Source organism: Aegilops tauschii, chromosome 7 (assembly GCF_002575655.3).
Source record: "Aegilops tauschii subsp. strangulata cultivar AL8/78 chromosome 7, Aet v6.0, whole genome shotgun sequence".
In the NCBI taxonomy this organism is placed as follows: domain Eukaryota; kingdom Viridiplantae; phylum Streptophyta; class Magnoliopsida; order Poales; family Poaceae; genus Aegilops; species Aegilops tauschii.
In genome coordinates this window covers 87474755-87546843 of record NC_053041.3, presented here as the reverse complement: position 1 = coordinate 87546843, position 72089 = coordinate 87474755, and the positions used below count along the sequence as shown (strand labels likewise).

The 72089-nt window shown below is 44.7% G+C and overlaps 2 protein-coding genes and 1 pseudogene across 5 annotated transcripts; all 3 read left to right on the top strand.

Annotated features, from left to right (window-relative positions):
• The first annotated feature begins 33174 nt into the window (after positions 1 to 33174).
• Positions 33175 to 42791, top strand: LOC109744313 (pre-mRNA-processing-splicing factor 8A). The gene is made up of 13 exons (XM_020303421.4): positions 33175 to 33473; positions 34056 to 34179; positions 34283 to 34375; positions 34509 to 34899; positions 35201 to 35690; positions 35788 to 39584; positions 39669 to 39775; positions 39887 to 40141; positions 40253 to 40888; positions 40979 to 41176; positions 41270 to 41548; positions 42034 to 42276; positions 42371 to 42791. The coding sequence occupies exons 1-13, from the start codon at positions 33190 to 33192 to the stop codon at positions 42560 to 42562; spliced, it is 7089 nt and encodes a 2362-aa protein (XP_020159010.1). The 5' UTR covers positions 33175 to 33189; the 3' UTR covers positions 42563 to 42791.
• Positions 42792 to 44521: 1730 nt separating this feature from the next.
• On the top strand, positions 44522 to 47787 carry LOC109744318 (uncharacterized). 4 transcript variants are annotated; one of them, XM_020303424.4, is made up of 6 exons: positions 44529 to 44880; positions 44956 to 45308; positions 45702 to 46999; positions 47073 to 47165; positions 47245 to 47295; positions 47374 to 47787. In XM_020303424.4, the coding sequence occupies exons 3-6, from the start codon at positions 45704 to 45706 to the stop codon at positions 47590 to 47592; spliced, it is 1659 nt and encodes a 552-aa protein (XP_020159013.1). In that variant the 5' UTR covers positions 44529 to 44880; positions 44956 to 45308; positions 45702 to 45703; the 3' UTR covers positions 47593 to 47787. The 4 variants fall into 4 exon arrangements, with proteins under 4 accessions (XP_020159015.1, XP_020159013.1, XP_073358885.1 ...); XM_020303426.4 differs by lacking the exon at positions 44956 to 45308 and having other exon boundaries at positions 44522 to 44880; XM_073502784.1 differs by lacking the exon at positions 44529 to 44880 and having other exon boundaries at positions 44961 to 45303.
• Positions 47788 to 50291: 2504 nt separating this feature from the next.
• Positions 50292 to 52487, top strand: LOC109744315 (probable glutathione S-transferase GSTU6; annotated as a pseudogene).
• The last annotated feature ends 19602 nt before the right edge of the window (positions 52488 to 72089 follow it).

The window sequence follows — 72089 nt, the reverse complement described above, 5'->3', positions numbered from 1 at the left end:
TATCAGGTTGAAGTTTTTTCACATAAGCATCGCAGCCCCAAACTTTAAGAAATGACAACTTTGGTTTCTTACCAAACCACAGTTCATAAGGCTTCGTCTCAACGGATTTCGATGGTGCCCTATTTAACGTGAATGCAGCCGTCTCTAAAGCATAACCCCAAAACGATAGCGGTAAATCAGTAAGAGAAATCATAGATCGCACCATATCTAGTAAAGTACGATTACGACGTTCGGACACACCATTACGCTGTGGTGTTCCGGGTGGCGTGAGTTGCGAAACTATTCCGCATTGTTTCAAATGAAGACCAAACTCATAATCAAATATTCTCCTCCACGATCAGATCGTAGAAATTTTATTTTCTTGTTACGATGATTTTCAACTTCACTCTGAAATTCTTTGAACTTTTCAAATGTTTCAGACTTATGTTTCATTAAGTAGATATACCCATATCTGCTCAAATCATCTGTGAAGGTGAGAAAATAACGATATCCGCCACGAGCCTCAATATTCATCGGACCACATACATCTGTATGTATGATTTCCAACAAATCTGTTGCTCTCTCCATAGTTCCGGAGAACGGTGTTTTAATCATCTTGCCCATGAGGCACGGTTCGCAAGTACCAAGTGATTCATAATCAAGTGGTTCCAAAAGTCCATCAGTATGAAGTTTCTTCATGCGCTTTACACCGATATGACCTAAACGGCAGTGCCACAAATAAGTTGCACTATCATTATCAACTCTGCATCTTTTGGCTTCAATATTATGAATATGTGTATCACTACTATCGAGATTTAACAAAAATAGACCACTCTTCAAGGGTGCATGACCATAAAAGATATTACTCATATAAATAGAACAACCATTATTCTCTGATTTAAATGAATAACCGTCTCGCATCAAACAAGATCCAGATATAATGTTCATGCTTAACGCTGGCACCAAATAACAATTATTTAGGTCTAAAACTAATCACGAAGGTAGATGTAGAGGTAGCGTGCCGACCGCTATCACATCGACTTTGGAACCATTTCCCACGCGCATCGTCACCTCGTCCTTAGCCAATCTTCGCTTAATCCGTAGCCCCTATTTCGAGTTGCAAATATTAGCAACAGAACCGGTATCAAATACCCAGGTGCTACTGCAAGCATTAGTAAGGTACACATCAATAACATGTATATCACATATACCTTTGTTCACCTTGCCATCCTTCTTATCCGCCAAATACTTGGGGCAGTTCCGCTTCCAGTGACCAGTCTGCTTGCAGTAGAAGCACTCAGTCTCAGGCTTAGGTCCAGACTTGGGTTTCTTCTCCTGAACAGCAACTTGCTTGCTGTTTTTCTTGAAGTTCCCCTTCTTCTTCCCTTTGCCCTTTTTCTTGAAACTAGTGGTCTTATTGACCATCAACACTTGATGCTCCTTTTTGATTTCTACCTCCGCAGCCTTTAGCATTGCGAAGAGCTCGGGAATCATCTTATCCATCCCTTGCATGTTATAGTTCATCACGAAGCTCTTGTAGCTTGGTGGCAGTGATTGAAGAATTCTGTCAATGACGCTATCATCTGGAAGATTAACTCCCAGTTGAATCAAGTGATTGTTATACCCAGACATTTTGAGTATATGCTCACTGACAGAACTATTCTCTTCCATCTTGCAGCTGTAGAACTTATTGGAGACTTCATATCTCTCAATCCGGGCATTTGCTTGAAATATTAACTTCAACTCCTGGAACATCTCATATGCTCCATGACGTTCAAAACGCCGTTGAAGACCCGGTTCTAAGCCGTAAAGCATGGCACACTGAACTATCGAGTAGTCATCAGCTTTGCTCTGCCAGATGTTCATAAACATCTGGTGTTGCTCCTGCAGCAGGCCTGGCACCCAGCGGTGCTTCCAGGACGTAATTCTTCTGTGCAGCAATGAGGATAATCCTCAAGTTACGAACCCAGTCCGTGTAATTGCTACCATCATCTTTCAACTTTGCTTTCTCAAGGAACGCATTAAAATTCAACGGAACAACAGCACGGGCCATCTATCTACAATTAACATAGACAAGCAAGATACTATCAGGTACTAAGTTCATGATAAATTCAAGTTCAATTAATCATATTACTTAAGAACTCCCACTTAGATAGACATCCCTCTAACCCTCTAAGTGATCACGTGATCCATATCAACTAAACCATGTCCGATCATCACGTGAGATGGAGTAGTTTCAACGGTGAACATCACTATGTTGATCATATCTACTATATGATTCATGCTCGACCTTTCGGTCTCCGTGTTCCGAGGCCATATCTGTTATATGCTAGGCTCGTCAAGTTTAACCTGAGTATTCCGCGTGTGCAACTGTTTTGCACCCGTTGTATTTGAACGTAGAGCCTATCACACCCGATCATCACGTGGTGTCTTAGCACGAAAAACTTTCGCAACGGTGCATACTCAGGGAGAACACTTATACTTTGATAATTTAGTGAGGGATCATCTTATAATGTTACCGTCAATCAAAGCAAGATAAGATGCATAAAAAGATAAACATCACATGCAATCAATATAAGTGATATGATATGGCATCATCATCTTGTGCTTGTGATCTCCATCTCCGAAGCACCGTCATGATCCCCATCGTCACCGGCGCGACACCTTGATCTCCATCGTAGCATCGTTGTCGTCTCGCCAACTATTGCTTCTACGACTATCACTACCGCTTAGTGATAAAGTAAAACAATTACATGGCGATTGCATTGCATACAATAAAGCGACAACCATATGGCTCCTGCCAGTTGCCGATAACTCGGTTACAAAACATGATCATCTCATACAATAAAATTTAGCATCATGTCTTGACCATATCACATCACAACATGCCCTGCAAAAACAAGATAGACGTCCTCTACTTTGTTGTTGCAAGTTTTACGTGGCTGCTACGGGCTTAGCAAGAACCGTTCTTACCTACGCATCAAAACCACAATGATAGTTTGTCAAGTTGGTGCTGTTTTAACCTTCGCAAGGACCGGGCGTAGCCACACTCGGTTCAACTAAAGTTGGAGGAACTGACACCCGCCAGCCACCTCTGTGCAAAGCACGTCGGAAGAACCAGTCTCGCGTAAGCGTACGCGTAATGTCGGTCCGGGCCGCTTCATCCAACAATACCGCCGAACCAAAGTATGACATGCTGGTAAGCAGTATGACTTATATCGCCCACAACTCACTTGTGTTCTACTCGTGCATATGACATCTACGCATAAAACCAGGCTCGGATGCCACTGTTGGGGAACGTAGTAATTTCAAAAAAAATCCTACGCACACGCAAGATCATGGTGATGCATAGCAACGAGAGGGGAGAGTGTTGTCCACGTACCCTCGTAGACCGAAAGCGGAAGCGTTAACACAACGTGGTTGATGTAGTCATACGTCTTCACGATCCGACCGATCAAATACTGAACGTATAGCACCTCCGAGTTCAGCACACGTTCAGCTCGATGACATCCCTCGAACTCCGATCCAGCCGAGTGTTGAGGGAGAGTTTCGTCAGCACGACGGCGTGGTGATGATGATGATGTTCTACTGACGCAGGGCTTCGTCTAAGCACCGCTACGATATTATCGAGGTGTAATATGGTGGAGGGGGGCACCGCACGCGGCTAAGAGATCAATGATCAATTGTTGTGTCTATGGGGTGCCCCCCTGCCCCCGTATATAAAGGATCAAAGGGGGAGAGGTGCGGCCAGCCTTGGGGCGCACCAAGAGGAGTCCTACTCCCACCGGGAGTAGGACTCCCCCCCTTTTCCTAGTTGGATTAGGACTTGGGAGGGGGGAAAGAGGAGAGGGAGAAGAAGGAAGGGGGGCGCCGCCCCCTTCTCCTTGTCTTATTCGGACTAGGGGGAGGGGCGCGCGGCCCAGCCCTAGCCGCCTCTCCTCTCTTCCACCTAGGCCCACTAAGGCCCATTATGTTGCCGGGGGGTTCCGGTAACCTCCCGGTACTCCGGTAAAATCCCGATTTCACCCGGAACACTTCCGATATCCAACATAGGCTTCCAATATATCAATCTTTATGTCTCAACCATTTCGAGACTCCTCCTCATGTCCGTGATCACATCCGGGACTCCGAACAACCTTCGGTACATCAAAACATATAAACTCATAATATAACTGTCATCGAAACGTTAAGCGTGCGGACCCTACGGGTTCGAGAACTATGGAGACATGATCGAGACACGTCTCCGGTCAATAACCAATAGCGGAACCTGGATGCTCATATTGGCTCCCACATATTCTACGAAGATCTTTATCGGTCAGACCGCATAACAACATACATTGTTCCCTTTGTCATCGGTATGTTACTAGCCCGAGATTCGATCGTCGGTATCTCAATACCTAGTTCAATCTCGTTACCGGCAAGTCTCTTTACTCGTTCTGTAATATATCATCTCGCAACAAACTCATTAGTTGCAATGCTTGCAAGGCTTAAGTGATGTATATTACCGAGAGGGCCCAGAGATACCTCTCCGACAATCGGAGTGACAAATCCTAATCTCGAAATACGCCAACCCAACAAGTACCTTCGGAGACACCTGTAGAGCACCTTTATAATCACCCAGTTATGTTGTGATGTTTGGTAGCACACAAAGTGTTACTCTGGTAAACGGGAGTTGCATAATCTCATAGTCATAGGAACATGTATAAGTCATGAAGAAAGCAATAGCAACATACTAAACGATCGAGTGCTAAGCTAACGGAATGGGTCAGGTCAATCACATCATTCTCCTAATGATGTGATCCCGTTAATCAAATGACAACTCATGTCAATGGCTAGGAAACATAACCATCTTTGATCAACGAGCTAGTCAAGTAGAGGCATACTAGTGACACTTTGTTTGTCTATGTATTCACACAAGTATTATGTTTCCGGTTAATATAATTCTAGCATGAATAATAAACATTTATCATGATATAAGGAAATAAATAATAACTTTATTATTGCCTCTAGGGCATATTTCCTTCACCCAATGCCCCGCCAGGCTTTTCCGGCTCCTCGGGCTTAATTGGGAAGCGCTAGTTTAAATATGCTACTAGCTGATGAGGAAGCTGCAAGCGAGGTGCGGCTAGGGCGAGCACGCGAGCCATGAGATGCTGGGAAGGAAAACCCGTTCACGTGGCTAGGCTATCCAGTGCACCTAGATTGTGGTGTCGCACGTCCGTTTGGCTTCAAAACTCAAACTACCCGTGTAAAATATTGGCTCGCGGCGAAGTTACTATTTAAAAAAAGACCGCCGTGCGTTCGGCCGGGATCGAACCCACAAAACGAGGTATACACTCCCGTGACCACTAGTAGTACTCGTTGGAGTACAACGCAACCTAGAATCGCCTTTTGTCGCTAGTAGTACATTGTTCCTTACAAGAAACCCTAATAATGCAAGAAGCCACTAATAATGCCAAGAAACTACTACCACTTGCATACATGGCAGACTTAAGATAAGACTACCTTATCAACTATTGTACATGCTCTTACCAGCCAGCCCTACCAAGAAACGACTACTCTACAAAGTGCCGTTATAGGTACGTTTCAACCCATGGCCCTGTTTGGATACATTTGTTGTCAATCTAACCCTGCCATCCAAACACCACTTTGGTTAGAGTTAGTTCAGGGTTAGAATCTAACCTCTGACTTAGAGTATCCAAACAGGGCCCGTGTCGCCCATTAAGTCAACGCCTTCTATTCGACCGGGCGTTATGACTTGTGGGACCTACATGTCAGTCTGCACAAAGATCCCCGAGTGACCTCCTACCTCCGGCCCGTCCACCTAGTCATCCTCGGCCAAGGGACGCAGCTACCGCCGCCGGCAGAAGGCGAGGTCAAAACCGCCGGTGGTGCGGAACCCATCTTGCGGCAGCCCGGATGCCAGCTCCGTCCGGCACTCGCAACCATTAACTAGCCAAGATAGCTCCGTCCAGCTGCTTGTCTGCAAGGTTTGCTAGCTAGATTGGCACGGCGGCGCGGCGGCTTGCTCGCGCGCGCCGCGCTAAGGCCAGCCATCTGGCTCGAGCGAAGGCCAGCGCGGCGGCTTGCTCACTCGTGAGTCACGCTCGGGCCAGCCTGCCAACCCGTGCGGAGGCCAGCGCAGCGTCCGGCCTGTCCGGCGGAGCGGCGGTCAACTCGCTCATCACTGGCGCCACCGACGAGCACGCATCAGCACTGTTTGAAGTAATGTTCAGGAAAAATAATGATTTGAGGGGAAATAACAGGATAGAAGGTCAGATGTGGGTCCCTCGTGTCAACGGTCAAACAAAATGTGTTGGTTTAAGCTGCCTCGTCAGCACGGACGTGTGGGCCAAGCCTGTCATAAATGGGTTTAAACTAACCGAATCAGTAGGTAGTAGTTTTTGGCGTGGATTAAGAAATTTTGGGTATGTTTTTGCTATTTTTTGTACAATAGATTCTTCCTAGGGCTGGTTGAAAGTGGTAGTTTTTTGTTAAATACTCTACATATTGTAAGTAGGAGTGAAAGTTAAGCTTTGGAACCCAATAAGCAAGGCTAGTTACATAGTGCATATGTGTACATGATTGAAAGTAAATATCAACCATGAGTGACTAATATCTTGATGGAAAACTCGAAACTATGGAATACTAGGGAATTTTTTTTGCATGGTTGGAAATACTAGCAATGTTCATGTGCATTGCAACGAATCATAATTAGAATAATACTTATTCACAAACTTGATACAAAACACTCTAATTTTGATATACATATATCACTAGAGATATATTATGTTTCAATTAGAATATATTCCTTGGGCTGTTTTGGTGAGGTCAGGGAGGGATGTGGTTGGTTTTAAGATACTAATTATGGGTTTTTCTGCAAATTGGTAGACAAGTGGGATGTTTGTGAGAAAAGGCAACAACTTACCTCACAGTCGTTAGATGTTGATCTAATGGTCAAAAATGACGGATGGCAGACACACCATCATCACCAACTTAGTCTTCTGTAGGAGTACTAGCAAGATCCGTGCATTGCACGGAACATCAAGATGCATTTTTTTATAAAAAGACTCGTTGTGATTGACCCATGCGGGAGTAATCCCATGTGTAAAAACTAATAATATCTCGAGAAATAGGAGATAAGGTGAAGAGGAGTGGGGCGTGGTGGTGATCGGTGGTCGGACTGAGCGGAGGCATGGGGATTGATGACGCCGGCAGCGGCCACTAGGCCAGTTTGTTCCAGAGGCTTCCTTTCTTAATTGCTCAACAATGAGGTTGTTGGAGATAAGGATGAACGAGGGAAGGCCTTGTCTGCAAATGTGGAGAGGGGTGCGGGTATCTTTTAGTTTAATTTCCATCAGTCAGATATAGATCGGACGGTCTATATTGCAAGATGGCACGCGTACCATCATCACCAACTCGGTATTTTATAAGAGAAGAAATATAAGTATGGAGATACAAACGTATTATCGATACTTGTTTCCATAAACTAGCATCTACATTCTATTCAACGCCTCAGCATGTGAGGCCTTAGCACAATGACTTCTCGACTGTGTAAAACAAAGGTTTTCCCGTCGTCGATAAGGAGGGGGTGATGGCGGCGCGCTTTTTGGCTTGCTCTAGTCCTAGTAGTCATACTAGGTGGTCTAAGCACGTGTAGATTTATTCTTTTTCACGTCTCGTGTTCGCCGTACTGCCACGACTGTTGATGAATAGACGGTAAGTTATTTACGGGAAACCCTTGTTGAGCATGTTTGCGAGAGAGAAAGACAGTGTGCGTGTGTGATATGTCTAGAGACTGAGGCAATGATAACAGATTCTTTGTGTCTATGTGTGTGGAGGATAGAGAGAGACATGTACATGGGGCTTTGTGTTGACGTGGAGACACATATACATAATTAGAGAGTGAGCGTGCGAGATACACATGCGGACATGGGGAGAGATGAGGATCTAGATTAATGGGTGTTTGTGCGTGTCTGTGTGTGTTTGTGCGCGCGTTTGTGTGTGAGAGGGAGTGTGTGTGTGGAGTAGAGAGACCACTAATTATGTAAACCTAGTATAAGGGAAGGGGGAATGGTGTGACATGTGTAGTAGCGGGATAGCATGGGTGCGGGCGGGGGGAGCAGACTATTTGGAAGAGACATCGATTGTGTGTGGGAGAGGGGTGTGAGAGCGAGAGAGAGACAGGGGGCGAGAGAGGGGGCGTTTGTGTCCATAAATGGCGTATAGATAGGGAGACAATGCTGATGTTGTTTGAAATTAGCCTATGTACGGAGACGCAAGGGAAGCGAGTCATCGTGTGTGTGATAGGGACTTCATGAGAGATGTAGAATAGATGGTGTAGAGAACAACGTGCGAGATCGAGAACGATGATACATTAGGGAGCTATGGAAAGAGTCACGACATATATGTATACAGGGAGGAGCTGGGGCGGGTCCGCATGTGGGAGAGATAGAAAGAGGAGAGTGGTGCACAAGGAGACAAAGTGTGCTTGTTTTGCAGTGGGGGTGGTATGTGAGGTGAGTGTGCGAGAACCACATAACTAGGGAGATAGACGTTTGGGGGCGACGTTTTGTGTCTATGGGAAAGATACACTCTACATAGTGTGTGTGCTTGGGAAAGAGAGATGCCGGGAGACCTAGCTAGAGAGTGGGGGAAGAGATGTGTGCATGCCCAAGAGATAAAGTGATAGAGACCTATATTGGGGTCCAGACTTTAGAAGAGAGAGGGGTGTTAATGTGCTCGTGTGTTGGTGTTTGGGGGAGAGAACGACTTCTATGTGTGTGGGGGGCGACGAGGGGGGGGTTGCTTCAGATAAAGAGTGAGGTGTCTATATTTGAGGGACTTTAGCGTAATTGAGATATACATGGTCAATAGTGTGTGCACTCAGGGTTGATCAATTTGTTTCACAGTTTGGACTATGAGATAACGATACTTTTGAACATGTGTGATATACTTTGATGTACCAGAATTACAAACCTAAGATTGGAATTTTGGAATTCGACTCCATCATTAGCTTTTGTAATTCATTTAAACGGAGGTACATTTTTAAGCCGGGATATTGTGATTTCAAATTCATATATCAAACCTAGAGGTATACACATACGGGCATGTTCAAACTTTATAATCATCCACTTTATTCATACACATACACATTTTTTCTTTTTTCATCATATTTAGGATAAACACATTTGGAATTTCATTTGAGTTGGACCATATGATGGTATTTGCTTGTAGTAGCTCAATGATCCATATTTGAATTGAATGGACAATCTAAGTTTCGAGTTGGAGACATTGATTTTCAAAACTTGCACTTTTTTTGCGTGCAAAACAAACAAATTCTCGGCCATGATATCATAGTCGGCCGTACAAGAGCAGAATATAATTTCAGGCGCCAAAAGCTTTCAAACTTCCCGCTCACATCGAAATATCTCGCGCCCGAAAGTTTAGCCCTGCGATATTCCTGTTTTACCCCTGCCACATGAACGGAAAAGGGCTGCTTTGGTAACTCCATTGTTTTCCCCTCTTTGCCCCCAACATTCTTCCCCAGAGCCCCTCCCCTTCCCCTCCCCGACCCCCCCAACCACGGCAAGCCGCCGAATCTAGTCCTCCGCCACAGCGGTGGACCTCACACCCCGACGGATCTACCTTCCGCACCTTGGAACCCCCAACTGCCAACTCACCACTTCACCGGAGCCGCTTCAGCGACTGGCTTCTACACCGCTCCAGATCTCCTTGACCGCCATCATGGTCCACCGCACCGGATCTTCTTAACCGGCGCCCTCGTCCACCATAGTGTAGGCCCTTCACTGACTCCCTCGTCCGTCCCTTCATACAAGCCCTCGTCCGCCGCAACAGATCCGCCTCACCGAAAGCACTGTACAACGCGCCCGCCGAAGCCTTCGTCCACTGCACCGAACCCGCTCCACGGACTCCATATTCAACTCCACCGGCACTGCTTTACCGACACCGCAGCCTCATCAGGTTATTTCGATCTGTACTCCTTTGGTTTTTCTCTTTATAGTGCAACTGTTCACTTACCACATATGAGCTTTCTTGTATGTCGACAGGCGCCGCAACCGTAGCACCGGAGCCGCTTCAGCGACGGCGACAGCCGGCCCAAACTCAACCACAACACGAGCACCATCGACGATCCTTAGCTATCAAGTATGCCAACGATACCCATACGCCGCCGAGAATCAGGTACTATTATCCAATGGCCGGCGCCTACGTTCACTTTCTTAGCATAAGCACCGCACCTTTGAATTTCTTTAGGGCATCATTCAGTTTTTCATGAGACGCGTTATTCTGCTTGCACCTGTAGGGCCATACTTCTGGCGGTGAACATGTTACATGTGCTAAATTACATACCAGTGCACATATAGTTAATATGCTTTAGTTTTGTCCTAAGTATTACTATACTTCCTAGATATCACCGCCTACTATTTTACTTCTTGCATGCTATATTTATGATAATGGTGTTGTTCTGATGCCACATGTTGGTTCCATCAGACTGCTTCATGTTCTCTATGCTCAATTACACATTAGCAAACTAGCATGTGGTTCCGCTGGTTTTTGCTCGTTTTACCCTACATTTTCTGATGCTAGCTATTACATCACTGCTACGAGCCTTTGTTCATTACTTTTTTGTGTGTTCTTGATCTTCCCAGGTTGCATGACTAATTTGATGCTTCTATTAATTATGGAGCTGCCAACCCCATCAAGCAAAATATTTGTTCTTTTGGGGCTGGCACCTCGAACAAGCATAAAAATAGAGGGAAGCAGATATATTGTTGTGTATGCACACACCCTTCTTTCATTAGTTTAGGTGAACCATTGATGATCAATTCGAACTAGTGCATGCGATTAAAAATTAATTTTACCTAAATAGAGGGTGCAGAATAAACTACAACAAGTAGATTTGCAACCACGGGATGCTGACGATATCTTCAAAGAACATTGCAACAGCAGTGAGGCTTCACAGCAACATATGGTAAGCCAGTGTGTTTTAGTACATGTGAAATGTAATGCGTGTGGGCTGCTTTCTTGGCTTGTGCCCTCAACCTGTAATCCTACAGAATAACAAATAGTTCAGTTGTCTGCTTTGCTGTATTGCTTGATTCGAATGCTTGTTTGTTACTTGTTACGCTATACCTGAGTTGGCCAATATGTCAGCAATGCCTGTTGTACTATCGTAAAGAAATGCATGCCTAGTTCATTTGAGTCCTTAACTTTTCCTCTGAACTTCATCACAAGACTGTCTTCATAGTTTATATGAGGCCACACTGTTAAGTGCTTCCTCAGATTATTTCAACTGCTTAGATGCCTTGGCAACTTAGCGGTGGTACACTCCCTTTCAACTAGGGATGTCAACTGGGTCCCGTTTAATGCCGCTTAAAGTCCACTAGTGGTATGATAGTTGATACGTCTCCAACGTATCTATAATTTTTGATTGTTCCATGCTATTATATTATCTGTTTTGGATGTTTATGGGCTTTATTAAACACTTTTATATTATTTTTGGGACTAACCTATTGACCCAGAGCCCAGTGCCAGTTCCTGTTTTTTCCCTTGTTTCAGTGTTTCGAAGAAAAGGAATATCAAACGGAGTCGAAACGGAATGAAACCTTCTGGAGAAGTTATTTTTGGAAGGAAAGCAACCCGGGAGACTTGGAGTCCACGTCAAGGAAGCAACGAGGGAGGCACGAGGCAGGGGGGCGCCCACCCCCCATGGGCACGCCCTCCACCCTCGTGGGCCCCTCATGGCTCCCCTGACGTATTTCTTCCGCCTATATATATCCATATACCCTAAAACGATCGGGGAACAGAATAGATCGGGAGTTCCGCCGCTGCAAGCCTCTGTAACCACCAAACCAATCGGGACCCTATTCCGGCACCCTGCCGGAGGGGGGATCCCTCACCGGTGGCCATCTTCATCATCCCGGCGCTCTCCATGACGAGGAGGGAGTAGTTCACCCTCGGGGCTGAGGGTATGTACCAGTAGCTATGTGTTTGATCTCTCTCTCTCTCGTGTTCTTGAGGTGATACGATCTTGATGTATCGCGAGCTTTGCTATTGTAGTTGGATCTTATATGTTTCTCCCCCTCTACTCTCTTGTAATGGATTGAGTTTTCCCTTTGAAGTTATCTTATCGGATTGAGTCTTTAAGGATTTGAGAACACTGGATGTATGTCTTGCGTGGGATAACCGTGGTGACAATGGGTTATTCTATTGATTCACTTGATGTATGTTTTGGTGATCAACTTGCGGGTTCCGCCCATGAACCTATGCATAGGGCTTGGCACAAGTTTTCGTCTTGATTCTCCGATAGAGACTTTGGGGCACTCTTTGAGGTTCTACGTGTTGGTTGAATAGATGAATCTGAGATTGTGTGACGCATATCGTATAATCATACCCACGGATACTTGAGGTGACATTGGAGTATCTAGGTGACATTAGGGTTTTGGTTGATTTGTGTCTTAAGGTGTTATTCTAGTATGAACTCTAGGGCTGTTTGTGACACTTATAGGAATAGCCCAACGGATTGATTGGAAAGAATAACTTTGAGGTGGTTTCGTACCCTACCATAATCTCTTCGTTTGTTCTCCGCTATTAGTGACTTTGGAGTGACTCTTTGTTGCATGTTGAGGGATAGTTATGTGATCCAATTATGTTATTATTGTTGAGAGAACTTGCACTAGTGAATGTATGAACCCTAGGCCTTGTTTCCTAGCATTGCAATACCGTTTACGCTCACTTTTATCATTAGTTACCTTGCTGTTTTTATATTTTCAGATTACAAAAACCTATATCTACCATCCATATTGCACTTGTATCACCATCTCTTCGCCGAACTAGTGCACCTATACAATTTACCATTGTATTGGGTGTGTTGGGGACACAAGAGACTCTCTGTTATTTGGTTGCAGGGTTTCTTGAGAGAGACCATCTTCATCCTATGCCTCCCACGGATTGATAAACCTTAGGTCATCCACTTGAGGGAAATTTGCTACTGTCCTACAAACCTCTGCACTTGGAGGCCCAACAACGTCTACAAGAAGAAGGTTGTGTAGTAGACATCAAGCTAGTTTCTGGCACCGTTGCCGGGGAGGTGAGTGCTTGAAGGTATATCTTTAGATCTTGCAATTGAATCTTTTTGTTTCTTGTTTTATCACTAGTTAGTCTATAAAAGAAAACTACAAAAAATGGAATTGAGTTTGTCTCATACGCTTCATATTTTTAATATCTTTCGTGAGTATGATGGAAAGAAAAATTGTGCCAAAGTGTTAGAAGAAGAATGCATTAAAATGTTTGGCACTAAATCTTTGAATGATGAGAATGATTGCAATGTTATTAGTATGAATTCTTTGAACATCCATGATGCTAATGATATGCAAAGCCACAAGCTTGGGGATGCTATGTTTGATGAAGATGATATGTTTAGCCCCCCAAGCTTTGATGAGCAAATTTACTATGATCAAAGCATGCCTCCTATCTATGATGATTATTGTGATGACATGTATGCTTTAAAGAATAATGATAACCATGAAAATTGTCATCTTGATCTTAATTTTCAATCACATGATAGTTATTTTGTTGAGTTTGCTCCCACTCTTGTTGATGAGATTAAATTTGCTTATGTGGAGAGTAGTAAATTTTCTATGCTTGTAGATCATGAAAAGAATGCTTTATGTGAAAGTTATGTTGTTGAATTCATTCATGATGCTACTGAAAATTATTATGAGGGAGGAACATATGCTTGTAGGAATTGCAATAATATCAAGTTTCCTCTCTATGTGCTTAAAGTTTTAAAGTTATGCTTGTTTTGCCTTCCTATGCTAGTTGATTATTGTTCCCATAAGTTGTTTGCTCACAAAATCCCTATGCATAGGAAGTGGGTTAGACTTAAATGTGCTAGTCATATTCTTCATGATGCTCTCTTTATGTTTCAATTCTTATCTTTTATGTGAGCATCATTGAAATCATCATGCTTAGCTAGGGGCGTTAAACGTTAGCGCTTGTTGGGAGGCAACCCAATTTTATTTTAGTTTCTTGCTTTTTGGTTCTGTTTAGGAATAAATAATCATCTAGCTTCTGTTTAGATGTGGTTTTGTGTTTTAGTTAGTGTTTGTGCCAAGTAGAACCTTTGGGAAGACTTGGGTGAAGTCTTTATGATCATGCTGTAAAAAACAGAAACTTTAGCGCTCACGAGATTAGCTAAAACTTTTTACTGGAGAGTGCTATTTAGTTGATTCGTTTTGCAGATGATTACTAGACAAATTCCTCAGGTCCACCAATTTATTTTAGAATTTTTGGAGTTCTATAAGTATACGTTTGATACAGATTACTACAGACTGTTCTGTTTTTGACAGATTCTGTTTTCGTGTGTTGTTTGCTTATTTTGATGAATCTATGGCTAGTAAAATAGTTTATAAACCATAGAGAAGTTGGAATACAGTAGGTTTAACACCAATATAAATAAAGAATAAGTTCATTACAGTACCTTGAAGTGGTGATTTATTTTCTTATACTAACGGAGCTCATGAGTTTTCTGTTGAGTTTTGTGTTGTGAAGTTTTCAAGTTTTGGGTGAAGATTCGATGGACTATGGAATAAGGAGTGGCAAGAGCCTAAGCTTGGGGATGCCCAAGGCACCCCAAGGTAATATTCAAGGATAACCAAGCGTCTAAGCTTGGGGATGCCCTGGATGGTATCCCCTCTTTCGTCTTCGTTCATCGGTAACTGTACTTGGAGCTATATTTTTATTCACCACATGATATGTGTTTTGCTTGGAGCGTCATTTTATTTTCTTTTGCTTTGCTTGCTGTTTGAATAAAGTATCAAGATCTGAAATTCTTAAAATGGGAGAGTCTTCACATAGTTGCATAATTATTCGACTACTCATTGATCTTCACTCATATCTTTTGGAGTAGTTTGTTGTTTGCTCTAGTGCTTCACTTATATCTTTTAGAGAACGATGGTAGTTTTATTTTGAAGAAATAGATGAACTCTCATGCTTCACTTATATTATTTTGAGAGTCTTTAGAACAGCATGGTAATTTGCTTTGGTTATGAATTTAGTCCCAATATGATGGGCATCCACGATGGGTATAATAAAAACTTTCATATAAAGTGCATTGAATACTATGAGAAGTTTGATTCTTTATGATTGTTTTGAGATATGAAGATGGTGATATTAGAGTCATGCTAGTTGAGTAGTTGTGAATTTGAGAGATACTTGTGTTAAAGTTTGTGATTCCCGTAGCATGCACGTATGGTGAACCGTTATGTGATGAAGTCGGAGCATGATTTATTTATTGATTGTCTTCCTTATGAGTGGCGGTCGGGGACGAGCGATGGTCTTTTCCTACCAATCTATCCCCCTAGGAGCATGCGCGTAGTACTTTTTTTCGATAACTAATAGATTTTTGCAATAAGTATGTGAGTTCTTTATGACTAATGTTGAGTCCATGGATTATACGCACTCTCATCCCTCCACCATTGCTAGCCTCTCTAATACCGCGCACCTTTCGCCGGTATCATACACCCACCATATACCTTCCTCAAAACAGCCACCATACCTACCTATCATGGCATTTCCATAGCCATTCCGAGATATATTGCCATGCAACTTTCCACCGCTTCGTTTATTATGACACGCTTCATCATTGTCATATTGCTTTGCATGATCATGTAGTTGACATCGTATTTGTGGCAAAACCACCGTTCATAATTCTTTCATACATGTCACTCATGAGTCATTGCACATCCCAGTACACCGCCGGAGGCATTCATATAGAGTCATATTTTGTTCTAAGAATCGAGTTGTAATTCTTGAGTTGTAAGTAAATAAAAGTGTGATGATCATCATTATTAGAGCATTGTCCCAGTGAGGAAAGGATGATGGAGACTATGATTCCCCCACAAGTCGGGATGAGACTCCGTACGAAAAAGAAAAAAAAGAGGCCATAAAAAAAGAGAAAAAAAGAGAAAGGCCCAAATAAAAAAAATGAGAGAAAAAGAGAGAAGGGACAATGTTACTATCCTTTTACCACACTTGTGCTTCAAAGTAGCACCATGATCTTCATGATAGAGAGTCTCTCATTTTGTCACTTTCATATACTAGTGGGAATTTTTCATTATAGAACTTGGCTTGTATATTCCAATGATGGGCTTCCTCAAAATGCCCTAGGTCTTCGTGAGCAAGCAAGTTGGATGCACACCCACTTAGTTTCTTTTGTTGAGCTTTCATACACTTATAGCTCTAGTGCATCCGTTGCATGGCAATCCCTACTCACTCACATTGATATCTATTGATGGGCATCTCCATAGCCCGTTGATACGCCTAGTTGATGTGAGACTATCTTCTCCCTTTTTGTCTTCTCCACAACCACCATTCTATTCCACATATAGTGCTATGTCCATTGCTCGCGCTCATGTATTGCGTGAAGATTGAAAAAGTTTGAGAACGTCAAAAGTATGAAACAATTGCTTGGCTTGTCATCGGGGTTGTGCATGATTTAAATATTTTGTGTGATGAAGATAGAGCATAGCCAGACTATATGATTTTGTAGGGATAGCTTTCTTTGGCCATGTTATTTTGAGAAGACATGATTACTTTGTTAGTATGCTTGAAGTATTATTATTTTCATGTCAATATTAAACTTTTGTCTCGAATCTTATGGATCTGAATATTCTTGCCACAATAAAGAGAATTACATTGATAAATATGTTAGGTAGCATTCCACATCAAAAATTCTGTTTTTATCATTTACCTACTCGAGGACGAGCAGGAATTAAGCTTGGGGATGCTGATACGTCTCCAACGTATCTATAATTTTTGATTGTTCCATGCTATTATATTATCTGTTTTGGATGTTTATGGGATTTATTAAACACTTTTATATTATTTTTGGGACTAACCTATTGACCTAGAGCCCAGTGCCAGTTCCTGTTTTTTCCCTTGTTTCAGTGTTTTTGAAGAAAAGGAATATCAAACAGAGTCGAAACGGAATGAAACCTTCTGGAGAAGTTATTTTTGGAAGGAAAGCAACCCGAGAGACTTGGAGTCCACGTCAAGGAAGCAACAAGGGAGGCACGAGGCAGGGGGCGCGCCCACCCCCCCTAGGCGCGCCCTCCACCCTCGTGGGCTCCTCGTGGCTCCCCTGACGTATTTCTTCCGCCTATATATATCCATATACCCTAAAACGATCGGGGAACATAATAGATCGGGAGTTCCGCCGCTGCAAGCCTCTGTAGCCACCAAAAACCAATCGGGGCCCTATTCCGGCACCCTGCCGGAGGGGGATCCCTCACCGGTGGCCATCTTCATCATCCCGGCGCTCTCCATGACGAGGAGGGAGTAGTTCACCCTCGAGGCTGAGGGTATGTACCAGTAGCTATGTGTTTGATCTCTCTCTCTCGTGTTCTTGAGGTGATACGATCTTGATGTATCGCGAGCTTTGCTATTGTAGTTGGATCTTATGATGTTTCTCCCCCTCTACTCTCTTATAATGGATTGAGTTTTCCCTTTGAAGTTATCTTATCGGATTGAGTCTTTAAGGATTTGAGAACACTTGATGTATGTCTTGCGTGGGATAACCGTGGTGACAATGGGTTATTCTATTGATTCACTTGATGTATGTTTTGGTGATCAACTTGCGGGTTCCGCCCATGAACCTATGCATAGGGGTTGGCACAAGTTTTCGTCTTGATTCTCCGGTAGAGACTTTGGGGCACTCTTTGAGGTTCTACGTGTTGGTTGAATAGATGAATCTGAGATTGTGTGACGCATATCGTATAATCATACCCACGGATACTTGAGGTGACATTGGAGTATCTAGGTGACATTAGGGTTTTGGTTGATTTGTGTCTTAAGGTGTTATTCTAGTACGAACTCTAGGGCTGTTTGTGACACTTATAGGAATAGCCCAACGGATTGATTGGAAAGAATAACTTTGAGGTGGTTTCGTACCCTACCATAATCTCTTCGTTTGTTCTCCGCTATTAGTGACTTTGGAGTGACTCTTTGTTGCATGTTGAGGGATAGTTATGTGATCCAATTATGTTATTATTGTTGAGAGAACTTGCACTAGTGAATGTATGAACCCTAAGCCTTGTTTCCTAGCATTGCAATACCGTTTACGCTCACTTTTATCATTAGTTACCTTGCTGTTTTTATATTTTCAGATTACAAAAACCTATATCTACCATCCATATTGCACTTGTATCACCATCTCTTCGCCGAACTAGTGCACCTATACAATTTACCATTGTATTGGGTGTGTTGGGGACACAAGAGACTCTTTTTTATTTGGTTGCAGGGTTGCTTGAGAGAGACCATCTTCATCCTACGCCTCCCACGGATTGATAAACCTTAGGTCATCCACTTGAGGGAAATTTGCTACTGTCCTACAAACCTCTGCACTTGGAGGCCCAACAACGTCTACAAGAAGAAGGTTGTGTAGTAGACATCAATAGTTCAAAAGAGTTTTTGTTTTTTGAGGAAAATGAACCTGGGAGCTAGCAAAAACTAACTAGATGGGACTGGCGGATGTCGTTTATTTGCCACTTACATCCCTAGTTTCATCTTACCATTTTAATTTCTTTTCGGCTGATGCAGCTTCGAACCATTTAAATATAGCTTGCCATGCTCGGCAATAATTCGTATGTCGTTTACCATGTAAGCTTACTGCCTAGATCATGCGATAACTATCTCTTACTTATGTCCAGCGGAAACCTTTCAGGATGCCGTTCACACTAGGACACAATGTACAACCCCAGAATCTATTTGTGGAAGCAGTGCGCCATCCATGTTACCAGATGGTAGCAGTTCAGAGGCAACACCGCCGGAGAGCAGTCTGAGCACAGATATTGTAGTTCTTGAGGCTCTACTAGAGGTAGAAAGAGATGGTGTGGCTGCCATGAATGAGGTAATCTCGATCTTGAAGCTGGAAATTATGCAATTAGCTGCACGCATTATGCAAGCAACCCAAGAAATGGAGGAAGTAAGAATGTTGCATTTAAAGACGGAGGAGGTCATGCTGCTTCTGCTATCTGAAGCCCAGGGTAATCCCAGTTCTTCATTAGATAGCAGTTGAAATTGTCATTAGATTATTGTACTTGCATGTTGTGTCATGTTTTTGAATGGATTATGTTGTAAGACCCCCTATGTTGTCCATGTGTTGTAATGATCCGAATTTTTTAGGCGAGGTAATCCTCAGTACTTGTATGATTGACATAAGGTGAACTGTTTTTTGTGTGAGCATATTGTATTGAATGAAATAACTGTTTGACTCAAAGTGTATCCAACCTACTGAATTCGAAGATCACGACATTTCTAAATCATAATCATATATAAAGGTGGAATAAATCTTTGTTGTGGTTTTGAAGAAATAAATAACAAAACGTAGAATTATCTGTGGATATTTGTAATCGGATAAAAATTGGATTTGGATTTAGTTGCCAGGGCCCAGGGCAAACGTGAATGCTAATTCTCCCAAGTTTTGAACGAAGCAGCTAAACACCCACTATCATTTGTGGGCTGCCCGAAGCAAGTGTTTGCGAGATGGAAATTACTGTCTACCCCTGACATTTGACATCCTTATCGACCGGATTTACACTGCTGTCGATAGGGGTAGACTAGTAACTTCAATCAGACATGACACGACGGCCTCTGAGCCCATTCAGACACGGTGGGCGCCAAACGTGGGCGGCAAAACACATTTGATTCAAGCTCGTCCGAAAGACATGTGTCTCTCCCTCCATTTCCCCATTCATCCACGGTGGACGGCAAAACAAACTCTCCTCGTCCAAAATCGATGTAGGCTAATATTTTAAATAGGGGCAGATGTGTAACTTCCCTCAGACGTGACACAACCGCCCTACCTGTCAGCCCCGTTCATACACCGTGGGCGCCAACCGTGGGCGGCAAAACACCCTCTCCTCGCCCGAAATCGTTACCGACAAATATTTGGGAGATGCGAGATTACCGTCCTATCCCCAACCGACATGATGTTCGAAATTTTAAACGGGGGATAAGTTCGTAACTTTCCCACATTTCAGACAAGCGCGTCCCAAAGTTTGAGATCCCCCCCTCCCCCTCCATTTCCCCATTCATACACCGTCGGCGCCACGACAACCTCCCCACTGCGGCCAGCCTCCTCCGTCCGCCACCCCATCCTCCACCTTGCCGGAGCCGCTACCCCTGCCCCGTTGTCCACTGCAAGAGATGGACGTCTCTCATCCACGGCGCCGGACCAGGATCCTTTCATCGCGTCGTCTCGCTTCATCGGCGCCGTCGTCCACTTTGCCGTTGCCGCTCCTACGACCGCCTCGTCCACGGCAACCGGATTTATCCCCCAACCCGGCCGTCTGCCATCTAAAGTCTTCTTCCCCGCCGCCGACAGCCATCGCACCCGCAGCACCCTCAACGTATCAGCAGGGGCCTACACGGCGTCGCAAGAGAGGTGGTACTCTTCCATATGTGCTTAAGTTATTGATCTCACCCGGAAAATAGATCTTAAATTGTTTATTGTACTTTTCTTGTCCGTACCAAATCGTAGTGGCTAGTTGAATGCAAACATTGGTTGCGAAGTAGCTTTGTCCGGTTTGCACCTTCAGATCCGCCATGTCACGGTCACTATACTCGTAAAGCTTATGGTTTCCCCCCTTTATATTCAGTACCATCATCGTAGGTGCTTCCCTGCTTCGTGTCGTGCTAGCACTGCTCCTCAAGACCTCAACCCATCAAGCGAAACAACATGCCACTCATAATTCCAAAGCTTACGTGTTGAAATATGAATCTGATATGATGCTCATATTACTAAAACAGAGAACGTATAATTGGTCACCTAATGTTCCTATATTCGTTTCGAAAATCATGTGTGCCACCCACTGGTCTAGCTAGTTCCACTTTCCTGATTTTACTCTTGATGCTTAGGGTTTCCCCTTTTATCTACTCTACTATGATCTGCGTAGGTGCTTTCTGTCATACTAGCATTACTCCACCCTTCAAGCTAAACAACACAACACTCAAAATTCCAAAGCTTAGTTGTTAAAATATGATTGTGATATGATACTGATATTAGTTAACAGACACATTTAATTGGTTAGCTAAAGGTCCCACTTGAGTTTCCAAATGCATGTCGTGACATATAGAGAGACAACAGAATTGCATTTCTTTGTCACTTGTTGACTGTACTTTCTTGTTCATACCAAATCTTAGTTGTTACTTCAAAGCAAATATCGGTTGCTAACTACCCTTTGCGCGGTTTGCAGCTTCAGATCTGCCATCCCACTGCCACGGTCAACACTATACTCATCATGCTTACGGTTTCCCCATTTTATGATGACCACGATCAGCCTACGTGGTTCGTGTCGTAATAGCACTGCTCCACCCATAGCTTAGTTGTACAAATTCAAATATGATATTATGCTGATATTAGTAAAACTGAGAGATGTTTAATTGGTCAGCTAAATGTTCCTACTTTAGTTTCGAAATGCACGTGAGCCACATATGGAGAGACCGGAAGGAATAGTATTTCTCTGTGCGCTCTGGTTCATCATGGGTGGCCAACCGACATTGTATAGAAATACTTGTAATATCTTCAATCTGCTTGCTCTTCTGCTCTTCTTTAAGATGGTCCTCTTCTCTTGCAGTTGACTGGTCAGGTCGAGTTATTCTCCCTTAGTATATTTTGAATCTGTCAGGTCAGGTCGACTTGTTCTCCTTTACTATATGTTGAAGCTGTCATGTGCGAAGTATCATCACTTCTGGAGCTCTCATATTTTGAGTAGTAGGCCACATTATATTAATGCACACACCAAATTACAGCATGCATGGCACCTCTTAGAAGTTGCAGAGATAGCACAAAGGGGTTTACAGGGAGGAAGTATTGGATTAGAATCACTTCTGCATTACAAAGATAATCTCACTTGTTTTTATGTTTTCATGCATGTCAAGTATTGAACATTATCAAAATGAATATGAGAATGGGCGCACGAGAGGGATATTGCGGAATGATCCACTGGCTAACAAACTTGGCATGGTGGAGGATGACCTATCTTATTCACCCATCAAGGTGCATGCTCTAACTTGGTAAGGTTGTATTGGTCGCACATATTTTGCATCTGACCTCTTGCATTACGTCTACTTTGTTACACCATCTGCTTAGTTTAAGCATCATATATGAGTATATGCCATACCTATCCATTTTTTGTACCTATTCCATGTGTCGTCATACTATGTTTTTCCAGTCAAATGGTGTTCTTTCGTAATAGATGTCCAAAAGGAAGAGAGTGATTGCAGATCCTCAAGGAGTACAAACTAGGTATTTGGAAAAGGCAGTGATACCTGTTAAATCAGATAGATCAGCAGCCACAGAAAACACAGGCCCAACTATAACAGACTTTACCCCTACTCCAGTGGCCAAACCCCTATTAGAACTGCTGACAGCCCAGCGTCAGGTACTGTCTATGATATCAATTCAAAATTTGAACTCCTAAAGTTCTGCATGTGCCTTACCTTCTCTCTTGTATGAAAACTAATTTCAGATGAATCTCCTTGCTCAAAGGATCATAGGATCTCACGACAATGGGCTCTGCATTGCTCTTGTCAGTACCTCTTGCGCTTTGTCAGCATACTTACACTCATTGCTGTTTGATTATGTAGCATCACTGTAAATGTTCGCTTCTTTATCCTCCCTTTGCTTGAAATTATAAGATCTATATTCACTCTTAGATAAATGCAGAATTAACACAATGGTTATGAAGTTTTGGATTGCTCATGTAAGTACCTGTTGTCGTGTACTCCCTCTGTATCGAATTAATTTTTGATCAATTGGATGTATTTAGAACTTAATAGTTCTAGATACATCCATTTGAGCGACAACTAATAACGGACGGTGGTGGTATTACTGTACATGCATCGCGAGATAGTTGATTGTCTAGCATTACTCTGCATCTTATCTGTCCTGCCCTCCACTTTCTCCAAATTATCATATCTACATTTACTCTTACAAAAATGTTGAATAAAGCCAATGCCACTGCACACGTTGATGTCTGCATTCCTCTTGTCAGTACCTTTTGCCTTGTAACGCTGTACTTAATTAATTGCTATTTGATTATGTATCATCAGTCTGCACCTGAGCTTCATTATCCTCTATTTCTTCCAATATTATTTGATCTATATTTACTCTTTGCAAAATGTAGAATAATGGCAACGCTTATAAAGATTTTTCTTCGGGGAATTTATTGAATTATCTTTCCATCAACATGGAGAAGGGCTTTGTCCAGACCGTGTTAACATGTAATGTAAGTTCATCCTTCTCAAGCCTTCAAACTTTGTTCTAGTATAGATTTGGATAGGCATCATTTCCTCCACTGCTGTTTACATCTGATTGGATGTTTGCAACAACTACCAGTTTTAAATTGTAGTTGTAAAAACATGTTCCTTATGCAGAACAGATCCATTTATTTGCTTATATAATTGTGAAACCTGTTACGTGTCTCCTTGTTTCTCTTTCAGAGTCGTATCTCTTATGCCAGGCAGAACTTTAGGAAAGATAGTGAGCCAAACCATCTTGAGGATAGCGAGATGACCCCAAGATCCTGTCTTGATGAAGACAGTGAGTTGAAGCTACTCACCAGCAGGTGTGAGACAACCTCTGTGCAGTCGCTGCCTCAATCAGTTCAACTTCTTCAGTCTCAACTTAAAGCGGAAAGGCTTGCTTCAGCTCAGCTCCGACTTGAAGTCAAAGATGTAATGAAGATGTCAGGGGACTGCCTTGCGCACTATGGTGCCATACGTCTAGGGATGAAGCATCTATCGTTGACACAACTAAGGTCTCATCAGCTTGTTCGGCTGCTTGCAGGGGCCCGAGCTTGCCAGGTCTAGTGCCTTCTGAAGTGCTCTCAGTTTTGTATATTCTTTTGTCGGCGCGTTTATATGCACTGGTGGCGACCTTTGATGCCCAGTGTATGTAATCCGCGGTCATGTTGCGCTTTATTATCACCGAGTAGCGAACTTTGATTCCTAATATGTCGTAATGTCTTTGTTGTATAGTCTAGGTTTATTCTTTGGTCGGTATGCTGTAATTTAGGCTGGAAAGTTTAGTGGATCTCAGTGTTGTCGGTCTTCAGGCCGACTCGTTACTCATATGGGCCAAAACGTGGGCCTATAATCATCTTGGGCCATTAGCAGGTCTAAACCTATAGTAGTTTCCCGCCTTTAACAGGCCATGGTCTACATATTTACTGTAGTGACGCTGGGCTTCCTACGGGGCGTAGAAACAATGGGCCTTCTACGGTCCGTAGAAACAATGGGCCTTCTACGGACCGTATCATCAATGGGCCTTAGACGTGCCGTATGATCGATTGGCTAAACATGGGCCAAAAACAGACTGCATTATGGCCGTAAACGGGCTAGAGTTGGAGTCGTCCGTTCATGGGCCGACCATAACGGGCCGTCGTTAATAGGCCGTATTTGATGACGCTATGAAAACGGCCCAACGTATTAACGGGCCACAAACGGGCCGACCGTAACCACGGGCTGAATTTGGCCCACAAGCAGAAAATGGCAGTAACGGGACGTAAGTAACCGAATGCTGGAAATGAGCCCAAGAATAAATGGGCCTTGAGAAGGCCGAAAGACAACATGGGCTGCAAACGCCCAATGGATTAATGGGTCGTTAATGGGTATAAAGTGATACACTGTTCATTACGGGCCAGTTTCACCATGGGCCGTTAATGGGCTAAGAGTTACAAAGGGCCTCATCTGGGCCGAAAGACGTCATGGGCCATATATGGGCCGGAACTTAAAATGGGCTAGAATCATATTGGACGGCCCAGATGACGCTACTGGGCCTAATTCGGATAGGTCGTAACGGGCCCTGGGTTAGCGGGTTGTAAATGGGCTATATGCGAACAGGCCGTTAACAGGCTTTCCGTGGGCCGGCCCGCCACCTTTTGACCAAGTCAAACGGGCCGGCCTTTTCATAGGAATGGGCCTCTGTTGGGCCGTGCCACGTGTCGACGTATCATAGGCGCCTTCTGTCCAATGAGTGGATGACATCTGTCCCAATGGTGAGCTGACACGTGTTTCCTCCAGCCAATGATGATTTTACACGTGGAAAATCCCCATTGGTCGGGGCTGTTAGCGGGTTATCGGATCCAAAACCGGACCCGATAGCTTAACGGTGTTCCGTTACGGTGAATGCCACGTGTCGGTCACCCTTGACGAAAGCACTTATGTGACGCGTGATTTATCGTCATGGAAGTGGACACTTCCATGATGATAATTTTGGTAATGTCATGGAACACTTCTACGATAGCACAGGTATGACTATCTTGATTCTGTCATAAAATTGTCATGGATGTACATGCATGACAAAAAATGCGACTACTGTGACAAACACGTATCATCACGGAAGTGTATTTTATTTGTAGTGCGCAGATTGCGCATTCTGTGGTGCAGCACTCCCAAACAGCTTTCATGCCAGACAGAAACATCCTAGAAGGGGTTGTGGTCCTTCATGAAACGCTCCATGAAATTCACACGAAAAAACTAGATGGAGTGGTTTTCAAGGTGGATTTCGAGAAGGCGTACGATAAAGTCAAATGGCCTTTCCTTCAACAGGCCTTACGCATGAAAGGTTTCGATGAAGCCTGGCGACGCCAGGTAGAATCTTTCACACAAAAAGGGAGTGTTGGATTTAAAGTGAACGACGACATAGGTCATTATTTCCAGACACATAAGGGCCTGAGACAAGGTGACCCGATGTCTCCTATTTTGTTCAACATTGTAGTTGATATGTTGGCAATTCTAATAGGAAGGGCCAAGGAGGCTGGTCAGGTGGGGGGCCTGGTGCCTCACCTAGTGGATGGAGGTGTCTCTATCCTACAGTATGCCAATGATACGATCATCTTTATGGAGCATGACTTGGCAAAAGCGAGAAATATGAAGCTGGTGTTATGCTTATTTGAACAATTGACCGGGTTAAAGATTAACTTTCATAAAAGCAAATTGTTCTGTTTTGGAAGAGCCAATGACAAACAAGAGGCTTATAAGCAATTGTTTGGGTGCGAATTGGGGACTTTACCTTTTACGTATTTAGGTATACCAATTCACCATCGTAAGCTGACAAACAGAGAATGGAAGTGCATCGAGGATCGATTTGAGAAGAAACTGAGTTACTGGAAGGGCGAGCTCATGTCATACGGAGGCCGATTAATTCTTATTAATTCGGTTCTCACGAGTATGCCTATGTTGTTGGAAATATGCCCTAGAGGCAATAATAAAATGATTATTATTATATTTCCTTGTTCATGATAATTGTCTATTGTCCATGCTATAATTGTATTAACCAGAAACCGTAATACATGTGTGAATACATAGATCGTAATGTGTCCCTGGTGAGCCTCTAGTTGACTAGCTCGTTGATCAATAGATGGTCATGGTTTCCTGACCATGGACATTGGATGTCGTTGATAACAGGATCACATCATTAGGAGAATGATGTGATGAACAAGACCCAATCCTAAGCATAGCACAAGATCGTGTAGTTCGTTTGCTAGAGCTTTTCTAATGTCAAGTATCGTTTCCTTAGACCATGAGATTGTGCAACTCCCGGATACCGTAGGAATGCTTTGGGTGTATCAAACATCACAACGTCACTGGGTGACTATAAAGGTGCACTACAGGTATCTCCGAAAGTGTCTGTTGGGTTGGCACGAATCGAGACTGGGATTTGTCACTCCGTGTGACGGAGAGGTATCTCTGGGCCCACTCGGTAATGCATCATCATAATGAGCTCAATGTGACTAAGGAGTTAGTCGCGGGATCATGCGTTACGGAACGAGTAAAGAGACTTGCCGGTAACGAGATTGAACAAGGTATAGGGATACCAACAATCGAATCTCTGGCAAGTAACATACCGATGGACAAAGGGAATTGTATACGGGATTGATTGAATCCCCGACATCGTGGTTCATCCGATGAGATCATCGTGGAACATGTGGGAGCCAATATGGGTATCCAAATCCCGCTATTGGTTATTGGCCGGAGAGGTGTCTCGGTCATGTCTGCATGGTTCCCGAACCCGTAGGGTCTACACACTTAAGGTTCGGTGACACTAGAGTTGTTATGGGAAATAGTATGTGGTTACCGAAGGTTGTTCGGAGTCCCGGATGAGATCCCGGACGTGACGAGGAACTCCGGAATGGTCTGGAGGTGAAGATCGATATATTGGACGAAGGGTATTGGAGTCCGGAATTGTTCCGGGGGTACCGGGTGACGACTAGCGTGTCCGAAAGGGGTTTCGGAGGCCCCGACAAGTGTTGGGGGGCCTTATGGGCCAAGGGGAGGGGGCACATCAGCCCACTAAGGGGCTGTTCTCCCCTCCCACCCCATCTCACGTAACATGGAGAGGTGGGGGCGCCTCCCCTAGGGCAGCCACCCCTCCCGGCTTGGGGGGCAAGTTTCCTAGGGGTGGGGGTGCCCAAACCCATCTAGGGTTTCCCCTGTGGCCGCCGCCCCTCCCCTAGGGAACCCTAGGGCGCCTCCTCCACCCCCCTTCCCCCTATATGAGTGAGGGAGAGAGAGGGCAGCCGCACCCCTTCCCTGGCGCAGCCCTCTCCTCCTCCAACTGCTCCTCCTCCTCCGTAGTGCTTAGCGAAGCTCTGCCGGAGAACCACGAGCTCCATCGCCACCACGCCGTCATGCTGCTGGAGTTCTCCCTCAACTTCTCCTCTCCCCTTGCTGGATCAAGAAGGAGGAGACGTCCCCGGGTTGTACGTGTGTTGAACGCGGAGGCGCCGTCCGTTCGGCGCTAGATCGGATCTTCCGCGATTTGAATCGCCGCGAGTACGACCCCATCAACCGCATTCTTGTAACGCTTCCGCTTAGCGATCTTCAAGGGTATGAAGATGCACTCCCTCTCTCTCGTTGCTAGCATCTCCTAGATTGATCTTGGTGACACATAGGGAAATTTTGAATTATTGCTACGTTCCCCGACATATGTTTCTCTTGTCTTTTTTTGAGGTTCCAGTTGGAGTAAGGAAAAGGCTGGACTTCTATCGATCCCGTTTCTTCTGGCAGAGTGATGAGCTAAAAAGAAAATACAGACTCGCCAAATGGGATACCATTCGTCGACCAAAAGACCAAGGGGTCTTGGCATTGAAAATCTTGAAGTCAAGAACAGATGTCTTCTCAGCAAGTGGCTGTATAAGTTATCTGTTGAGACTGAGTCCACATGGGCGCAGATTCTCCGTAGTAAGTATCTTCATTCCGAAACTTTGTCCCAGGTGACAGCGAGGCCGACGGACTCGCCTTTTTGGAAAGGGCTCATGAGAGTTAAATCAACATTTTTCAATAGGACAAAGTTTATTATCGGAAATGGCGCCAACACGTGATTCTGGGAGGATACTTGGCTAGGAGAGACACCCCTCATGCTTCAATACCCGTCTCTTTATAGTATTGTTCAACGACGCGATGCTTACGTTGCAACGGTACTTCAGTCCGTCCCCCTTAATATTCAATTCAGAAGAACGCTAGTTGGCAATCGTTGGGAAGCGTGGCTCCATTTAGTGAGTAGACTGATGGAGGTTCAGCTGTCTCAACAGCCCGATCAGTTGCGCTGGAAGCTTACTAGGACTGGGGAGTTTACAGTTAAATCAATGTATCTTGATGTTATCAATTCTAGCTCCATTCCTAGTTCCAAATATGTTTGGAAAGTCAAGGTTTCGTTGAAAATTAAAGTGTTTATGTGGTTTGTACATAAACAAGTCATCTTAACTAAGGACAATCTGGCAAAGCGTAACTGGACAGGACCTACTAGGTGTAGCTTTTGTGATCGGGATGAAACTATCAAACACCTCTTTCTGGATTGCCCGTTGGCCAAGGTTCTATGGCGGACGGTGCACATAGCTTTTAACATTACTCCTCCGAGTTCTGTAAGCACGTTATTTGGAATGTGGCTTAATGGGATAGAGTCCGAAACAGCGAGCCACATTCGCGTAGGAGTATGTGCTTTATTGTGGGCAGTCTGGAACTGCAGAAATGATTTGGTCTTTAACAGAACATCAAATATTCATTTTCTGCAGGTTATCTTCCGGGACACTGCGTTGATCCGTACGTGGTCGCTACTCACTCCGACGGAGGCCAGGGAGCGTTTGGTTACTGAATCTATCCGGTGGGAGATGGTAGCACGGGATATATTCAACCGGTTTGGATGGCGTTCATGTAATAGGATAGGCAATTAGTTTTCCTATCTTACTTGTGCCAGCCGGTTGTGGCTTTTTTGGCTTTTTTATTTGGCTCTTTGTGAGCTTTTCTTTACTTTTTCGAGACTTTAAGACCTTTTTGAACCTATTTGCTTTTTATTAAGGTGGCCGTATGCATCGTTCTGATGCAGAGGCCGGGGAGCTCCCCCTTTTAAAAAAACGTGAAAGATAGATAAAGTTGCATGTATATAATGTGGGTACACATGAATTGCTAATCCATATTTTTGGGTTCATCCTTTTTTCTCATCTTCTTTTATCTTGTTATTTGTGCGGTTTATGGCCCGGTTTCCCTCATAAACGGGGCCAATTTGTTCAGGTTTTCGATTCATTTTTCCTTATAAACTGGATCAATCTCTTGGCGTTATGGCCATTTGAGTGGTAATTTATTCGGGTGGGAAAACTCGACCATTCAAAAAATCGACATAGATTTTCTTAAGTTACAAATGACTTAACAAAGTGAAACTTTATCTTACTATAGGAAGTACATTTTGCACATTCTCACTTAAGAAATTCCTATCAACTTAAATTTAGCAAAATCGACTACCTTTTTGTGAAGTACATGCATCATTACATGTTTTACTCTGTCGTTTTTTACACCTTTTTCAAGTGGTAAGATACATGTTCAAGAAAATGTTTTTCATGTATTCTTGCAAAAATAATGTTAAACTAGATGTAGACCCTCATGCCATAGATACTGAAATATTTTTTTAGAAACACCTGTAACTTTATTCATACTGATAACAATTACAGGTATACTGTTTTGGACCTAAAATCGAAGAAAATACAAAGTAACTCCTATGACTAAGAATTGCAATGAAATCTCTTGAAATCGCCTTCTTCGCGGTATCAATCTTTGCTCGAAGAAATACTCCAGAGACTTTGGTAAAGAAGCTGCAATTGGACTGGGGCAACGGTGTTGTCACTCTTTCACCCACACGAACATTACCAATAATGATTTTTGAAAGCGCCTTGAGTCGCCCATCCAAAAAGACGGGAAGCCTTGATCGATGAGCGTACTTGGGCCGGGGATGATCCCCTAGAAGTGCAGGCCACCGAATCACTATATCCTCACCGTGGTGTCGATACAAGATTTTGCCTCAACAAAGAATCAGACCAACAAAAAAAGCTTGACACAGCAACATAAACTCATCGGATTCGAATAATTGGATCTGCGAGGACAGAAAACTCTCAAACCTCATGGCACCACCAAAAGGATGAGAGGAAATTTATTCTCGCAAAACTATCATGATCACTGGAAGTTGACGAAGAACATAAAGATCTTGAAGATCCGAGGTCCCCCCACCTCTCAGCGCTAAGATGGCAGCCGGAGGCAAGAAGACCTAAATTTCACAGATGGCGGCGACGACAGCGACACGAGAAAACCTTAGCAGATGTTGATGTCAAGGATCTTTGATACTAAAATATGTTATATGTGGACATACGAGGGCTTTAACCATTAAAGTAACAAGTTGTGTCTGTTGTATGGTTACCTAAAATATGCTTTGCATGGTTTCTATACATAATAACTCACCTATTAGGAAATAAAAAGCACTTGAAAACAAAACATCCAATTCACTTTGTAGACTCGTGAAACCCTCGACATCTCTGTAGAAATACCATATCCATGCTACTGAGATTATCCGCATGTTAAGGTCACCTCCTCCGAGCCCTCTTGTAACAAAAAAATCTTGCACACATAACATGGATTTATTTTGTAATTCTTGGGAGTTATGATTCAAAAGTTGATCACAAGAACGTTGCATACTGTTGCAAGTAGATATAAGAACCACCACAACATAAATGACTAGCTGGTAGTGATGTTTAGATACGTGTTGGGAACATAGTAAAAGTTACTATACTTACCATCAGCGTATTACCTTTGTGTTTATCTTCATACTTTATTTTATAATTTAGTAAATTGTTCTATACTCTAGCTTATTTGCATCATGTTTGTTGCAAGGAGGTTGTTCATAAAACAACAACTATTGTTCGATGTTATGAATAACACAAGGGACATACTCCCATTCTGGATGGGGCACGTGTTATAAATATGTATGATAATATTAAACATTCATAGTACTGGTGCTGAATGTTGCAAGGCTGAAAAGATTACTATATATGTGTGGCACTGCATTTAGTCACACAGGAGAAACCCGTTGGAGAAATTCCATAGTGATGGGTTTGTTTAAGTCATTTAATTAAGAATTATTTTACACTTGCAACTTTTGTTCAAAAGTAAAGTGACTAAAATGCTGATGTGTGTAGTCTGATAACCCACAAGTGTAGGGATTGCAGCAGTCTTCAAGAGAAGTATTGCAACCAAAAGATATTGATTGGCCACAAGGGAGTCAATTTTTTTTGCTCTCTGACTAGGTGCACTGGATGTTGATGACACAACTTAAAAAGGTAAAATAGAAAGACCCTTCTGATACGTCTCCAACGTATCTATAATTTTTGATTGTTCCATACTATTATATTATCCATCTAGGATGTTTTATATGCATTTATATGCTATTTTATATGATTTGGGATAGAGGGAGTAGATGACTTATTATGGAGGGCTTATTTCTACCGCGGCTTCTCAAAGACTTATTTCCACTGTAGCTTATGCACAAGTCGGAGCTCAAAAGGTCTGGCCATAAGTATGGGGCTAGTACTTCATCGAGCATCAATAAAAGAAATCTATTTGATGAAGCATGTACGTATAACTTTCTCAAGTCCTTAATTATATACTCTAGTCTTTAATGAACATCAATAAAAGGAATGCATTTTTCCATTTCAACCAAAAATATTAGTCGGTGGCGACATTGAGCTATTCTTGTGACGCGCTGCCGAGGGATGTCAGAGGAAGAAGACTTCGCCCCCCCCTTGAGATTTTGAATGTATTTCTATTTTTTCTGCAAAGATGTGTTTGTAAGGACTTGTGAAACTTAATATGTGGCCTGAGGCCTTTTAGGAAAAAAGAAAAGCTACACACCGTGGGGCTTTTGGTTGAACAGCAAAATTGCGTGGAACCCTATGTTTAGAAAGTGTGCAACTATCTTTCCAAACATTGCAAAACTATAACCATCCTTAAATTTTGAAAATATGTAACTATCAATTTTCGTTGAACAAAAAATCAATGCACGAGATGGCCAATCTGTAAATAAGAAACTAGACTTATAAATACTCCCTCCTTTTCAAAAAGCATTAGTTTTTTGAATAGTCAAATAAGTACGAGTATATCAACATTTACGTGTTCAAAAAGAAGTATATCAACATTACAATATCAAATAAATAAAATATGAAAATATATTTCATGAAAAATATAATGATAATGATTTTGTATTGTAGACATTGATATTTTTGTCTATAGACATTGTCAAAGCAAGACAAGTTTGTCTTTAAGAAAAGTTAATACCACACCTTATATTTTGAAACCAATGAAATACATCATATCCTACTAAACGAATTGCTCCCGTATAAAATATTTCTGTGATAGTGAGAAAACCTTATGAAGGTCCCGAAATATATTTTTTCTGAGTGGATAAGAGACCCGCCATCACACAGCCGACCTTTTTTCAGGATAGCCGACTTGAGAAAAAGATTATTATTATTTTGATTTGAGGGGAATGAGAGGAAGAAATAAGGAAAAGTGTGAACAAGAGACCCCGTGTAGGTGTAGCCCACCACAAAGCCGACTTGAGAACCAAAGCCTGGCCCAGCACACCAAAGTCGGCTCGAATCTCCCCGCCACACCGCCATAGCCCGCAGCCAAGCCCACCTATAAAAATATCCGACGCATCGCCAGCGCCTTCGGTTTCCCCCTCTCCCCTTCTTTTTCCCCTTTCATTCACTCTAATCCCGACACCTCTGGAAGTCGAACCCCAACCCGTCTCGTTCGAGACTCAAAACCCTCGCAGCAGCAGCGGAGGCCGCCACCGCCGCCCTGATGTGGAACGGCGGGCCGCCGCCGCCGCTGCCGCCCATGGCGGCCGCGCCCCCTCCCCCGGGCACGGCCGGCGCGGGCCTGCCCCCGCCCCCTCCCCCGCCGGCCGCCGCGCCCCCGCAGGCCGGCCAGCCGCTCACCCCGGCGGAGCTCGAGGCGCAGCTCGTCGAGAAGGCCCGCAAGTGGCACCAGCTCAACACCAAGCGCTACGGCGACAAGCGCAAGTTCGGCTTCGTCGAGGCGCAGAAGGAGGACATGCCCCCCGAGCACGTCCGCAAAATCATCAGGTATGGAACCTCCAGATCCGCGCCGTATGGTTTTCCTCTACCGCCTGCGGCTAGGTTTCGGGGCCTCTGGCGCTCATGGCGGGCTGTGATGCTTAATTGCTTGTGGTCTTAGGTCGTTCCGTAGCCGTGTGTTGCGTTGAACTAGTGGCGTGGATGTGATAGGCGTCTCGACTGAAGTCAGTTGTTGTGCGAGCATGGTGTTTGGTGTAAGTTTATGGTTGTAACTGTGATTCGATAGGGTTTAGGTTTTGATTTACCCATGTTATTTTCTGCGCTGCATCATGTGCTCGTTGTGGTTCCTGCTTACGATTTGTCGCTGGAATTAGGCATGAGTCTGCTGCCTCTTGCTCTGGAGCCCTGAAATTAGGATTCACGATATTGTTTTGTATTTTATCCTCATAGTTACGGTGAACATGTTAATTTGCTAGTAGCTCAACTGTAGGTTGCAGGACTCAGGATTCTAGATATATTGAACTGTTGATGTGCTAGTTGCTGTAGCTCAGCATTGGTAAACCTTCATGTGGTCTAGATTGGGGATCTGCCTATGTTTCAGTAAATTTATGCATCTGTCTTTTTGAACAGGGACCATGGGGACATGTCTTCGAAGAAGTACAGGCATGACAAGCGTGTTTATCTTGGAGCACTCAAATTTGTGCCTCATGCTGTTTACAAACTACTGGAGAATATGCCGATGCCCTGGGAACAAGTAAGCCCTTTAGTTGCGACTTTTTGATATGAACACTGATAATCTTATGGTTGCTGAGGTTAGCTGTTCCATGGCCATAGACTAAAATAACTCCTGTTTTCAGGTTCGTGATGTTAAGATCTTGTACCATATCACTGGCGCCATAACCTTCGTAAATGAGATCCCATGGGTAGTTGAGCCCATTTACTTGGCGCAGGTGATGATCTAGACTTGATTCTTCTTTCATTATTACCACATTATTCTTTTTTGTCCCTTTTATCTCTTATCTCATGTCATGTGTCTTTTTAGATATGCTTACAATATATCTCTTGTCATGTGTTTTTCTGCAGTGGGGCTCTATGTGGATCATGATGCGAAGGGAGAAGAGAGATAGGCGGCATTTCAAGAGAATGCGCTTTCCTCCATTTGATGACGAGGAACCTCCACTGGATTATGCTGATAATTTGTTGGACGTTGAACCACTGGAGGCTATACAACTGGAGTTGGACCCAGAGGAAGATGGAGCTGTGTATAACTGGTTTTATGATCACAATCCCCTCGTGAAGACCAATTTTATAAATGGTCCCAGCTATAGGAAGTGGAATCTGTCTCTTCCCATCATGGCAACACTTTATCGCCTCGCTGGTCAACTTTTGTCAGACTTGACTGATCGGAATTATTTCTATTTGTTTGACATGGAGTCTTTCTTTACTGCCAAAGCACTTAACATGTGCATCCCAGGTAACAAGATTTACCTTCTTCTTTTGTAAGCAAGTTTGATGTAGCAAGTTCAAAAATACTACCACAACACATTGATTAGCATAATAGTTGTAGCTTTTGATTTGATGATTAAATAAAACAATTTCCCACCAGGTTTCTGAATACTGCCAAGGTTTTATGAAAGTTATGAAAACATAAGCAACCATTGCTTGTAATTTCTCCAATGTATTTTCTTATGCTTTATCAAAAGGGGGAACACATTTGTATATTTGGTTTACAACATATGTTTTCTTATCACTGATATTAAAGTTTTCAATTGTAGGTGGTCCAAAGTTTGAGCCATTGTACCGTGATATGGAGAAGGGGGATGAGGACTGGAATGAATTTAATGACATCAATAAACTCATCATCCGTCAACCACTTCGGACCGAGTACAGAATTGCGTTCCCCCACCTGTACAATAACAGGCCAAGGAAAGTGAGACTTTGCATATATCATACTCCTATGATAATGTATATCAAGACAGAAGATCCAGATCTGCCTGCATTTTATTATGATCCTCTGATAAATCCGATCACTTCAACCAGCAAGGTTGATCGTCGGGAGAAGAAAGCAAGTGAAGATGACGACGAAGATGACTTTAGTCTCCCTGAGGGTGTGGAGCCTCTTTTGAACCATATTCCACTTTACACTGACACGACAGCTGCCGGCATTTCATTGCTTTTTGCTCCAAGGCCTTTTAACATGAGATCTGGTAGAACACGCCGTGCTGAGGATATCCCACTTGTCTCTGAATGGTTCAAAGAGCACTGGTAAGTACTACAACGAGTTAACAAATAACAATCCCTTTCCATATTTTTTTTCGTTGGTATACTTTCGTCTCATGTTGCATCAACATCTGTTTTGCAGTCCACCAGCGTATCCAGTTAAGGTCCGGGTGAGCTACCAGAAGCTGCTGAAGTGCTATGTGCTCAATGAGCTACATCATAGGCCTCCTAAAGCACAGAAGAAGAAACATCTGTTCCGTTCACTGCAAGCAACGAAGTTCTTCCAAAGTACAGAGCTTGATTGGGCAGAAGCTGGGCTGCAAGTTTGCAAGCAGGGCTACAACATGCTTAACTTGTTGATTCACAGGAAGAATCTGAACTATCTTCACTTGGACTACAATTTCAATTTGAAGCCTGTGAAGACACTCACAACAAAAGAGAGAAAGAAATCTCGTTTTGGAAATGCTTTCCACTTGTGTCGTGAGATTCTGCGACTTACGAAGCTGGTTGTTGATGCAAACATCCAGTTTCGCTTGGGAAATGTTGACGCCTTTCAGTTGGCCGATGGTCTGCAATACATATTCTCCCATGTTGGTCAGTTGACCGGTATGTACAGATACAAGTATCGTCTGATGCGGCAAATCAGGATGTGCAAAGATCTGAAGCACTTGATATACTATCGTTTCAACACTGGTCCTGTTGGAAAAGGACCTGGCTGTGGTTTTTGGGCTCCTATGTGGAGAGTGTGGCTGTTCTTCCTTCGTGGTATTGTGCCCTTGCTTGAAAGGTGGCTAGGTAATTTGCTGGCCAGGCAGTTTGAAGGTCGCCATTCAAAAGGAGTTGCTAAAACAGTAACCAAGCAACGTGTCGAGTCTCACTTTGATCTGGAACTTCGAGCTGCAGTTATGCATGATGTCCTTGATGCTATGCCAGAGGGCATCAAGCAAAACAAGGCCAGGACTATACTGCAGCATCTTAGTGAGGCATGGCGCTGCTGGAAGGCAAATATCCCCTGGAAGGTCCCTGGCCTGCCAGTTCCTATTGAGAACATGATACTCCGTTATGTGAAGTCCAAGGCTGATTGGTGGACAAATGTTGCTCACTATAATCGTGAGCGTATCCGGCGTGGTGCTACAGTTGACAAGACTGTCTGCCGCAAAAATCTTGGAAGGTTAACTCGTTTGTGGCTGAAGGCAGAACAAGAGAGGCAACACAACTACTTGAAAGACGGGCCATATGTGACACCTGAAGAAGCAGTTGCTATTTATACAACCACGGTCCATTGGCTGGAGTCAAGGAAGTTCTCACCGATTCCATTTCCCCCACTCTCATACAAGCATGATACCAAACTTCTTATATTGGCACTGGAAAGGCTGAAAGAGTCATACAGTGTGGCAGTAAGATTAAATCAACTGCAGCGAGAGGAACTGGGTTTAATAGAGCAAGCATATGATAATCCACATGAAGCTTTGTCAAGGATAAAACGGCATCTTCTTACTCAGCGTGCTTTTAAAGAAGTTGGTATTGAGTTTATGGATCTGTACAGCTACCTGATCCCGGTATATGAAATTGAGCCGCTTGAGAAAATTACTGATGCATACCTTGACCAATACTTGTGGTATGAAGGGGACAAACGCCACCTCTTCCCAAATTGGGTAAAGCCTGCTGATTCAGAACCACCTCCTCTACTTGTTTACAAGTGGTGCCAAGGCATAAATAATTTGCAGGACATATGGGACACTAGCGATGGGCAGTGTGTTGTGATGCTGCAGACAAAATTTGAGAAGTTCTTTGAAAAAATTGATCTGACTCTGTTGAACAGGCTTCTACGGTTGGTCTTGGACCATAACATTGCTGATTATGTCACTGCAAAGAACAATGTTGTGCTGTCTTACAAGGATATGAGTCACACAAATTCTTATGGGCTTATTCGGGGTCTTCAGTTTGCATCTTTTATTGTGCAGTACTATGGGCTGGTGCTGGATCTCCTACTTCTTGGTTTAACCCGAGCTAGTGAGATTGCAGGGCCGCCTCAGATGCCAAATGAGTTCCTTACATATACTGACACTAAAGTTGAGACAAGGCATCCCATCAGGCTGTATTCTCGATATATCGATAAGGTGCATATAATGTTCCGGTTCACTCATGAAGAGGCAAGGGATTTGATTCAGCGGTACTTGACAGAGCATCCTGATCCTAATAATGAGAACATGGTCGGTTACAACAACAAGAAATGTTGGCCTAGAGATGCAAGAATGAGGCTCATGAAGCATGATGTTAATCTGGGAAGAAGTGTATTTTGGGATATGAAGAATCGCCTGCCAAGGAGCATTACAACATTAGAATGGGAGAATGGCTTTGTCTCTGTATACAGCAAGGATAACCCAAACCTGCTCTTTAGCATGTCTGGGTTTGAGGTCCGTATACTGCCAAAGATACGTATGACTCAGGAGGCATTCAGCAACACAAAGGATGGAGTATGGAACTTGCAGAATGAGCAGACAAAAGAAAGGACAGCTATTGCATTTTTGAGGGTTGATGATGAACACATGAAGGTGTTTGAGAACCGTGTCAGGCAAATCCTTATGTCATCAGGGTCAACGACATTTACCAAGATAGTCAACAAGTGGAACACTGCTCTCATTGGCCTCATGACATATTTCCGTGAAGCAACTGTTCATACACAGGAACTACTGGATCTGCTTGTAAAATGTGAAAACAAGATCCAGACTCGCATAAAGATTGGCCTGAACTCAAAGATGCCTAGCAGGTTTCCACCAGTTATCTTCTATACACCCAAGGAAATTGGAGGTTTGGGTATGTTGTCAATGGGTCACATTTTGATACCACAGAGTGATCTTAGGTATAGCAAACAGACAGATGTTGGTGTGACACATTTTCGAAGTGGTATGAGTCATGAAGAGGACCAGCTTATCCCCAACTTGTATCGCTACATCCAACCATGGGAGAGCGAGTTCATTGATTCTCAGCGTGTTTGGGCTGAGTATGCTTTGAAGAGGCAGGAAGCACAATCGCAGAATAGGCGCTTAACACTTGAAGATCTGGAAGATTCATGGGATAGAGGCATACCCCGTATCAACACTTTATTCCAGAAAGACCGCCACACTTTGGCCTATGACAAAGGGTGGAGGGTGCGGACAGACTTTAAGCAGTATCAAGTGCTGAAACAGAACCCATTCTGGTGGACACATCAGCGACATGATGGAAAGCTGTGGAATCTGAATAACTACAGAACTGATGTCATCCAAGCACTTGGTGGTGTGGAAGGTATCCTGGAGCATACCTTATTTAAAGGAACATATTTCCCTACTTGGGAGGGTTTGTTTTGGGAGAAGGCTTCAGGTTTCGAGGAATCAATGAAGTACAAAAAGCTGACAAATGCACAGCGTTCTGGGCTTAATCAAATCCCCAACAGAAGATTTACCCTCTGGTGGTCGCCAACCATTAATCGTGCAAACGTATATGTTGGTTTCCAGGTTCAGCTAGATCTGACAGGGATATTCATGCATGGTAAAATTCCAACCCTGAAGATCTCTCTGATTCAGATTTTCCGTGCACATCTTTGGCAGAAGGTCCATGAAAGTGTTGTTATGGATCTTTGCCAAGTTCTGGATCAGGAGTTGGATGCGCTGGAGATTGAGACAGTACAAAAGGAGACAATACATCCCAGGAAGAGTTACAAGATGAACAGTTCATGTGCAGATGTACTCCTTTTTGCTGCACATAGGTGGCAGATGTCCAAACCAAGCTTAGTTTCCGAGTCAAAGGATGTCTTTGATCAGAAAGCGAGTAACAAGTACTGGATTGATGTGCAACTACGATGGGGAGACTACGATTCACATGACATAGAACGTTATACAAGAGCAAAATTTATGGACTACACGACAGATAATATGTCCATCTACCCTTCTCCGACTGGTATGATTTTGAGTATCCATTAAATTTCAATTTCTTGTCTTGTCTGAATCCTCTGTGCTTAATGTTGAATAATTTTTATTGCAGGAGTGATGATTGGACTTGATCTAGCTTATAATTTGCACTCTGCTTTTGGCAATTGGTTCCCTGGGTCAAAGCCCCTCCTCCAGCAAGCCATGAACAAGATCATGAAGGTAATAACCATGCTAACTGTAACATATCTAGCTCAATTGCTCTATCTGTGTTGTAGTAATTTTTTTGCTTATTTAATAAATGACATTCTTGTTTATTTTCTCTTTTGACAGTCAAATCCTGCTCTGTATGTGCTGAGGGAGAGAATAAGAAAGGGTCTTCAGTTGTATTCATCTGAACCCACCGAGCCATATTTGTCTTCGCAGAACTATGGAGAGATATTCAGCAATCAAATCATATGGTTTGTGGATGACACAAATGTCTATCGAGTTACCATTCACAAAACCTTCGAGGGTAACCTGACCACCAAACCTATCAACGGTGCTATCTTTATTTTCAATCCAAGAACTGGGCAACTATTTCTGAAGGTTTGTTCCTTTTCTTTTGCTTTTACCTCTAGTTTTGTTGCAATTATTGCATAACTGCACAGCATCACAACTTGGAAGACTTATTAAATGAAAATGGATTATAATCTGCAGGTCATCCACACAAGTGTATGGGCAGGACAAAAGCGTCTAGGGCAGCTGGCCAAGTGGAAAACTGCCGAGGAGGTTGCTGCGTTAGTTCGGTCTCTTCCTGTAGAAGAGCAGCCAAAGCAAATTATTGTGACAAGGAAGGGTATGTTGGATCCATTGGAAGTCCATCTGCTTGATTTCCCTAACATTGTTATCAAGGGCAGTGAGTTGCAGCTGCCATTCCAAGCTTGCTTGAAGATTGAGAAGTTTGGCGATCTTATTCTCAAGGCTACGGAACCACAGATGGTTCTTTATAACATATACGATGACTGGCTGAAAAGTATCTCGTCCTACACCGCATTCTCTCGTCTTGTGCTTATATTACGAGCATTACATGTCAATAATGAGAAGGCCAAGATGTTGCTGAAGCCTGACAAGACAATTGTTACGGAACCACATCATATCTGGCCATCTTTGACCGACGAGCAGTGGCTGAAGGTTGAATGTGCGCTCAGGGATCTCATTCTTTCTGATTATGCGAAGAAAAACAACGTTAATACTTCTGCACTTACGCAATCTGAGATTCGTGATATAATACTTGGTGCTGAAATAGCTCCACCATCACAGCAGAGGCAACAGATTGCTGAGATTGAGAAACAGGTAAACTTTCTATACCACCCTTTGTGTCTAGTTTCTATGCATAGTAATTGCGTCAGTTTTCCTCATTCTTGGATTTGCTTGAATTTGCAGTCCCGAGAGACAAATCAGGTAACTGCACAGACAACAAGGACAGTTAATGTGCATGGAGATGAGCTCATCGTCACAACAACCAGTCCGTATGAGCAAGCAGCGTTTGCATCGAAGACAGATTGGCGTGTCAGGGCCATCTCTGCTACGAACCTGTATCTCCGTGTCAACCACATTTATGTTAACTCGGATGATATAAAGGTCAGTACTGCAATTTCTTTTCTTCGATTTACCCATAAAACCACCAAATAACAATTGTCCAATGGTTACTTGCTGCTTGTATTATGTGTACAGGAGACTGGCTATACTTACATCATGCCAAAGAATATATTGAAGAAGTTCATATGCATAGCAGATCTGCGGACACAGGTTGCAGGTTTCCTGTATGGGCTGAGTCCACAGGATAATCCCCAAGTCAAGGAGATCAGATGCATATCCATTCCGCCACAGCATGGAACTCACCAGATGGTGACTTTGCCAGCGAATCTCCCAGAGCATGAGTTCCTTGCTGACTTGGAGCCGTTGGGATGGATGCATACCCAGCCAAATGAAGCTCCTCAGCTATCACCTCAGGTTTGTCTCCTACCATTTGTATCTTCAAAACTAACCTTGTGATTCTTATCCAAAATCTAAACTAAGTAGCTGAAATTTCAGTGCACAATTCCATAATGTCCGATCAAGCAGATTTTGTCTTTCCATGAGCGGTTAATTGTCTCCTTTGTGACATTTGAATTCTGAATGTGAATATTAAAATGCATGTTTAATCTTTCCAACCCACAATGCACTATACATAAAAATTATAGCTGTTGGTTCTTTTGATTCTTGCACATTTTATATAGCGAGTTTTTTATTTTGCCTGTGTCAGTTTCTGTGCTGAATTGTTGGTTCTGTTGTTTTTGGCACATTCTGTAGTAGTCCTTTTTTTGCCTGTGAGCCAGTGTCTCGCTACTGAATTGTTGGTTCTTTTGTTTCTTGCACATTTCAATTGCGTGGTGCCTTTTTTGGGTATGATATGTGAGTCTCATATACTGAACTGTTGGTTCTGCTGTGCTTTGCAGGATTTGACATCACATGCTAAAATTTTGGAGAACAACAAGCAGTGGGATGGTGAGAAGTGCATCATTTTGACCTGCAGCTTCACCCCAGGATCGTGCTCGTTGACTGCATACAAACTGACACCAAGTGGTTATGAGTGGGCCCGTGGCAACAAGGACAACGGGAGCAACCCACAAGGGTACCTCCCAACTCACTACGAAAAGGTCCAGATGCTTCTCAGCGACCGCTTCCTTGGATTCTACATGGTATGTGTACTCATCTTAATAGGAATATTTGTAAGGTGTTCTTTAGAGCTAACTCAATTTTGGAAACTCACTTCACTTTTGTGTCTCCCACCAGGTTCCTGACAACGCTCCATGGAATTACAACTTCATGGGAGTCAAGCACGACCCGCTGATGAAGTACAGCATGAAGCTGGGCACACCCCGTGACTTCTATCATGAGGACCACAGGCCGACGCACTTCCTGGAGTTCAGCAACATTGAGGAGGGCGAGGTCGCGGAGGGGGACAGGGAGGACACCTTCTCGTAGTTGTAGCCACCTTAGCACGCCCCTCCGCCCTATGCTAGCATATCAAAACCTGCAATGAGATCGGCTCAGTTTTGGATGGAGATCTCTGTAACCTGTAAACTTTGACGTGACATGTTGTATGATGTTTTCCGTCTCTCAAGACCAATACCATGTGTTGTAAGCCTCCTTCAATCACGGTGCTGTATAAGTGCATAATGATAACAGTTGAAACATTTTACTTGGTGGCCTAGATCTCATCATGTAATTCTGTCCCCAGTTTTTTGCTTGGACTTGACCAATTTATGCTCTTCTTCACCATAGGGGTTGTACTGACCTGAAGGCAAAGATTACTAGTTCGGGGGGTGGATTTGCATTCCGAAACCCCTTGCCAGGCTTTTGGCCAAGAGAAGAAATGATCGCTTGTCTAGTGTCCACGTGGTTGTGAAGATTGTAGGCTTTTCAACAAACCTCTAAATTGCTTATATATATAAAGCGAAAACAATTCAAGTTGGACAAGTGAAATTAAAGCATAGCTCTGTCGAATTCATGGGGGTGTAAACATAAAAATGAAGTTTTTTTCTTGAATGGAACTCATTACATTCCTCTGGATCTTGAAAATGGCACCATGCCCTTATCCACCTATGTTTTGGCGGTTGAAATAACCTCTTTTACAGCATCTCTAGCAAGTCCCTTGTCATGCATCACTTTGAGAAGCAATTGACAAAAAGAAGAATTTTTTTACCTTGTGGGCATTTCCTTGAGCATGTTGCTGTTGCTCGTGGTATCAGCTGAATCCACCTTGTCCTCAGCCGCCAAAGGTGAAGGGGATGCCGGCGCGGCTACAGGAGGCTGCATCGCCGACACCAGTGTTGCCCGCCGCCTTGACCGACAACCGATGACCCCTTTTGCCGGTCGGCTCGGGCAAGGGCGGTATAGTTGTTGCGGTGGAGTGACTATCGACGACTGCGAGTGACGATGTGCTACTGCTGATGTTCCTTCCTTGCTACTGTCGTCTCTGTGGCTGCCGGTGGGTCTCCGGCGCTGACGAGGTGTCCAAGGCTGTGACAGGGGACAACATTTCCATTTTGCTGGTCATCGGGGGAAGGGGACCATCGACAACAAGGATAGGGGTCGGGGTGGGTGGCTTTTTGCTCAGACTGCCCGCGGCTGGACTAAAATTAACTTGCTGAGGGAAACTTTTGAGAGAAAAGAGTCATACAAAGGATATGCTAGCTATCGCTTAATCCACTGAACAAAACTTTTTGTCCTCAAATATAATTTAAGGGTTTTGCTGGAGATGCTTGTTTCTTGCAGATCCCGTAGAAGGCCTCGCCTCTTATAATAACTGTTAGTTTTTGGTTTTTGTAAAAAAAAACTGATTTGAAAAGATCCTGTGTATTCGGTCAAACCATAATTTTTTAGGGCCCCCCTCTATATGAGCGCCCAACTACTTCGTATCTTCTATTTTCGCGACCTTTTTTCATATCCCCTGATACCAGAAAAGTGTTGGCGAGTAGCCATGATGGCCTTCCCTAAAAAAAAAAAAGTGTTGGCGAGAGAGAGGGGTTTCACGTCAACCGCCTCCATGTGCATACTAGCTAGCCGCCGTTGCTGCGCGTGCGTGCCAGGAGCCGCTCGGCATCGTTGCCATGGCACTGCCAGGACCCAATTGCAATCTACATTTTGCTACTAGGGGCTTTATGCCATTTTTTAGGGACTGTTCTTAATTCAACTACTGGCAAGTGGGCTCGACATCTAAACCGAAATAATTTTTGTAGGATATGTTTTGTCGGAACACATTCTTTTTACAGTATACTCTAAAACAATTTTGCAGTATGAGATTTTGCGGGTTCTGATGCAAATTTCTCTTCATCAGATGATTTCACGTAGCGGCTAATGTGCCGTGTGGCTACAGGTAGCAAACGAAGGGGGATTAGATGATTTGCCACGCTTTATCAGGGGAGTAAAGTGTGAGTTATTAAGATCTAAGCAAACGAAATGCTCCCCGTGCCTCGGCCCTTCCGTTCTCGCTCTCGCTCCTCGCCGCGGCCCAGCCCCCCTGCTCCAGTCCGGGGTGCCCTCGCGTCCCCACTGCCCAGTCTGGACCTCTCCAAGCACCGTTGAGGTGATCCCCACGCGGGGGCGTAGGAAGACCGGCGGCCGCGGTCTGGACCGCGCCCACACCCGCCACGCGCGGCACCTGCTCGACGGAATGCCGGCCTCGCCGCCAGACGCCATCTTCTGCGCCACCAACGCGCGCGTCTAACCGCGGCAGCGCCGGCCTTTCCCCAGTGCGAGCGTGCGCTTCTTTGGCGCGGCGGCACGGTGCCGTCCCCGAGGTGAAATTCATACCATGAACACATGTTTTTTTTTTTGAATAAATGAATAATAACCCTCCTGATGCCGGCTCTCAGAATCCAGAGGTCACAGCGGTGAACGATAAAAGGGGGGAAAATGGAAAAGATAAAGTGCCGCTATTTACCTAGGGAAAAAACCCCCAGAAAGGCAGCTCGGTTTTCGCAGATCGACCAGATCGCCGCCTCCTGCTTTCCCTCAATCCCTCGCCCTAATTGCTGAAGGAGATTTCTGCGGCAGAAAAGCAGTCTCACCGCCTAAACCGCTGTGGTCGCCGCCTATCACAGTGGTACCGCGCGGCGCCGCTCATCACAGTACACCGCGCGGCGCCGCCGAAGGAGAAGACGACTTGGGGGTGGAGTGCCTGCCGGTGTGCCTGACCCAGCTCGAGGACGGGGAGCTAGGAGGCGAGGTTCCTTTCCAATTCTTGCATCTTCCGTCTAGCTATTTTCGATCAGGTCAATACAATAGGTTGTGTGTGTTTGGTTTGTGCCAAGTCAGGTCTGGCTCTCTGTAATGTGTAATGGCTATGCTCTCGAGTTGGCTGTAAGTGGGGCTGTTACTGATCTGATCAGGCAAAGTTCTTGCTCAACTTTTGCATCTTTCATGTAGCATTTCTTGACCAGATCAATGCCTTTGCGTGTAAACGTTACGTTGTTAGCGCAACCGGAGCACCGTTACTGATTTGATCATCTCGTTAAGTTCAGCATGAAGTTCACAAGTTCATGGTTAGATTGCCAGCATTTAGGTCACTATGTTATATTGCCTTTGAATGAGAATGATTAATCTTTTTCATGATTTATAGGAATGGATGATGGGATTGGTGGCGTTCAAGAATCAAGTGACATGTCTATTTCGAGCGATGACGACGGCATTAAGCAACAAAGGGAAAGCAATGTGGAGCTTGCATACGGCCGTGCTGAAGCTCAACCAGATGGATCACTTGGAGAACCTGAAGTGGGGATGTCCTTTGGTACCGAGAATGAGGTGAGAGAGTACTACAGCACATATGCTAAAGCAAAAGGCTTTGGTGTGACGAGAAGGAGCTCAAACCGTGATGATAATGGACAACTGAAGTACCTTACGTTTTCCTGCTCTCGCTATGGTAAGGCTCAGCCCAACTCAGGAAATATGTTGAAGCCAAGTCGAACAGCCGGGACAGGATGTAAAGCTAAGATCAATATTACCCGTGCTCCTGATGGGAGGTTTCATCTTTCGACGGTCATTTTGGATCATAATCATACATTAAGTCCACTTAAACCTCGGCGGTTCAGATGCAACAAAAAGTCAGACTTTCGTGTCAAGCGAAGGCTTGAGCCGAATGGCCCGGCTGAAATACGAGTAAACAAGAGTTCAACCATACCTCGTGTCACACACTTTGACATTGAGAAGCAATTTCAATCAGCCTATACAAATTCGAAGTTCAAAGAATTTCAAGAAGAGCTAACACAAACTATGTACTGTGATCGGAAGTTGATGGAAAAGGAGGGGGCGATAGAAACGTATGAAATCACCGAGGATGTGCTGATTGACGAAGATAAAGGATGGAGAAAAGATGTTGTGCACCATGTATACTTCAGTGAGGAAGAGTTTGAAGTTAAGTGTTCATGTCGCCGCTTTGAGTTCACTGGTATTCTCTGTAGGCATGTGTTATGTGTGCTCACTCACAAGAAAATCAAGGAGGTTCCTCCACAATACGTCTTTGATCGGTGGAAAAAAAATGTGAACAGAAAGCACAACTTTATCAGATGCACATATGGCGGCATGGAAGACACTCCTGCTGCAGAACGTTTTGATAGATTGTGCAATTCTTTCTACCCAGTTGCAGAGATAGGCGCCATGTCAGATGATTCATGCAATGCTTTGATGGAAGAGCTTCACACCCTGAAAATTCGATTCTCTAGCAACTCAAGTTCTGAAAATGGTAAGGAACATGTTGCTACACGGGAAGATGCACCTTCGAATGGAAAGTCAACAAGTAAAACTATACCAAGTCCAATAGCTGTCAGGTGTGCTGGATGTCCTCCTTCACTGAGAAAAGAATCTATGCTTGATAAGCTTATTTGTCAAGCAAACGAAAAGAAGAAGGAAGCTGAACAAAAGGTATTGTTGCATATATTACGTTTGTTCATAAGCTACTTTTTATAAAAACTCGCTAATTTTGCATTTATTTCAGGCTTCCTCCACGAATTTGAACAAGAAAAGGCCCCGGAAAAATAGAAAATCATCAGTGGATGATATTCTAGAACAACATGTTATGGAACATTCGGTATCTAATCTTGTTCTCAGTTGTTCAACTATATGTTTTCATGTATTTTTTAAGCTAACAGTTTTGCAATCTGAAACAGAGTCAGCAACCTGTTTGTTTGGATGGCCCAGCTAGTAGCATTACATCTCAGGTATATTTGTTTCTCATCTTTTTATTTGTAGCAAACACCTGAGCATCCATGTCATTTTTATGACTTTATTTGGAGCAGAGAACATTTGACTTGGCTATTACCACTAGCAACATAAATCCATCTGTGACAGCTACAATACCATCCGGAGGTTCATCGACAATGGTTATGCCTCAAATTCTTGGAGAATACACACTTATGCCATTTCAAGTTCAACAAGGATCGGCTATAGTGTCCAGCTCTGCAGAATTACACTTTGATGGAATTGGAGGGCTCAACAATACGGTGGATCGGAGTTAGACAGGATTTATGTAATTTGAAGATGTTGGATGCTGTATTTTTAGTGTAGTAGCTGTAGCTGATAGGCACCAGGGCACTAGAATGTAGACACATTTATGTTTATCTTCTGGTCTCTCCCCTAAGTACTAGAACTGATTACAAAATTATTATACATTTGCAATTTTTTAAGGATATGCGTGTGTGCACATTTTGCAATTTGCCATGGATACGCCATATGTGCATATGACTAGGAGCTTTCTATTCCAACTGTTTGTTTCAAGTTCTAGTTCGTACAAGCAGGTTGGAAATGCCCTTCTTTTTCATGTGCTTCAGGATATATGTAGTGTAAGATGACTCTTCCATGTAAATCTTGTCTAAAGCATCAGCATCACCGTGCTACTAACCCCAGCTTGATAATCTTTATTTGTCATTCTCAGCAATCAATCACAGAAAAGTATCACCTCTGTATCAGTTTTTTGGTTTTGCGTAGGGCATAAAAAACGTCTTACATTTTGTTAGAGATTGAGTATTACATAAGGATGTTTCTAGCAGACAGATTTCTTTTTCATGATCACTAAAGTAGTAGTAGTGATCTAAATGCTCTTATATTTCTTTACAGAGGGAGTACAAGTCACTCATGCTTTACAATCTTTCAAACTTTCCAGAACTAGACAACCTTGGTTTTACTGATAAGATCGGAGTTTAGAACTGCACAAATTCATTTAACACAAAGTACAAGTTACAATCAACAGCAACCACACGAGCAATTCTGTTCGCAAGTTGCGCATTCCAGTTATCTTCTGTTCCAGAGACAAGTGCATAATTGCAACCTCATGCGCTAATTGGTTTTGGTCTCTTTTGATTTGGTGAAACTGCACTTGGTGCTTCTTGCCGGATTGCACGGAGAATATAACCTAGGCTGGAGTGCCTGTATGCCTCTCCCTGCAAAGCAGAAACAATAAAAGCAGAGTCATTTTCCAATTCATTTTCAGTGGCACATCGACAGGTTTGTCCAGGCTGTCCGGAGCCGAACGCCGTGGAGACAAGCATGGGCTTTCAGCTCCCTCAGCACTCAGGCATCTCACATGTTTTTTTTCCTTTTTCATTTAACATTCTCAGTGGAAGGATGAACAGAATTCAGAACAAACTGGACTGAATTTACACAAAGGTGACATGTGCTGTCAAGTTCCACAGACTGTCAAGAGGAGGCAGAGCTATGTTGGAAGAAAGGCCCTCTGACATAATGTTCAGAGTTCAGACTGCTCTTCATTTCTTCCTTTGCCAAGTCCTCATATTTTTTACTAAATGGAATAGATGATTTCTCCTGACCAAGCTTCATATATATATTCGATATGTGATTGAATTCTTGAGCAATGTTTGAATTGGCCTCCATTGAAGAATCATCTGCAAAAAGCAGGTGACTAACACTAGGAGCTCCTCCGCATATCTTAATCAGTTCACCATTGTGCAGCATGGCTGAGAACCCCACCACATAAATAAAAAAAATACTCCCTAATATAATACTCCCTTCGTCCGGAAATACTTGTCGGAGGAATGGATGTATCTAGACGTATTTTAGTTCTAGATACATCTATTTTTATGTATTTCTTCGACAAGTATTTCCGGACGGAGGGAGTACGTATGTTATTACATCCAATATGTGGGGAAACTGTTCTAAAAAAATGTGGGGAAAGTGGGTCCCCTGGCGAAGCCCTCTTTGGGGTGTGATTGTTTCAGCAACATCCCCATTCACTTTGATATGGTATTTGACAGTGAAAATGCACTTCATTATCAAGTTAATTTATCCACCCTCCGTCGAAATAACTACAATAACTGACATCTCATTTGGAGCAAGTGGTGCTTCAGTTATTCGAAACAAGTTCTGGTACAGTCAAAGGACGCCATGGTGTTAACAAGAATAACTTGCAGTACAGCTTGTCACCTTCTATCAATATTTCTTTTTCCAGTCTTTGAAAGTAGTTTCTCCTTCCGGCCTTGAATCCCTTTCCATTCAAATTTTATCGCTTTTGCTTTGCCAAGATACGTTGGAAGAGCCAAGTATTTTGACGAAAGGCCCTCAGACATAATGTTCAGAGTTCAGAATGCTCTTCATTTCTTCTGCCCAGGCCTCATATTTTTACTAAATAGAATAGATGATTTGTCTTGAGAAAGCTTCATATGTATTCAATATTATGTGATTGAATTCTTGAGAATTGCTTGGGTCCCCTGGCGAAGCCCTCTTTGGGATGTGTTTGCCTCGGTAATAACATCTCCGTTCACTTTGATATGGTATTCGACAGTGAAAATGCACTTCATTATCATTATCAAGTTGGATCCACCCTCTGTGGACATATATAACTATAGTAACTGACATCTCATTATGGAGCAAGTGGTGTTTCAGTTATTCGAAACAAGTTCCGGTACAGAGCTTGGAAGCTTCCTTGGATAGATCCACTAGCTTGAAGACCCAATTAAGTATCCACTGAACGTTCAAGTGTTACCATCTAGTCTAGGCCGATGGGAAAATATTTATCCCCCCAACCCCAATGTTGCTGATCGAGTATGCACGAGCACGTGTTGGGCGAAAAATCGTCGGCATATATAATTCAGCCTCATGGATGATAGTCTCTCTCGCTACATATAGTCCACCCCATTACACTAGTTAATCACCCATCATCGATAGAGAATTCCACAGGACGAGACGAGAGGGAGGAGCTGCAATGGCGGGAGGAGGCGAGGTGAAGCTGCTGGGGAACTGGGCGAGCCCGTACGTGGCCAGGGTGAGGCTGGCGCTGCACCTCAAGGGCGTGCCCTACGAGTACGTGGAGGAGCGACAAGAGCGACCTGCTCCTCCGCTCCAACCCCGTCCACAAGGCGGTGCCGGTGCTCCTCCACGGCGGCAAGCCCGTCTGCGAGTCCCGGGTCATCGTGCAGTACATCGACGAGGCCTTCGGTGGCACCCGCCCGCCCCTCCTCCCCGCCGACCCCTGCGAGCGCGCCGCCGCCCGCTTCTGGGCCGCCTTCGTGGACGACGAGCTGCTGGCGCCGTGGGGGATGGTCGTGCGGTCGGGGACGGACGAGGAGAGGGCGGAGTGGACGAGGCGGACCGTCGCGGCGGTGGAAACGCTGGAGGGGGCCCTGGGGGAGCGCTCCGAGGGGGAGGATCAGGGGTTCTTCGGCGGCGGCCGCGTCGGGTACGTCGACGTCCTGCTCGGCAGCATGGTCCCGTGGGTGCGCGTCACCGAGAGGCTCTCCGGCCACAACTTCTTTGATGCTGGCAAGGCCCCGCTGCTGGCGGCGTGGATGGTGCGCTTCGGCGAGCTGGACGCTGCCAAGGCCGTCTTCCAGGACGTCGACCGCCTCGTCGAGTACGCCGGGACGATCCAGGCACGGCTTGCCGCCGAGGCTGGAACTGCTAGCAACTGATAAACCTGGAGGGTGTTTGTTTTCAGAGACTTATTGATTTAGGGACTTAAAAAAGTCCCTATAAGTCCCATCTAAACCAAACAGGAAGGACTTATAGGGACTTAAAGTGGCATTTGGGACTTATAAAATTAGACTCTCAAGAAGGGACTTATAGGGACTTATAGTTGTAATATGGTCTTTTAGTCCATATTAAGTCCCAGAAACCAAACAGGTAGGGACTTTTTAGGGACTTGGGACTTATAAGTTGGGACTAAAAAAAGTCCTAAGACTTGTGAAGCAAACAGGGCCCTGGTCTGCTATGGTGGTTTTGTGGTTGATGCAAATATCCACATAGTATCAAATTACATGCTCAAGGTCTTTCCCTCCTTTCAAAATAAAATTTAAAAATCAAATCACATAGAACTCTTGATGAATGTCATTTTTATATAGCCATCAGCTGGTTTACCATGCTCTTATTAGGGAAACCAAAGAGCAACAAAAAAAAAATCATAAAGAGAAGTCGTGCCTAAAAGACATAAAAAAAGTCGACCATCAAAGTAAAAGCCCATAGTAAGAATAAATGCCGTGTGTTTTTCTGCTTCTGTGTCCATCTATGCTAAGCTAGTTGTCGTCCTCTGATTGATCAGTTTCTGAGAGGAAAGACAAAGAAGAGTCAACCACCAAAGTAAAAGCCCATCGTCAAAATAAATGCCGTGTGTTTTTCTGCTTCCGTGCCCATCTATGCTAAGCTAGTTGTCGTCCTCTGATTGACCAGTTCCTGAGAGGAAAGACAAAAAAGAGTCGACCACCAAAATAAAAGCCCATTGTCAGAATAAAGGCCGTGTGTTTTTCTACTTTTGTGCCCATCTATGCTAACTAGTTGCCGTCCTCTCGTTGGTCAGTTCCTGAGAGGAAAGACATAAAAAGAGTCGACCACCAAAGTAAAAGCCTGTGTGTTTCTCTGTTTCTGTGACCATCTATCCTAAGCTAGTTGTCGTCCTTTGGTTTGTCAGTTTCTGAAAGGAAAGACATACAAAGAGTCGACCACTAAAGTAAAAGCCCATCGGCAGAATGAAGCCCGTGTGTTTCTTTGCTTTTGTGCCCATCTATGCCTATGTGTTCCTGAGAGGAAAGACATAAAAATAGTGGACCATCAAAGTAAAAGCCCATCCGTGGAATAAATCCCGAGTGTTTCTATGCCTCTGTGTTAAATTCACGTCATAAAAATCTTGAATTGTGTCCCATCACTTTGTCAATAGAACGGATACCATCTCAATGTCCTTTCTTAAAAAAAGTGACTGCCGGAAAACAATCGGTCCAGGTGTTTTTTTATCCATCAGGTATGTGGGAAATGAAAAAAAAAATCTCGATTGAACTCCATCCAAATAGACAATTGAACAAATGAATTGAATTAATGAAATTTACAGATAGTTCATATACAAACCAAACCAAATCAAAGGTAATTTCTTGACCACATACGAAGCACATGAACAGACAGTGTACAACCAAAATCAGGCACAAGTTCATATACAAATAGTATACAACCAAAATCAGGCACAAGTTCATTGGCTTGCCATCTAGTATGAACTTGTGCCTGATTTTGGCATTCATTAGCTTGTCATCTATGCTGACATATACGTAATACTCCTTCCGTCTAGGTGTGTAAGTCACTTTACGAAAACTAAATAATCCCAAAACACTTAGGCACGGTACATTAACTCCCTCCTCGTTTCTTGTTTTGTGACATATCAACCAATAAGAGATGTGGGCCGTGCATGCTTTCAATGACTTGAGACTACCAAATATGACATGCAATGGTTAGTTCATTGCATGCAATGCTATTAATTAGCAAAAAGACATTAAGTTTTCTCGTTCGAAACTGCTCTACGGACGACAAAAGCGTAGATGACCTGAAGACGATTAAGAATCTGGCGGACATTGCTCTCCTGTACCCATGCATGCGCGGCTGGATTTCACTGTCGTGCATGAATCGTCCGTCTTGTGTCGTCCGTATAGCACTGCTGTTTCTCGTTTTCCTCTCCGTCTTGGTCGTGGTGCACAACGTAAGATGACTTAGAGCATGGTTAATAGTATAGCCAGCCGCTGGCTATAAGCCAGTGCCATGTCATCTACAGCTCATCTTATAGCCAACATGTACAATAGTAGATCAAAAGAGTGTATTCCTTTTTTATTATGTGGCCCACCTTTCATTCTCACAAAGTGCCTAGGAGCACGTGCTAGAGCTGGCTCTTTACGAAGAGCCCGCTTATCTTCTCTCTCCTCTTATCTTTCCTCCAACTAAGTAGAAATATAGTAATTTATTCTTTATAGCCCGCTGACTCAGCTCTATTGTACTTGCTCTTACACACCTAGACGGAGGGAGTACTATAATGGTTTCAATTTATGACAAGCTAATGAATGCAAAATAGGATTTAGTCTTTTTATTTTTGTAATAGAGAAGGAGTTCGATTCACATGTCGTCAAGACGTCCATAAGATTTTTATCCTCGCTTGGCCTTGCAGCTTTTTTTTTGAAAAGTTTTTTTTTTGGAATGTGCTTGGCCTTGCAGCTTTGTTGGTGGATGTGACCGCTTTCTGTTACGCTTTGTTTTGTTCTCGCCTTCTTGGGGTTGTAATACTCTTCCATGGAGTTATTACAACTACTCCATCCGTACCTAAATATTTGTCTTTTTAGAGATTTCAAATGGACTACCTCATACGAATGTATATAGACATATTTTATAGTGTAGATTCACTCATTTTGCTCCGTATTTAGTCACTTGTTGAAATCAGGGAGTATTAAAGTAAGTCTTGTTGTATATCTTATGTACTCACTCCTTCCTTTGCTCCCATTCTTCAGTGGAGTGCTCCTCCATTAGGAGTTCGGTTCACTAGTCGTCAAGACGTTGAGAAGGTTTTTAACCTCGCTTGGCCTTGCGCCCTTGCAGCTCTGTTGGTGGATGTGACTGTCTTCTATTATGCTTTGTTTTTTTTGCGGGGGCTGTTACGCTTTGTTTTGTTCTCACTCTTTTAGGGTTGTAATACTCTTCCGCTGTCATTTTCAATGTATGGTCTGTAATATTACTCTTGTATAAAAACTATTGTAATAAACTTTGGATTGGTATTAGTTATTGTAATTTGTGTTTCAATGATGTGATATTCATGTGGATATGTATACATATTGCTGCAATCTCCTAGAAATTATGCGTATCTTGGACCGACTCTTTCCTTCCTTAATTCTCTGTTGACCATTTTAGTTTAAATGATAGTAAATAATAAAGTTAGATTAAATCCGCTCTGTCGCACAAACAAAAGTTATTAAATGGAAAAATCAAATATGTTCTATAATCCAAAGCAAAATTTATTTATTTTTGATTTTGTATACAACGTCTGATGGTGTGAATTGTTCGACTTCCTTCCTTTAATCCCTTCACTTGTCCTGGGTCACCTATGTAAAACTGAAATGAAGGCTTATTGTGTAATATACAAAAATTAACATAAGAAGATTTGAAACAATAAGCTGAAAGTGCATGTATTGTTCCTCAATATACATATTTGTAGGACTTACTCTCTTTATTTTTGTTTTTAATTAGGTGGCGCCAGCAGGAATAACCTCATCATGCACCCTAATTTGTTTGTATTTCCCAGAAATGATGGCACGCTGTATGTTTACTTCAGAGTGAAAAGACATGTCACTGGAACTATCCTTGGCTTTGCCAACTGAGATCATCATTGATCCACCCAATTTAGTTTTTGATTTATTTAAATTTAATAAAGATGTCCAGTTATAATTTTATTTTAAATTCAGAATACATGTGCAACGCTGGAAATTTTACTCTGAATTGTTAACAGCCATATTTGATTCAAAAATTTATCGGTGACATAAACCGCAAATAGACATGCTTTCACTCGCTAATGAATCGGTCCGTATGACAATTAGTAGCACAAAGACTTAGAGAATGAAATTTAGGCAGTCCAAATCTTTCCCTTAATCGTTTCTCTCTCCTATGAGTACAACTTATTTCGGGGAACCAAATTTACTCCACGACCTAAGGTTGCTTTAGCAAACCCCTCCCGGCTGCTCCTCCCCATGGCCCAGGCCGACCATGCCTCCTCCTTTCTGCTGGCTTTGGTGCAGCTGGCGGTGACGCAGCCCTCCCCCACCTAGATATGGATTGTGGCGTTGGTGGTGGTTTGGGTGCTTGCAGCATGTCGTACGTGTTCATGGTGGAGGTTGTAGGTGGTGGTGCATCTGGCGGCGCCCATGTCACCTTCGTCTCTGGTGATGGGTGCAACTCTCCTTCCTGTAGTGGTTGGTTCCAGGCAGCGATATGGTTTCCTTGTCTCCGATTTCTGATCCGACAACATTTGGGGTGATTCGGTCAAAGGACGGGGCGAAATCCTTGCTCAGCTTGCCGATGCTGGCAACAATGACATTTGCGGATATATAATGGAGCGCTCATATAATGTCCCCTTCTTAAAGGCGTTGTCATGGCCTTTCATCCTGTCCTCCTTCGAGCATCTGGGGAAACCCTAGGTTCGGTTCTCTGGACCGGACGATGGCGGCAGCCCAACTTCGCCCCCCTTCATGAAGGCATCGTCTTGGTTGCTCGTGATGTCTTCGGTGCTGAAATTGGTGATGTTGGACACCATGCTTGATTTGGGACGCTTCTCAGTGCATGGCCATCCGGGGCGCTATGTACGACATCATTGACGCTTCCTCCATGGCTTCTTCCTCAGGCCCGATCCGATCTTGCAACCCACTTGCCGACTCTTCTTGTCGCTTCAACATGTGTGTGTGTGTGTGTCTGGGTGGAGGGGGGGGGGGGGGGGTACGCTGATTTGTTTTGTTTTGGTGGCGTGGCCGTGCGACGATGGTGCTCGGCTTTGTCCGTGACACGACCTAGCTGTTCTCAGTCGATGCTATATTCATAAGATCTTACGTGGAGATCCGTGCAAAATTTTCTTTTAAACTTTTTCTTTTTCTTCTTTATATGCTATGCCACTTGACCGAGACTTGGTTAAGTCTCAGTCGACTGAGACCTAGCCACACGTTTTTCATACATATGGTTCACAGTGTGAATTCTGCGTTCTCCAGGAATTCCATAATGCGCAAGTAGTTAAGAAGCTAGCTGTCACGTAGTCCATTTGCACTTGTTGCATTTCAAAGGGGCCTAGATGGGCCTGGGAGAATTTAGACATGCTGCGTCTGGTCTGGCTGGTTGACCTCACCGCGGGCATATTGGTGAGCCGTCCATGTCTTCCCTCCATTTCTTTGTCGAGAAATTAAAAGAAAAAAGATACAATTTACATCATTTTATCAAACGTTGAAAGATGTATGGTACCAGATTATGAATTTCGATTATCTCCGTCTGAGTCATTACATAACATCTCTGATTAAGTTTGCTTTCATGTCATAGGATGGATTTTTCAGTGTTGTGAAAAATTACTTATATACAAAGAATTCAAGATTCATATCTTGTATGGTCCCATGATTAAGGTTCAGTTTGTCATTGCTGAACTATTTGTGATGTGTTAATTTTATAATTTAATGTAAAATTTAAACGTAGAAACACGTAAAAATTAATCAAACAAACATCAAACTAGACGACAACAAACGGAATTATAAGCCAACGCAAGGTCAAACACATGCTTAATGTGTAAAGGGTTAATATATCATTCTGAACGATCAATACATGCAGCTGTGCAAAAGCATAATCCCGTTAATGTCTCCATTAATTTATTACCAGGATAGATAAAATTTATATTGAAAAAAGTAACATTGCCTCCAATCAATATTAATTGACGCACATTTAATAGAAATTTATACTAAGTGCGCGTGAATTAAATATGGATTAGAGAGCACTACAAACTAAGCAAATGTGAATAGCCACCATATATATTTATTACTCCTTCCGTCTAGGTGTATAAGGCAAACTCCCTCCTTTATGATACTAACTTATGATGCTATGCATTATGAAAGTAGTATCATATGATACTATGCATTACGGAAGTAGTATCATACACTAGTATTATATGCATGATACCAGTATATGATACTCCCCATTACAATCAGCCTGAGTAATCCCAAAACACTTAGGCGCGGTGCATTAACTCCCACCTTGTTTCTTATTTTTGACATAAATAAAGGAATCAATCAATAAGATATGTGGGGCGTTTATGCTTTCAATGACTTGATACTACCAAACCCGACATCTAGTGGTCAGTCCATTACATGCAACGCTATTAATCAATAATAAACATTAAGTTTTCTCGTTTCCCCTCCGCCTTGGTTGCGGTGCACTATGCACCTGGACGGAGGGAGTATACAAAACGAACCACCAGGCGGAAGCACGCGAGGCTGAGCAATGAAAGCTCCAGGCAGAACACATACAACGGTATCAATTTAAAGCAATCCATGACATTTATTATACAAGACGAACCACCAGGCAGCAAGCACGTGAGGCTGAGCAATGAAAGCGCCAGGCAGAACACATACAATAGTACTCCCTCCGTCTAGGTGTGTAAGTCATCTTACGAAAACCAAATAATCCCAAAACACTTAGGCGCGGTGCATTAACTTCTACCTCGTTTCTTGTTTCTTGACATATCAACCAATAAGAGATGTGGGTGTGCATGCTTTTAATGATTTGAGACTCCCAAACACGACATGCAGTGGTTAGTTCATTGCATGCAATGCTATTAATTAGCAAATAAACATTAAGTTCTCTTGTTTTCTTCTCCTCCTTGGTCACGGTGCACAACCTAAGATGACTTATTCACCTAGACGGAGGAAGTATCAATTTAAAGAAATCCACGACATATTTATTACACAAGACGAACCACCAGGCAGCAAGCAAGTGAGGCTGAGCAATGAAATCTCCATGCAGAACACATACAGCAGTATCAATTTAAAAGTATCAATTTAAAGAAATCCACGACAAACAAAAGGGAAATAATAAGGAATGATCATCAATTGAGAAATCCAGGACAAGTTGGCCCATGAGTCACCGGCCTGTCGTGACTATGGGTTGGGGGGAATCTCAACCGTAGCGTTGCCGACTATGTTGCGGACACGAAAGTTCATAATAAGACGGCCGGAGCTGCTATCCTGCAGAAGGGCTCTTCCGGCCGCCGCAGGGGACACGACGGAGCATAGCGCCACGATTACGCCGACAAGAAGGAGGAGCAGGAGGGGGTTCCGAGCCATGGCGGCCATCAAAGCTTGCTTACAGCAGTATTACTTGAGGTTCTTGCAGCGACCTTGAGGGGTGCTCCTACTGCTTATATAGGGGGAAGCATGTCGACGTGCAGGCGCTCCGATGTTGTCAAGGTTCATTAAAAGAATATTAGCTGATTTGCGTGGCTTTTATTATTTAGTGGCCGTGTTGTCATTGCTTGAATTTATATTTCCAAGCTGCATATGGTTGTTGTTAGTAAACGGCCTATCGCGCCACGCATGTATATATCAAACTAATGTGGCAATCATGTTTTTGAAAAGGATGTGGCAATTGTCAGTTAACAGCTGCTGAAGTAAGTTTCAGTTTCGTCAGGCATAGGTGTTTGTTTTCTCTGTCAGTTTCGACAGTAGTTTGCTTTCTTCAAAAATAAGCCGAGCTGCGACTCGGACGTAGTTTGTTAGCTGAACCTGCGGCTCTGACCTGATCGTGGGATGGCACGAAGGAGATGGTCATGGCCGCACCACAGGCGACGCGCGGGGAGCGCTGGGATGGCAGCACTCACGACCCGGACGTGGCCTAGTTTTTCGTTTTTCTGTTAGCTATGTAATCGCTGGATAAGAAGATAAATACAGAGTAGAAAAGCTGCAACTTCGAACGCGGCACAAACATCTTCGTCTTCCTCTCTCGTGTGAGCTCGAGAGTCAGGTCTGACAAGTGGCATTAGAGCCGCATCGCTAGGTCCTGTGATGGCAGGTGATGATGGCAAGAAGAAGGCAGGGGACGCCGACGACGACGGCAGCAAAGGCTCGCCAAAGTCCGCAGCCGGCCAAGGGCGCGAGCTGGCGGTGGCGAGGCAGTTCGCTCCGGTCGTGTCGGGTCACGCCAACGTGCCACCATTGACCCGCACGAACTACGCCGAGTGGAGCCTCCTCATGGAGGTCGGGATGCAGGCGAGAGGGATGTGGCGCGCGATCCTGGGCGCGGAGGATCTCGACGATGAGTACGGGTACCGCAACGACAAGGGCGCGATGGAGTTCATCCTCCGATCGGTGCCCCCTGAGATGCTGCCCATGCCGCGCAAGCACCAGACCTCCCAGGAGCTGTGGGAGGCGATCCGCGCCATGCGCGCGGGCTCCGCGCGCGTTCGAGACGCAAAGGCCCAGACCCTGCGGGGGGAGTTCGATCAGCTGCGCCACAAACCCGGTGAGTCCATTGATGATCTGGCCATGCGCCTCACAGGGCTGTGTGCGCACCTCGGCGAGCTCGGAGACGCGATCAGCGACAAGCGCGTGATCCAGAAGTGGTTGCGAATCGTCCCCAAGAGGTACTCGCAGCTCGCAGTCTCCATCGACAACCTGGTCGACCTGGACACGACGTCGATCGAGGAAATCATCGGTCGCTTCAAGGCGGACGAGGAGCGGTACGAGCTGGACGCCGAGGAGGAGGGCGGCAGCAAGCTCCTGCTCACTCTGGAGGAGTGGAATGCGCGGATGGGGTGCGGTGATCAAGGCGGGTCCTCCAGCGGGGGGGGGGGGGGGGCAACGGCAGCAAGAAGGGGCGCGGAAAGGGCCACGGCGACCGCGGAAAGGGTGTCGCCCGCCCCGGCGGCGGAAAAGCTGGACCCAAGCGCTCCGGCAACTGCCGCTACTGTGGTATTAGCGGCCACTGGGCTCACGAGTGCCGCAAGAAGATAAAGGACAAGGGCGGCGGCGAGGCGCACCTCGTGGCGGCAGAGGACGAGGATCCTGCGCTCCTCTTGGCGCACGTGACGCCGCTGCCTGACAAGCCCGAACTGGACGCGAGCGGCGATCAGCTCGTGCACCTCCACGAGGAGGGCGCAGAGGTCAGCCTCGGGGCCGCCGGCGACGCCAAGGAACCACTCTGGCATCTGGACACCGGCGCATCAAACCACATGACGGGCAACTCCACCGTTTTTTCGGAGCTGGATCGCCACGTCGCCGGGACGGTGCGTTTCGGTGACGGGTCGGTGGTCGAGATCGAGGGGCGCGGGACGGTGGTCTTCGTCGCTCACGGAGGGCGTCACCGCGTGCTTTCAAAGGTATACTACATACCTCGCCTGCGTACCTCGATCATCTCCGTCGGGCAGCTGGACGAGGCAGGCTGCACCGCTCTGGTGCGGAGCGGCATGATGGTGGTGCGCGATCGTCAGGAGAACATCATCGCCAAGGTGTATAGATCGAGGAATCGCCTCTACACCGTCGAGCTGGAGATCACGCGGCCGGTATGTTTAACGGCCATGACCGGTGAGGACGCGTGGCGCTGGCACGCCCGCTACGGCCACCTCAACTTCGACGCGCTCCGGAAGCTGGCCCAGGACGGCATGGTGCGCGGCATGCCCTTGGTCGAGCACGCCGATCAGGTGTGCGATAGCTGTCTTGTCGGCAAGCAGCGCCGTGCCCCGTTCCCTACGGAGGCGAACTACCGGGCGGGCGATCGCCTGGATTTGGTCCACGGTGATCTATGCGGCCCGATCACGCCGCCGACGCACGGAGGAAAGAGGTACTTCCTGTTGCTCGTGGACGACAAGTCACGCTATATGTGGATCATGCTCCTGAGCAGGAAAGATGAGGCACCAGCGGCAATCAAGCGCTGGCAGGCCGGCGTGGAGGTGGAGACCTCCGTCAAGCTGCGCGCGCTCCGAACCGACAGGGGCGGCAAATTCACCTCAACGGAGTTCGGGGAGTACTGCGCTGACCGAGGTGTACGCCGGCAGCTCACTACCCCGTACTCGCCGCAGCAAAACGGCATCATAGAGCGCCGGAACCAGACCGTCGTCGGGACGGCACGGTGTCTCCTGAAGGCAAAGGGAGTGCCGAACGAGTTCTGGGGGGAGGCGGTGACCACCGCTGTTCACCTGCTCAACTGCGCGCCCACGAAGGCAGTGCGCGGCATGACGCCGTATGAAGCCTGTCACGGCGACAAGCCGGCGGTGAGCTACTTCCGCACGTTCGGCTGCGTCGCACACACCAAGGTGACACGGCCAGGCCTCAAGAAGCTGGACGGCCGCAGCCTGCGCACTGTCTTCATCGGGTACGAGCACGGACAATCCAAGGCGTGGCGCGTCTACGATCCCGTGGGCAAGCGAGTGCACGTTACTCGCGACGCCGTCTTCGACGAGTCGGCGATCTGGGACTGGCAGACAGTGACTCCGGGGGAGGGAACTTTCGTCATCGAATTCGCGCCCACGGTGGCCCTGACGCAGCAGCCGGAGCAGGCAATGACAACACCTGCGAGCGCGGCGAGTCCAGACACGCCGGTGCGCGCCCACACTCCATCTGGGGGTGCATCGCCCGCGTCCGCGGTGCGCGGAGACACGCCAGTACACACCCACAACCCCGAACCTGTGGTGTACAAGGGAAAGGGCGTGAGGGACGGGTACGTCTCACCCCTCCTGGAGCCACGCCGGACACTGCGTTGGGCACCCATGAGGCGCCACGACGCTACCGCTCGGTCGACACCGTTCTCGAAGAAGCTGAGCCGGTGACCCTGGATCCGGCCGAGCTACTCCTTGTGGCTGGAGAGGAGCCAAACACATTCGAGGAGGCGGAACCGCACGCAGCCTGGCGGGCGGCCATGCTGGATGAGCTCCAGTCCATTGATGAGAACAAGACGTGGACGCTCGCCACGCTCCCCGCCGGCAAACAGGCCATCGGGCTGAAGTGGGTTTTCAAGCTGAAGAAGAACTCCGCCGGAGAGGTCATCAAGCACAAAGCAAGGCTGGTCGCGAAGGGATACGCGCAGCGGCCGGGCATGGACTACGACGAGGTGTTCGCTCCGGTCGCGCGGCTCGAGTCCGTGCGGTTACTGCTTGCAATCGCTGCACAGGCAGGCTGGGAGGTGCATCATCTGGACGTCAAATCCGCCTTCCTCAACGGAGAGCTGCAGGAGGAGGTATACGTTGTGCAGCCGCCTGGTTTTGAGTGCCCTGGCGAGGAAGATAAGGTGCTCCGTCTGTCCAAAGCACTGTATGGGCTCTGTCAAGCGCCGCGCGCTTGGAACATCAAGCTGGACGACACGCTGGTGTCGCTCGGTTTTCAAAAGAGCCCATCGGAGCACGCCGTGTACATGAGGTGCAATGGTGACGAGCGGCTGCTGCTGGGGGTCTACGTCGACGATCTCGTCGTCACTGGCTCGAGCATGGAGGCCATCGCGCAGTTCAAGCATCAGATGCAGTCCGTCTTCTCCATGAGCGACCTCGGGCTGCTGAGCTACTACCTCAGGATCGAGGTACACCAAGGAGACGACGCGATCACCCTCAAGCAGGCAAGCTACGCGGCCAAGATCGTGGACAAGGCCGGACTTACAGGCTGCAATCCAGTACACGTCCCGATGGAGCCGCGCCTGAAGTTGAGCAAAGAAAGCACGAGCCCGCCAGTGGACAGAAAGCTCTACCGCAGCATCGTCGGCAGCCTCCGCTACCTGGTGCACTCGCGACCGGACATCTCATTTGCGGTTGGCTTTGTCAGCAGGTTCATGGAGGCGCCCACAACAGAGCACTGGGCAGTGGTGAAGCAGCTACTAAGGTATGTTGTAGGCACCCTGAACTATGGGTGCAGATACAAGAAAGGTGAGCCGGAGCCGCAGCTGGTTGGTTACAGTGATGCGGACTTCGCCGGCGATGTTGATGACAGGAAGAGCACCTCAGGGACGGTGTTTGTGTTCGACAAGAGTGTGATCAGCTGGCAGTCCCAGAAGCAGAAGGTGATCGCCCTCTCGTCATGCGAAGCCGAGTACATGGCGGCAACCACATCCGCGTGCACAGGCGTCTGGCTCCGGCGGATGCTTTGTGATCTATTGGGAGATCCAGGGAGTGCAACACCACTGCACATCGACAACAAGTCAACAATCCAACTTTGCAAGAATCCTGTCTTCCATGACAGAACCAAGCACATCGAGACGCGGTTTCACTTCATCCGTGAGTGTGTGCAAGATGGAAGGATCGCCGTCGACTACATCCACACCGGCGAGCAACTGGCTGACATCATGACCAAGGCTCTGCCACGGGTGAAGTTCCAGGAGTTGCGAGAGAAGTTGGGCATGATCGACATCAGCAGCTGATTAAGGGGGAGAATGTCAGTTAATAGCTGCTGAAGTAAGTTTCAGTTTCGTCAGGCATAGGTGTTTGTTTTCTTTGTCAGTTTCGATAGTAGTTTGCTTTCTTCAGAAATAAGCCGAGCTGCGACTCGGACGTAGTTTGTTAGCTGAACCTGCGGCTCTGACCTGATCGTGGGATGGCACGAAGGAGATGGTCATGGCCGCACCACAGGCGACGCGCGGGGAGCGCTGGGATGGCAGCACTCACGACCCGGACGTGGCCTAGTTTTTCGTTTTTCTGTTAGCTATGTAATCGCTGGATAAGAAGAGAAATACAGAGTAGAAAAGCTGCAACTTCGAACGCGGCACAAACATCTTCGTCTTCCTCTCTCGTGTGAGCTCGAGCGTTAGGTCTAACAGCAATCATGTGCAAGCAACGATTATGAGTTGGCATCTTACATGGTCAATGCAGCGTACGGGCTGGGTTTCGTAAGCGACAATCTCACCGGACAGCAGACGGCAGCTGAGGTGTCACAAGAACAACACCTTAATTACATTGCTGTGCTCCTTGTACGCGTACCTCAGCTGTTTCCAGCTTCACCGGCTTGTTAATAAAAAGGGTTCCCCGCTTTGTATTATAAAACAACTATCCGATACAATCAACGATAGGGACTAGGGTGAAAGCAGCACAAACACGCCCAAAAGAAAAGAAAGAGAAAAAAAGGAAAAGAAACAAATGCCGATAACGGCGGATCGACAAAAACGACGAAGCCTCGTGACCGCTGCGTCCACCGAAGATCGCCCACCAAGCTCCGAGAATCCGAAGCGCCGGTACCAAACAACACCTCCAAGAAGGGACGCGACGATGATGACGCTGCTGCCAAGGGTTTCCCCCGGTACGCGGCGAGGAGAGAGGAAGGGTAGCCCCGACGCCCTCCAGGAAGGTCCGGCAGCACCCTCAGGTGCCACCGCGTCGGTGTCGGCCAAGCCAACAGGGATTTCTCCCGACCACAGCCTCTACCTCAGGCACTTCGGAGCTCGCCACCAGACCAACCACCATCCTGCGCCAACACAGACACGAAGCTTCCCACGCTGTCTCACCACCGGCTTGTTCGTACTGTTGTACATTTTGTCGTTGCCCTGCTGGATCGACTTGTCTCCAAGAATAGGTGTCTTCCCGCCGGCTGAACAACACGCGCCTCCCTGCCTTTCCCCCTATCTGTCTTGTCATAGGCAGAAGCAGAAGGGGGCTCTCCGACACGCACATCATCCAAAAACACAATATGAAGTCGAAAGCACATTGCACCCTCCGACATGCACATCATCCAAAAACACAATATGAAGTCGTTATCGTATTGATGGTACACCATCCAGGCCAGCGTTACCAAGTTTTGTGACACGGTTGATCGGCTGGAGGCAAGGTGGCCATTGCGCGCATCAACAGAGGAGATTGTAAGTTTTGCTTCTTCTTGCTCAACTTGTTAATTGAATCATTCATTCACTCAATATTGCTATACATATTGTGTAGCCTATACGCACCACCGTGATGTACCACATGAGAGGGACGGCCATTTATGTACTATACTGTTGGATGAAGCTGTATAAGGGCAGTATGTGTGAGACGACGTGATTCGTTCATGAAAAACTTGTTGAACATCCGGTTGAAATTGAACCATTGTTGTACTAGACTTATTTGCATGTTATATATGGATGATTTATGCTATTTTCTATCTGAACTTTAATAAACTTTATCCGGTTTGTTGAAACCCGGCTTGAAATGTACGTGAATAGCGCTGGATGGCCGGATCCCGCATCAGTGTCCTTTGACGGATGTGGGAGCGAATTTGCGGGCCAATGTTGAAGATGCCCTAATTAAGTATTGAACTTAATACAACTATTAAAGTAAGTCTTGTTGTACATCCTATGTACTCACTCCTTCCTTTGCTCCCATTGTTCAGTGAAGTGCTTCTCTATTAGGAGTTCGGTTCACTAGTCGTCAAGATGTCCAGAAGGTTTTTAACCTCGCTTGGCCTTGCGCCCTTGCAGCTCTGTCGGTGGATGTGACCGTCTTCTGTTACGCTTTGTTTTGTTCTCACTCTCTTAGGGTTGTCATACTCTTCCGCTGTCATTTTCAATGTATGGTCTGTAATATTACTCTTGTATAAAAATTATTGTAATAAACTTTGGATTGGTATTAGTTACTGTAATTTGTGTTTCAATGATGTGATATTCATGTGGATACGTATACATATTGCTGCAATCTCCTAGAAAGTATGCGTATCATGGACCGGCTTTTTCCTTCCTTAATTCTCTGTTGATCATTTTAGTTTAAATGATAGTAAATAATAAATTTAGATTAAATCCACTCTGTTACACAAACAAAAGTTATTAAATGAAAAAAATCGAATATGTCCTATAATCCAAAGCAAAATTTATTTATTTTTGATTTTGTATACCACGTCTGATGGTGTGCATTGTTCGACTTCCTTTCTTTAATCCCTTCACTTGTCCTGGGCCACCTATGTAAAACGGAAACGAAGGCCCACTGTGGAATATAAGAATAAGTAACATAAGAAGATTTGAAAAAAAGTTAAGTTGAAAGTGCATGTATTGTTCGGCAATATACATATTGTAGTATTTACTCCTTTTGTTTTTGTTGTTAATTAGGTGACACCAGCAGGAATAACCTCATCATGCACCCTAGTTTCTCTGGATTTCCGAGAAATTATGGCAGGTTTGTATGTTTACTTCAGAGTGAAAAGGCATGCCACCGGAAACATCCTTGACTTTGCCAACTGAGATCATCATTGATCCAACCAATTTAGTTTTTGATCTCTTTAAATTTAATAATGATGCCCACTTATAATTTTATTTTAAATTTAGAAGACATGTGGGATGCTGGAAATTTTATTCTGAATTGTTAACAGACATGTTTGATTCAAAATTTTATCGATGACATAAACTGCAAATAGACATGCTTGTTGGAAATATGCCCTAGAGGCAATAATAAAATGGTTATTATTATATTTCCTTGTTCATGATAATTGTCTATTATTCATTCTATAATTGTATTAACCGGAGACCGTAATACATGTGTGAATACGTAGACCATAATATGTCCCTAGTAAGCCTCTAGTTGACTAGCTCGTTGATCAATAGATGGTTACGGTTTCCTGACCATGGACATTGGATGTCGTTGATAACGGGATCACATCATTAGGAGAATGATGTGATGGACAAGACCCAATCCTAAGCATAGCACAAGATCGTGTAGTTCTTCTGCTAAAGCTTTTCTAATGTCAAGTATCATTTCCTTAGACCATGGGATTGTGCAACTCCCGGATACCGTAGGAATGCTTTGGGTGTGCCAAACGTCACAAAGTAACTGGGTGGCTATAAAGGCACACTACGGGTATCTCCGAAAGTGTCTGTTGGGTTGGCACGAATCGAGACTGGGATTTGTCACTCCGTGTGACGGAGAGGTATCACTGGGCCACTCGGTAGGACATCATCATAATGAGCTCAATGTGACCAAAGAGTTGATCACGGGATGATGTGTTACGGAACGAGTAAAAGTGACTTGCCGGTAACGAGATTGAACGAGGTATTGGGATACTGACGATTGAATCTCGGGCAAGTAACGTACCGATTGACAGAGGGAATTATATACAGGATTGATTGAATCCCTAACATCGTGGTTCATCCGATGAGATCATCGTGGAACATGTGGGAGCCAACATGGGTATCCAGATCCCGCTGTTGGTTATTGGCCAGAGAGCTGTCTCGGTCATGTCTGCATGATTCTCGAACCCGTAGAGTCTACACACTTAAGGTTCGGTGACGCTAGAGTTGTTATGGGAATTAGTGTGCAGTTACCGAATGTTTTTCGGAGTCCCGGATGAGATCCCGGACATCACGAGGAGTTCCGGAATGGTCCAGAGGTAAAGATTTATATATGGGAAGTCCTATTTTGGCCACCGGAAAATGTTCGGGATTTTTCGGTATTGTACCGGGAAGGTTCTAGAAGGTTCTGAAGTGGGGCCCACCTGCATGGGGGGACCCACATGAACGTGGGTAGTGGGGGCAAGGCCCCACACCCCTGGTCAAGGTGCACCAAGATCCCCCTTAGAAGGAATAAGATCATATCCCGAAGGGATAAGATCAAGATCCCTAAAAAAGGGGGATAACAATCGGTGGGGAAGGGAAATGATGGGATTTCTTTCCCCCACCTTTGCCAACGCCCAATGGACTTGGAGGGCAAGAAACCAGCCCCCTCCACCCCTATATATAGTGGGGAGGCGCATGGGAGCCGCAGCCCTTCCGCTGGCGCAGCCCTCTCCCTCCCAAACACCTCCTCCTCCTCCGTAGTGCTTGGCGAAGCCCTGCCGGAGAACTGCAAGCTCCACCACCACGCCGTCGTGCTGTCGGAGCTCTCCCTCAACTTCTCCTCTCCCCTTGCTGGATCAAGAAGGAGGAGGCGTCCCCAGGCTGTACGTGTGTTGAACGTGGAGGCGCCGTTGTTCGGCGCTTAGATCGGAATCAACCGCGATCTGAATCGCTGCGAGTACGACTCCTTCATCCGCGTTCTTGTAATGCTTCCGCATCGCGATCTTCAAGGGTATGAAGATGCACTCCCCTCTCTCTCGTTGCTAGTCTCTCCATAGATTGATCTTGGTGATGCGTAGATTTTTTTTAATTCCTGCAACGATCCCCAACAGTGGTATCAGAGCTAGGTCTATGCGTAGATTCTATGCATGAGTAGAACACAAAGTAGTTGTGGGCGATGATTTGTTCAATTTGCTTACCGTTACTAGTCTTATCTTGATTCGGCAGCATCGTGGGATGAAGCGGCCCGGACCGACCTTACACGTACGCTTACGTGAGACAGGTTCCACCGACTGACATGCACTTGTTGTATAAGGTGGCTAGCGGGTGCCAGTCTCTCCCACTTTAGTCGGATCGGATTCGATGAAAAGGGTCCTTATGAAGGGTAAATAGCAATTGACATATCACCGTTGTGGCTTTTGCGTAGGTAAGAAACGTTCTTGCTAGAAACCCATAGCAGCCACGTAAAACATGCAACAACAATTAGAGGACGTCTAACTTGTTTTGCAGGGTATGATATGTGATGTGATATGGCCAAAAGGATGTGATGAATTATATATATGTGATGTATGAGATTGATCATGTTCTTGTAATAGGAATCACGACTTGCATGTCGATGATTATGACAACCGACAGGAGCCATAGGAGTTGTCTTAATTTATTGTATGACCTGCGTGTCATTGAAAACGCCATGTAATTACTCTACTTTATTGCTAACCGTTAGCCATAGTAGTAGAAGTAATAGTTGGCGAGACAACTTCATGAAGACACGATGATGGAGATCATGGTGTCATGCCGGTGACGAAGGTGATCATGCCGCGCCTCAAAGATGAAGATCAAAGGCGCGAGATGATATTGGCCATATCATGTCACTCTATGATTTGCATGTGATGTTTGTCATGTTTACATCTTATTTGCTTAGAACGACTGTAGCATAAATAAGATGATCCCTCATAAAATTTCAAGAAAGTGTTCCCCCTAACTGTGCACCGTTGCGAAAGTTTGTTGTTTCGAAGCACCACGTGATAATCGGGTGTGATAGATTCTAACGTTCGCATACAACGGGTGTAAGCCAGATTTACACATGCAAAACACTTAGGTCGACTTGACGAGCCTAACATGTACATACATGGCCTCGGAACACAAGAGACCGAAAGGTCGAACATGAGTCGTATAGTGGATACGATCAACATGAAGATGTTCACCGATGATGACTAGCCGTCTCACGTGATGATCGGACACGGCCTAGTTGACTCGGATCATGTATCACTTAGATGACTAGAGGGATGTCTATCTGAGTGGGAGTTCATTAAATAATTTGATTAGATGAACTTAATTATCATGAACATAGTCAAAAGGTCTTTGCAAATTATGTCGTAGCTCACGCTTTGGTTCTACTGTTTTAGATATGTTCCTAGAGAAAATTTAGTTGAGAGTTGACAGTAGCAATTATGCGGATTGGGTCTGTAAACTGAGGATTGTCCTCATTGCTGCGCAGAAGGATTATGTCCTTAATGCACCGCTCAATGTGCTGAACCTCGAGCGTCGGTTGTGGATAGTTCAGTGCGTAATGCTAAATGGTTTAGAATTCAGGCACCAAAGACGTTTTTGAAACATCCAGAACATATGAGATGTTCCAAGGACTGAAATTGGGATTTCAGGCTAGTGCCCACGTCAAGAGGTATGAGACATCTGACAAGTTTCTTAAGCCTGCAAACTAAGGAGAAAAGCTCAATCGTTGAGCATGTGCTCAGATTGTATGAGTACTACAATCGCTTGAATCGAGTGGGAGTTAATCTTCCAGATGAGATAGTGATGGTTCTCCAAAGTCACTGCCACCAAGCTGCTAGAGCTTCGTGATGAACTATAACATATCAGGGTATATATGATGATCCTTGAGCTATTCGCGACACCGCAAAAGTAGAAATCAAATAGGAGCATCAATTGTTGATGGTTAGTAAAACCACTAGTTTCAAGAAGGGCAAGGGCAAGAAAGGGATACTTCATGAAACAGCAAATCAGTTGCTGCTCTAGTGAAGAAACCCAAGGTTGAACCCAAACCCGAGACTAAGTGCTTCTGAAATAAGGGGAACGGTCACTGAAGCAGAACTACCCTAGATACTTGGTAGATGAGAAGGCTGGCAAGGTCGACAGAAGTATTTGGATATACGTTATATTAATGTGTACTTTACTAGTACTCCTAGTAGCACCAGGGTAATGAATACCGGTTCGGTTGCTAAGTGTTAGTAACTCAAAATAAAAGGCTACGGAAACTAGCTAAAGGTGAGATGACGATATGTGTTGGAAGTGTTTCCAAAATTGATGTGATCAAACATCACACGCTCCCTCTACCATCGAGATTGGTGTTAAACCTAAATAATTGTTATTTGGTGTTTGCGTTGAGCATAGACATGATTGGATTATGTTTATCGCAATACGGTTATTCATTTAAGGAGAATAATGGTTACTCTATTTATTTGAATAATACCTTCAATGATCTTGCACCTAAAATGAATGGTTCATTGAATCTCGATCGTAGTGATACACATGTTCATGCCAAAAGATATAAGATAGTAATGATAGTACCACATACTTGTGGCACTGCCATTTGAGTCATATTGGTAAAAACGCATGAAGAAGCTCCATGTTGATGGATCTTTGGACTCACTCGTTTTTTGAAAAGTTTGAGACATGCGAACCATGTCTATTGGTTTATACGCATGAAGAAACTCCATGCAGATGGATCGTTTGGACTCACTTGATTTTGAATCACTTGAGACATGCAAATCATACCACATGGGCAAGATGACTGAAAGGCCTCGTTTTCAGTGAGATGAAACAAGAGAGCAACTTGTTGGAAGTAATACATTTGATGTGTGCAATCCAATGAGTGCTGAGGCACGCAGTGAATATCGTTATGCTCTTACTTCACAGATGATTTGAGTAGATTCTAAGTATATTTACTTGATGAAACACAAGTCTGAATTATTGAAAGGTTCAAGTAATTTCAGAGTGAAGTTGAAGATCGTCGTGACAAGAGGATAAAATGTCTATGATATGATCATAGAGATGAATATCTGAGTTACGTGTTTGGTACACAACTAAGACATTGTGGAAATTGTTTCACAACTAATGCCGCCTGGAACACCATAGTGTGATGGTGTGTCTGAACATCATAGTTGCACCCTATTGGATGTGGTGCAAACCATGATGTCTCTTATCGAATTACCACTATCGTTTATGGGTTAGGCATTAGAGACAACCGCATTCACTTTAAATAGGGCACCACGTAATTCCGTTGAGATGACACCGTATGAACTATGGTTTAGAGAAACCTAAGCTGTCATTTCTTAAAAGTTTGGGGCTGCGACGCTTATGTGAAAAGGGTTTAGCCTGATAAGCTCGAACCCAAAGCGGATAAATGCATCTTCATAGGACACCCAAAACAGTTGGGTATACCTCCTATTTCGGATCCGGAAGCAAAAGTGATTGTTTCTAGAAATGAGTTCTTTCTCGAGGAAAAGTTTCTCTCGAAAGAATTGGGTGGGAGGATGGTGGAGACTTGATGAGGTTATTGAACTGTCACTTCAACCAGTGTGTAGCAGGGCACAGGAAGTTGTTCCTGTAGCGCCTACACCAATTGAAGTGGAAGCTGATGATAGTGATCATGAAACTTCGGATCAAGTCACTACCAAACCTCGTAGGTCGACAAGGATGCGTACTATTTCAGAGTGGTACGTAATCCTGTCTTGGAGGCCATGTTGCTAGACAACAATGAACCTACGAGCTATGGAGAAACGATGGTGGGCCCGGATTCCGACAAATGGCTCGAGGCCATAAAATCCGAGAGGATCCATGTGTGAAAACAAAGTATAGACTTTGGAAGAACTACTTGATGGTCGTAAGGCTATTGGGTATAGATGGATTTTAAAAGGAAGACGGACAATGATGGTAAGTATCACCATTAAGAAAGCTCGACTTGTCGTTAAGATGTTTTCCGACAAGTTCAAGGAGTTGACTGCGGTGAGACTTTCTCACTCGTAGCGATGCTAAGAGTCTGTTGGAATTGTATTAGCAGTTACTGCATTATTTATGAAGTCTTGCAGATAGGATGTCAAAACATTGTTTCCTCGACAATTTTCTTGAGGAAAGGTTGTATGTGATACAACTAGAAGGTTTTTGTCAATCCTAAAAGATGCTAACAAGCATGCAAAGCTCCAGCAATCCTTCTAAGGACTGGAGTAAGCATCTCGGAGTTGGAATATACGCTTTG

Bases quoted from the DNA above. Each gene is read 5' to 3' on its own strand.
- LOC109744318 (XM_020303426.4), top strand. From the start codon at position 45,704: ATGGATGATGGGATTGGTGGCGTTCAAGAATCAAGTGACATGTCTATT. The intron at 47,000-47,072 runs GTATTGTTGCAT...CATTTATTTCAG, and splicing joins AGAAGGAAGCTGAACAAAAG to GCTTCCTCCACGAATTTGAA. The intron at 47,296-47,373 runs GTATATTTGTTT...TATTTGGAGCAG, and splicing joins CTAGTAGCATTACATCTCAG to AGAACATTTGACTTGGCTAT.
- LOC109744313 (XM_020303421.4), top strand. From the start codon at position 33,190: ATGTGGAACGGCGGGCCGCCGCCGCCGCTGCCGCCCATGGCGGCCGCG. The intron at 41,177-41,269 runs GTCAGTACTGCA...TTATGTGTACAG, and splicing joins TTAACTCGGATGATATAAAG to GAGACTGGCTATACTTACAT. The intron at 41,549-42,033 runs GTTTGTCTCCTA...TGTGCTTTGCAG, and splicing joins CTCCTCAGCTATCACCTCAG to GATTTGACATCACATGCTAA.